At 33.3% G+C, this 60,948-nt stretch overlaps 5 protein-coding genes, 1 long non-coding RNA gene and 1 other non-coding gene across 7 annotated transcripts in view; 6 read left to right on the forward strand and 1 right to left on the reverse strand.

Annotated features, from left to right (window-relative positions):
• Positions 1–3,183, reverse strand: part of LOC114393570 — a 5,891-nt gene extending 2,708 nt beyond the window's left edge. The window contains exon 1 of the mRNA XM_028354922.1: positions 2,309–3,183. Within this exon, the coding sequence (XP_028210723.1) occupies positions 2,309–3,041 (733 nt within the window). The 5' untranslated portion in view covers positions 3,042–3,183. The remainder of the gene's footprint in view (positions 1–2,308) is intronic.
• Positions 3,184–16,994: 13,811 nt separating this feature from the next.
• On the forward strand, positions 16,995–22,753 carry LOC114393434 (far upstream element-binding protein 1-like). Its single transcript, XM_028354789.1, has 6 exons — positions 16,995–17,403; positions 17,675–17,964; positions 18,653–18,742; positions 18,850–18,921; positions 19,087–19,206; positions 21,437–22,753. The coding sequence occupies exons 1-6, from the start codon at positions 17,106–17,108 to the stop codon at positions 22,580–22,582; spliced, it is 2,016 nt and encodes a 671-aa protein (XP_028210590.1). The 5' UTR covers positions 16,995–17,105; the 3' UTR covers positions 22,583–22,753.
• Positions 22,754–24,103: 1,350 nt separating this feature from the next.
• LOC114393020 lies at positions 24,104–26,578 on the forward strand. The gene is made up of 2 exons (XR_003662454.1): positions 24,104–24,205; positions 24,901–26,578. It is a non-coding gene; the product is annotated as an uncharacterized LOC114393020 (long non-coding RNA).
• Positions 25,429–25,515, forward strand: LOC114394303. Its single transcript, XR_003662708.1, has one exon. It is a non-coding gene; the product is annotated as a small nucleolar RNA R16 (small nucleolar RNA).
• A 655-nt stretch (positions 26,579–27,233) lies between the features above and the next one.
• On the forward strand, positions 27,234–28,480 carry LOC114393019 (metallothionein-like protein 1). The gene is made up of 2 exons (XM_028354280.1): positions 27,234–27,377; positions 28,089–28,480. Exons 1-2 carry the CDS (start codon positions 27,328–27,330, stop codon positions 28,264–28,266), a joined length of 228 nt encoding a protein of 75 aa, XP_028210081.1. The 5' UTR covers positions 27,234–27,327; the 3' UTR covers positions 28,267–28,480.
• A 5,350-nt stretch (positions 28,481–33,830) lies between these two features.
• LOC114392207 (probable protein phosphatase 2C 72) lies at positions 33,831–38,149 on the forward strand. The gene is made up of 5 exons (XM_028353259.1): positions 33,831–34,034; positions 34,633–34,965; positions 35,291–35,405; positions 36,717–36,943; positions 37,560–38,149. Exons 1-5 carry the CDS (start codon positions 33,876–33,878, stop codon positions 37,758–37,760), a joined length of 1,035 nt encoding a protein of 344 aa, XP_028209060.1. The 5' UTR covers positions 33,831–33,875; the 3' UTR covers positions 37,761–38,149.
• A 14,273-nt stretch (positions 38,150–52,422) lies between these two features.
• LOC114392623 (vacuolar-processing enzyme-like) lies at positions 52,423–58,851 on the forward strand. Its single transcript, XM_028353823.1, has 9 exons — positions 52,423–52,648; positions 53,912–54,076; positions 54,395–54,551; positions 55,471–55,556; positions 55,869–56,068; positions 56,361–56,409; positions 56,604–56,813; positions 57,367–57,573; positions 58,148–58,851. Exons 1-9 carry the CDS (start codon positions 52,460–52,462, stop codon positions 58,328–58,330), a joined length of 1,446 nt encoding a protein of 481 aa, XP_028209624.1. The 5' UTR covers positions 52,423–52,459; the 3' UTR covers positions 58,331–58,851.
• Positions 58,852–60,948: the final 2,097 nt, after the last annotated feature.

The following is a 60,948-nucleotide window of genomic DNA, read 5'->3' on the forward strand; positions in this document are numbered from 1 at the left end:
TCAAAGCTTGAAGCTCTTAATCTTAGTTTTGATTTGATAATTTTGCAATGCCTAACATGTTTAATGAATGAGACATTTGTATTGAATGTTTTAGACTAGGCATGTGTGTGATATAGTCCAAGTCTTTTTCATGCTTACTGTTGATCAAATATGAAATGAATGAAGTATTCTTATTTTCTAAGTTTCTTAAGAACTTACTTCTACTTGAAATTTGGCTAGAAGCATCAAATTAATCAATTGTCTAACTTGGTAATTGAATGCCCAAGTCAATTTCAAAAGAAGGAAGGATTTGTGGCAGGATAATCGATTGCCTCATTTGATAATCAATTACCCAACACCTAGAAACAAAGAGAAACTCTCTATGTGATTCTATAATCGATTACCACACATGATAATCGCTTACCCAGACAACACAGAATAAACAGAGATACTCAGAGTGAAATGAATTAATCGATTATCCTATTTGATAATCAATTAACCAGTTTCTAGAAATGCAAATCATAGGGGATTTTGACAAATTAATCAATTACCTGATTTTATAATCGTTTAGATCTGTTCTAACTGTCAAAATTTATAAATACCTCTGTGTTTTTTTTTATGAGAGACTTTTGATACATTTAGTCTTGGAGAAAAATATTTCAAGAGAGTCTTCTAAAAAAATTGCACTGCATTTAGTCTGAAGATTGAAATTGATTAAAGAACCATTTATTCTACCATCATAAACTGATAATCTTGTGAAGAAAAATTGAAGATTGAAGATCCACACATTTCAAGTGTATTCAATCCTTTATTGAACTGAACCAGTATAAACTATTGTGTGATTCTCTTAGTCTTGAACTCATCTTGGTATTGAAATTGATCTCAAAGGGTCATAAAAACTTTGTTTTTACATTAATTATAAAATCTGAAAGTTTTCTTGATTGTATTGTTGATGTGATCTTTTGAGAGAACTTTAATTAATTCAAAAGGGTTGTTTTTAATCTGTATTAAAAATAAATTAGTAAAGATTTTAAAAGAATCTATTCAACCCCCTTCTAGATACCCTGCTTGATCCAACAGTTTCATTTGGTTTTAGTCTTTTTAAAAAATGAATTAATTTTGCTGTTCCTAAATTGTAAATTTTTTAATCTGTCACCACATAATATTGACATGTTATATACCAATAAGTCGTTGGTAAGAGTGATACTACATCTGATCCCCTTAAGCAAGATTTCAAGTTCAAGTCTTGTAGATACTTCACATAAGATGACTAAAAATACATGCCACATAAGATGACTGAGCAGTTATAAGGATTAATAATAAAAATTTCAAATTTGCAAAGACAAAAAAAAAATAGCTTGTTAATTAAATGACTACAATAAAATACATCCATATTTATATAAATTTAAAACATATTTTATCCTTATTTTAAAAAGTCATGATAAGGAGGGCCTCAAAAAACACAAAGAAATCAAATAATAAAAAATATAACATGAATTTAAAAAGTTTTATTTTTCATTAACACTTTCCATTGATGAACTCCCAACAAGTGTCACAACTCACAAGATATATACTCCTTCAAATAATTATAAAAAAAAAACTCCACATTATGTCTAAGTTCCTTAAACAGTGAAACTCAAAAATACATGTTAAAAAAATGAATAACATACTAAATCAATTCCACATTATAAAAATATCATTTTCATCTTTTTTGAGAATCATTTTCATCTTTTTTGAGAATCATTTTCATCTTTAAGACAACCAAACGTTGGGTAATTAATTTCTTATGTCTTTTCAAAAACGACTCTCTTTTTACAACTTTAGGTAATTAATGGTATTTTCTACTTCTAAAATCTAATTTAAAGCAAAAATTGACCATTTGAGAAATTGACTCTAATTTGACAAACTGTAAAATAAGAATTTAATTAAATATACTTAAAATTACAATATAAATATTTCTTACACTATCATTTAATCATATAATATTATCTAGTATTTTGTAAGATGAATTTGTTAATTTTTATAATAACTATTTTAAAAATTATATCCAATATGTTTTTTTTTTATTGATTCCCAGTCTAAAAGTATTTCTATATAGTGGATGAAAACTAAACTCTTAAAAAAAAATTACACTATCATCCAGTCAAATCACAAGTGGCGTGTCGCATATAGGAAGTTCATACATGTACAATAATTTGTAACAGTGTGAAAAACTCTTATACTAAAAATGCTTTAGAAATTAAGCTGTAATTATTTTAAATTTTAATTTATTTAATTCAATGCAAAAAAAAAATAATCGAATTAATTAATTTCGAAAGCAAGGTCTTACCCAAGAAGCGAAAGCTCCGAAACCCTGTGATGGTCTGAACCGCGGAAGCCATGACCCTCTTCTCCTGTTCCGCTCTGCCAATCCCTTTCTCGAACGCCAAACAGAGCTTCAGCAAAAGCGCTTCCCACATAACAACCCCAGCCAACACCCCAACCTCGCAGCCCCTCTCAATCATCCCTTTCCTAAATTCTTCACTCACAAAGGGGAAAAACCCTAAACCTAAAACCCCACCCTCGTTATAATCCTCATCATCATCCACCGTCCACACCTTAACTAAATCCCCGAACTCCAACACCGCCACGTCATCTTCGCGGCAAATCTCGTTGCCGCAACAGATGCTGCAGTAACTCACAACCCCTTCCACCAACCCCTCCACCTCGCTCTTCAACAACAATTCCTCTCCCCGAAGAAGTACTGAGCGGTGTAATACAAAGAGTAACGGTGCGAGTGCAGCGATTCGTTTGGTGGAGCCGCGCGCACCGGAACAGGAAGCGAGTAAGTGGAAGAGGTCTCTGGCTCTTCTAGAAGGTTCGCGCGTGGCGCGAAATTCGAGGGCTGCGTAGAACCAGAGGAGTGGGAGGGGGGGTTCGGGGGTGGAGTGGAGCATGCGGGAGAAGATGGAGGTGAAGTCGGCGAAGTCGGTGGCGCCGCGGCGATGTTCGGCGAAGAAGCGGTTGATGGATTCCTTCAGCATGTGCTCGTAAGGGGGAGCGTCGTGGTGGTTGAGGTTCATTTTGGGAGAATCGATCGGTGAACGGTGACGGAATTTGAAAGGGAAAAGAGAGAAACCCTAGGTTTTGTTGTGGATGGTGCAGGGAAAACGGGAGGGAATATTATGCACTTTGATAACGGGCGACTTTTTTGAATTGGCTTTTCTTTTCTCCAAATTAAGTATATTTGATTTTTCTTCCATTTATAATCAACATAATAAATGGATACTTGACTTTTGTCTACACAATTGCTAATTTGCTTATGAGTTTAAAAGTCAATATGTATTTTCAAAAGTTAACCAATCAAAAATTATAGTGGTGATATGATATTTTACTTTAGCTAAATTAGCAAGTTCTTTTTTTTTATTTGACTCCTTTCATCTATTATTAAGAAATTTAATTTGATCTCTTCATTTTTAATAGCTGATACGATCTTATTTTTTTACATCAAATTGATAGTAACACACTGTTAGTAAAGTTTGACATGTGTCATATTAACATTAATTTCTGATTAGTTGATAAAAAAATGGTTTATGCAAAAAACATTAAATTTTAAAATATACATTAGCAATTAACAACTTAACAAATGACTTACATTTACATTATTTTTTAAGTTTGGATCAAGACATTAGACTTAATTAAGAGGCAAGTCAATGTAACCAACCATACCTTAGTGGTAACGGCTTCATATTTTCATAGTTTTCATCTCTTATGAGATTCCAATGTGTTTGAGAGTTAATCATTAATGAAATACAATAAATTATTTTGCCTTAAGAGTATTGTTAGTATACTTTTTATAAATTTGTATTATTTTATAAGAAAAATATTAAATGAAAAATTAAATATATTTATCAATATAACAAAAAATATTTGTCCATTTCGCTTATACTAAATAAATCAGATCCTCTTAGTAAAAAAACACAACTTAAATATTTTGTAAAAAAAAACGGATATTTAATGTCATTCATTTCAATTGATAAATCATATGTAAAGGTTGTAAATGATAAAGGTGTTCATGGGTTGGGTTGATTTGAATTAGGGGAAAATAAAATTCAAACTCATTGATTTTAATTAGTTAAGTTTGGTTCATATTTTAGATTTTTTTGTCTAATTTGAATCAACCCAAAGCAATACTGAAGGGGTTAATTTGCTTTGAATCATCAGGTATCTGATAAAAAAATAATATAAAAATTTGTTTTGAAAAAAAAAAAAAATATATATATATATATATATATATACATATATAAAATAACAGTTCGTCCTAAATTTAACAAATAATCTTATGAAATATATCAAATTAATCAAATCCATCATGAAGAGGTCCGAAAGTTAAAGCTTTATTGCCAACACTAACTAGATAGAGGTCCAAAGGAGGCTTGACGGTGTCAACAACCGTGATGAGGAGCCAGAAAGACGCGCGGAGGAGACTTTATGAGTGTGTGTGGCATCATTTTAGGGTTATGTGAGAAAGGAAAATAAAAGTGTCAGATTGAGTTTGTGTGATGGACATAAAACGCAAAAAAGATACAATAAATGACATAAAAATATAAGTAACTCCAACATTTAAAAAAATAAAAATTAATAATATATATTTGATTTGGTTCAGATTTGAAAATTTTCAATCTGATACCTAAGTCAATTGTCATTCGTTCTAATTGGTTTGATTTGGGTTGGATCCGAACTAGGAAAAAATCCAAATAAATTGTTATGATGTGGGTAGTTTCTTTGTAACTCCTTGAAATGCTCCCATGCTTTAGAGAGTTCTTGCTCGAATTGGGCAAAGTTTCCCATCTCTTAGATTAATTGTTCAGACTTTATCACTAGGAAAAACTTCATCAGGAATGCTAATTAGCACTGGTCCTAAGTGGTAATGTTCCTGCTTGGCAAAATCACCAAGCCAATCGTCAGTCTTTCCCTCTAATGAGAATGGGAAGACAACTAATCTGATGTAGTGAGGAGCATTGGCAGGGCTCTTCACCGTGTTTGTGAGTCTCAGGAACTTCCCAATATAGACCACAGGATCTTCTAACGATAGGCCATGGAACTGTATCCTCTCAATCATGTTGATCAACCCATGCCTCAACTCATAGTTTTGATCTCCCAAATTGGGGAGTTGTATGGTTATAGTAATCCCACACAAGGGGTGCGGTGATCCTGCAAGGTGCGCTCTTGTTCTCCATCAATGACCATTTTTCTTCTCCTTGCTTCAACATTGTTCATGTGACAGACTTTTTTGATCTCGGGGTCACACTCACCAATTTCACCCCTATGAGATCGAGTTAGCATTAATTATCTAACAAAGAAAAAGGATCAAAACACAATTGGCAGAAAAAGGGAAAAAAAATAAAATTGCAATAAATATTTAGGATTTAAACCAAATAAAAGTATAACAAAATAAAAGAGAATAATAAAAAAAATAAAAGGAATATGAACAAAAAAAATATTTAATTCACACAAATTAAATTATTTAGGAACTCTGCGACCAGTCCCCGACAACGGCGCTATAAACTTAATGCTTAAAATATGTACTAGTTGAGGACAAGTGTATCCTACACAGTAGCAACAATGAACTCGAAAGTCTGGATATCGTACCCTACAGACTAGTTGTGTTCCTAAATAATTTAAATTGCATAAAATAAATAATTTTGACTTTTTTATCTTAGGTTGAAGATTGTTTGTGTTTGTGTGTAGAAAATAAAACTAAAGATTGACAACGGTTTCAAATAAGAGATATGAATGAATAAAAGTGACTCAGATTATGATTTCACATGTACCATTTTTCTTCTTATTCCTATTTTAATTAAGAACACTCAATTACCATTTAATTGCCTAATACTTCTTGTTTTAATTATCAGCCTATAGTCAAGGTTGGAGAATACTCTTCCCCCTCAATCAATCTTACATTGGTCATTTGGGATTTAATTTATGGTTAAGGATGAAAAATAGAGAACTTTGTAAAAAAGGGATTCATGATGTCAATTTGGTCATGAAATCTTTATGAATTATATTATTCTATGGGTCAGTTAATTATGAGAAGATGGTAACTAATGTAACACCGTGAAATTTCGTTAACTGTAAGTCGATGTTTAAATGTATTTATCGTATTATTTGATTATACGATTGACTTGGATGAGTTGATGTATGGTCTTAATTAGCCATGCGTGATTTGTTTGATATGGATGTTGAGTTATGTGGAGTTTTATTGACCTAAGTTGAAATTATGAGATTTCAAATTTTACCTAAACCTATTCTGGTAAAATTATGATTTTGAATTCGTTAATCATTAGATCGCCTTCAAATTTGAACTATAGATTCATAACTCAAGTATACACATTTTGACCATTGGGATTTATAAAATAACAATTTTCGACCTCTCGCTTAGTGCGAGAAGCGTGCTAAGAACAATTCCAAACCAAGAGGGAATTGCGTTGAGCGCAAATTGTCGTGCTTAGCGCAAATCCCAACCCAAGAGGAATTGTGCTAAGTGTGACAAGTCGCACTTAATGCCAAAAATGGATTGCCGCTAAGCAAGATTTGTAGATTATAAATACATTCTTCAGCGTGAAAAATACGATTTTTCACTCTCTTCTTCTCCAAATGCCCACCCAAACCCTAACACCTTCTTCTCCACCACCCATGACCATCGGTGACCACGAAGAGTTGCTTGCCGCCGAGCCACCATACAGAGAGGAATGTTTTAATTGGTGGAGAACAAGCTTTCAATTATTTCTTTCATAGTTTCTCTGAGGTAATCTTTACTTATATGCATTTCTCCTAGTTAGTTTAAGTTTCTCTTAGTGTCTTTTGTGTTTTGAGTAACGTAATAGGATGTTTTTACACTTTCCTTAAACAATCCTTGAAAATGAGACGTTGTAAAAGTTATATTTTTATAAAATTGATGTTGTTTTTGTGACTTTCATTGAAACCTGATCACATTGGCGTGGTCGGAATTTTAAAATAACGTCTCTTTGTAGTAGAACCTAAAATACCCTATGACCCTTTTTTGTTTTGACAAGGGTAATTGACCCTAAATGTTATTATTAACCTTGTTTTTGAAATCTATACTAAATCCTCTTCAATTTGGTATATAGAACCTTTCTTTTGGACTGACAAACGTGAACAAGAGAGGTATCTGAGCGACGCAGGGAGGAGCTGGCGGAGACTTCACGATAGGTGAGGGGAGTTTATTATAATTTGGTGGCTTTGATACGATAATTGGGGTTAGGGAACCCAATTATGGGAATGTATGTATGTCCCTGTGTATATTGATTTCCAAGAAAAATAATGTTTTCGACCAATGGGATGCGATACATCTGTTACTGATAAATGGCATTACTATTTTTATTAGACCTGTGTTGTTTGAAGACCTGAGGAGTGTGAATCTTAGGCATGAACTATATATGTATGTATGTGTGGAATGTGATTTATTGATGATACTGTTATTAATGATATTAATTGATATGAGGTGTCGTTGATGTTTATGATAATGTTGATAGAGTATAATGTTATTATTAAAGACGATATTGATAATAATTGATATGAGATGATGTTGTTATTGATGATTATGTTGAGATGAGATGATGATGTTGTTGTTGATAATGTCATTAAAATGAGATGATATTGATAATGTCATTGAGATTGGATGATGTTGATGTTGATAATGATTGAGATGAGATGTTGTTGACGTTGAAAATGTCATTGTGATGATGTATGTTGTGTATGTACATGGGGGGTGCAGTGACCATCATGGATATCCCATGTGGGAAAAATAAAGTGGTTAAAGAGTTTCAAGCATCTCTGAAGGGGGATGACTTAGAATATTTAATTATCCACGGTCAACGCATTGATGATGTCCATGTTTCATACTTTATATTGCATAGAAATAATATAAACTTTGTCAGTAAGTATTTGTAGTTTCTCATGAGGAGGAATACTTGTACTTAGGGGCATGCCACTCTGTTCGGAACTCCCTTGAGACTCAAGTTGATCACCATAAGGGGAGTTTCCTGTGCACAACAGGGTGATCTCAACACTTGCTACCAAGTTTTCCTAAGTGAGAGTGTTGCGTGAACACGCTTAGGCTATTTTCCAATGAATGGTACCACATTACATTTGAGAGTTGAGGTCAGGTACGTGCATGCATCATAGCGAGCATGATTCATTGGAATTGTGGAAGGTTGATGACTACTTGTTAAGTGTATGTTAGATTAATGATGTTTGTGTATGATTATGGTATTTGTTAATGTCTTATTACTAATCATGGTCATTTGATTTTTGTATTGATTTCTTTTATAATAAACTCACCATTGCAATTTTTGTATCGTGTGATTGGTACCTGTGGTGATCACGAACCTTCATTCGTGGGAGCAGATGAACAACAATAGAGTACGAGAAGTGAGATTCTTTTGTGGAACCGCCAAGCCGACGTAATGACGTTGGGGTTATCTTGGGAGAGAGTTGTGTTTTGTTAATCAACTCCTCCATAGTTGGTTCTATAATTCTTTTTCAATTCAGGATGTAAATCATAGATTTAATTATATGTACGAACTAGTTAATTTTCCGTTGTGTGAATGATGTGTACTGAGTTTTTATATATATATATATATATTCATTTAAGTAATTATGCATTGTTTGGTTAATGTATATCACGAAAAAAATTACTCTCATTTTTCATAAGCAAATTAATAGAATTTTCAACGCGGTTTAGAGTAGTGATATTGTAGCAACGAGGTGGGTCATTACAACTAACATGCAATTAACTAATAATAAAAAAGTGATCAATTCTAATATAGAAGTGAAAGTGATAGAAATATATAATTAATTGAATAACACCGAAGAACTTTATTAAAAAAAAAGAAACTAGAATACATGGGTACAACTGCATTACAATCCGAGTTCTGAGGGGTTTAGTCTACCATGATCATAGAATAATTAAACAACATATAATATTGCATTATAAATAAAAGAGATCGAAAACCCTTACAAATTCAGACCCCAATTGTTCTTGGTGCAGTTCTCTTATCAAAAGCTCTTGTTGTTCATAAAATGTCTAAAGAATTTCGAATCCTCCACGTACAAACTCCAACTTCTTATTTATAGAATCCTAAGGATAATTACTTTAATTAGGCACACTATAGATAAATATTCTAATATGATCTCTAAATATAAATATTTTAATTAAACACATTATAGATAAATATTCTAATATGATCTTTAAAGATAATTACTTTAATTAGGTGCACTATAGATAAATATTATGATTAGATCTCTAAAGATAAATATTTTAATTAGACACCTAAAGATAGTTTCCATTATTAAGCTCACTATGGTCGTGGTGATATCCACCACGACCATTAGCAGAATCCTTATGACCATTAGCGTAAGCTCTTCATGAAATTGTGTATTTTTCAAATTGTCCACTTGATTGAGCGATTGTACTTCTACAAGGTAAAAATGAATGTCCAAACGTGAGTTTTGTCAATAAAATACATGAAATATCACATAAACTCACATAAAATATCACTCAAGTTATGGTTTATTCACCACCGAGAAGGAGGCATTCCCATGTCTCGTTAGTAAGAGCGTTGATTAGATTTTGTGGGCAGTGTTGTCGATCCAATTTTGTTGGTGGTGACATTAGCCATAATCTCGTCAATGTTATTGTTGTTGCGGAGTGCGATGGTCAACGAATTGTGGATTTGAATTTTCGTGGTGGAGGTGTGCACAAAGTCATTTTTTTTACAAGTGAAACACCAAATCTAAAGCATGTAGATGTTGATTCTCATTGTAGTGAAGGCATCATGAGTGCTCGGTTTGGTTCTGGTATACATGGTCACGGGGGCACATTCTTACTGATGTTTTTGTTGGCGCAACGACATTCCTTGGAACCCCACGCATTAGTGAAGAGGAGTGGGTTTTGAGTGAAAAGGTTCCATGGGTTACTAGGATTATTTTGAGGAGTTATGAAATTGAAATTGGTTTGTACTTTGATTTGAGAATGGAGAATGAAAAGGGGGAATTATGAGATCTTTAGGAGTAGTCATATGAAGTTACACTAAATCTGAATTTAGGATATAAATGTTTAATACAGTTCAAACCAAAACAATTTTGGTAGTTTATAAACGGCCAAAAAATGAAATGCATTAAATAATGAAAAAATGGCATGTGGTAGTATTAGAAGTTGTCATGTCACCACTTAACAACCCAATCTAACGGCAAGAACTAAAATATCTAACGAAATAAAACATTAAGGGCCTTGATCAGTCAACATTTTGTTTAAGGACTAAAATCTAAAATCTAAAAAAAGTTTAAGAACTAAAAACTTATTTAACCCAAATAATTTAGTAAGGACAAAAAATGCAAAATTATAGAGACTAAAACAACATTTAAGCTTAAAATAAAAAAATATTGACACATGTACACTTAAGGGGCATTTGATAGGAGAAAAGTTTTTTCACGGAATCATGATTCCTGGAAAGTTAATTATTGATAATCATGATTCCTGAGAATGTGTAAAATATGTTTGTTTAGTATTAATATGTTTCCAGAGAATTAAAAATTAATGTAAAGTATGTAATTAAAACTTTCCTTTCACTTGATAAAGTTATATTCTTGTTCCTTTCATTGGGAATGTTTTTTTGCGAAAAAAATGAATTAAAATTGATTCTCATGAATCATAGTTCCTCAATTTAAAATTCTTGAAAAAGTAAAAACTTTTTGTCTACCAAACACCTCCTTTATTATTTCTATTTCATTTAAGTAAAGCACAATTCTAAAGGATTGTTTGGTAAATAGATTATTCTATGTTTTTCAAAAATCTCAAGTTAAGAATGTTAAATATGTATTTTATATATTTTTTAAATATATTTTATAAACTATTCTTTTAAGTACTAATTAATTGAAAAAATTATGTCTCACTATATTAGGAAAAATATTTATATATAATTATATAAATATTTCATTAATAACATTAAACACTATGTTAATATTTTCCTTAAGTTTAATTTACTATATATATATATATATATATATATATCTATACATCAATTTTTAAAATCATATTATATTAATATACCTTTGAAATGTGTTTTATGAACTATTTTTTTAAAATGTTGATCTCATAAGTAATGATTTTCTTTTCGGGTCTCACAAGTAATGATATTGCAAAAGATTCTAGACATTTGAAAAATCAAGGCTAATGTACCTTGTTTGGTAGAGCTTATAAACAACTTATTTGGACTTATGTTACATTACAAACACTTATCACTAGTTCAGGTCTCATAAGATGTTTTAACTTATTTTCATAAGCTCTCCAAGATAGTTCATAAGAATAATTCATGTGGAGTTTATGAGAAGTCTCGCCTTCAAATTCTATGAAGGCCGAACATATAGAATTTGAGCATTTTTTTGTTTTGCCATTTCTTTCCTCGAATTAAACATTTTTTATCCAAATTACTATAAATATTAACTTGTGTAAGGTTAAATCATGATTTTTTTTATATAAATCATTTTAATTTTAAAACCATAATTTATATATTAGTAATGTTTTTATTAATTATTAAATATTTCAATGTGCGTATGGTGTATTTTTTGTGCTTGTCTCACTTTTTTTTATAAAAAAAACCATGATACTTCAAAGTTTGTTTTTTAAAAGCTAAAAACAAGTAAATAGTGACTTTTTAAAGATATTTTATTATATACAAATGTTAGTATATTAATTATTTAGTTGATTTTAAAATTTTAATTTATTTTTAACTATCATTGCCTCCACTTGGGGCCATCATTGCCTATGTTTCACAGTCATGACTAACACTCTCTAACCATTGTTCGGTGGTCGGCAAGTATACCGATTCACACAAGTAGTATATTAAAATGATAAGATCGAGTATCATATCCACAGAGAATTTGTTCCACTCAGAAAATATATATTCAGTGAGTAAACATTTGTATACAATCAAAAGTGAAATAAATATCAAGTTGGGTTTTTGTTTTAAATCTAGTTAGACATAAACTATAATATCTAGAGATTGAGAAGTAAAAACAGTCAAGTAAAAAGCGTTGGGTCGTTTTACTGAATTTTCCTTGACGTTGTTATGTATTTTTCTCTATTTAATGTTATTCTAGTGTTCTTATGTTGAGAAATTACACAAACCAAAATCCCTCGAGTGAATGTGCCTAACTCTCTTTAAACCTTGTCCTTGATCCCTCAACAAACTCTGCCTAAAAGAGTTACATTAAGTCTACAACATAATATGGACTAGATCGTTGCACTCCATTCCTAGACATACAGTTTTCTAGCTTGCTTTATCAAGTTCTAAGGCTTTAAAGCACTTTCCAATGCTAAAAATCCTAACTATACATACAAATGGGTAATCAAGCCATAAACATGTAAAAATAAGCATGGATAGAAGCAATGAACACTTAAAAACAACATTAAATATATAGTAAAAGAATTTTACATCAAAGGTTCAGCAAAACTTCCCAACCAAGAGGTTTAGCCTTCTATTTCAAGTAATGAGCTTTTAATACAAAGAAGAACAAATTTTGAGTGAATAAAAATGGCTAAGAAGGGTTGAGGATGTCTCCTTCAATCTCTAGAACCCTAATCTCACTCCTCTAACCTAAACTCTCTTGGTGACTTCATTTCTATCGCTCTAGCTTCTTCATTGGCTCTGTTTTTTGACTCCTCCCTTAGTTTCCACCAACTTTAGTATTTTAAAGGCTACTTGAACGTTTCACCTTCTGATGGCTCGCTTAGTGAGCCAATCTCGTTAAGTGAGAATAAGTGAATTTTGGCTTAACGAGCTGGGCGCGCTGAGCGCAAGAAGAGACAAACGACTCGCTGGGCGAGCTTGTAGCGTGTTGGGCGAGCACATCTCTGATTGATCATCTTCTAGGGTTTTCCAACCCGCTAAGCGAGCTGAATGCCTCGCTTAGCAGATGTCACTTGCTAAGCGCATAAGTCTCGCTTAGCGAGACACCAATTACTTGAACCTTCTCTTCTTTTAGCCTAAAATTGAAGTGGTTTCAACATTAATTCACAAAATGAAAGCATCTACTATATAAAATCAAACTAAACATGGAAATATGCACAATTCCTACTAAAAGAACCATAAATTGGAGGAAATATGTTAATTTTATGTAACTATTTAATACAAAAGTTAGTCGTAAATAACGACTAACAACCATCACTGTCTTTGCTTCACAACCATGGATAATACCTTCCTACCATCATCTTCACTTAGCAACCATGGTTAACACCCTCACACCATCATTGCATTTGTTTGGCAGTGGTGATCGATACCTTCCCACCGTGACATTAACACGGAAACAAGATGGTTCATCTTAAAGAATTCATAATCTAAAAATTGATTTTAGTGTTCTTTTAGAAAAGGATTCTAATGCCACACTTGAGAAAATATGAAAATGTGAGTGATAAGTCATAGGTTGATCGCTACAAGTTGTCTTAATAATATTAGGTTTAGTTCTTTGCCCAAGAACCAAGGGAAACTCTCATAAAAAGGAAAAAATTCATATTTCATTCAAACTTAATATATTATGCAAAGCTTTAGTCATGGTCAAATTTTATATTTTAATTTTTTTTGTCAAATGCAAACGAGTTTGCTAAGTTGACTATGCGGGGCGAGTGTGGGTGAATGCGGTCTTTGCAAGTTACAAGCTTTGCGGGGTGAGCTTACCCGCATGTCTGGCTCTAGTCACGGTCGACATCTCCCACTTTCATATCTTTTGCTTCGTAGCCATGACCCACATCTTCCAACCATCACCACCTCCAATTGGTAGCCATGACTAATATATTTCCACCATCAATATCTTTGTTTAGTAAAAGTGTTATGGGATGGGTTACGATAAGTGTGCTTGTGTCCTTACCCTGGGTTTGTAAACTTATCCCTAACCAAATTAATACCCAACAATACAGGGGACAAGATTGGGTGGACTAGACTTGTTAGTATTATATATATATATATATATATATATATATATATATATATATATATATATATATATATTAAATATATTTTATAAACTATTCTTTTAAGTATTGATTAATTAACAAAATTGTGTCACATTATATAAGGAAAAAATATTTATATATAAATATTTCATTAATAACATTAAACACTATGTTAATATTTTTCTTAAGTTTAATTTACTATACATATATATATATATATATATATATATATATATATATATCAATTTTTTAAATCATATTATATTAATATACCTTTGAATTTTAATTTTCAAATATGTTTTATGAACTATTTTTTAAAAATGTTGATCTCATAAGTAATGATATTTTTTCCAGGTCTTACAAGTAATTCTAGACATTTGAAAAATCAAGGCTAATGTACCTAGTTTGGTAGAGCATATAAACAACTTATCTTGATTCTTTGCCCAAGAACCAAGAAAAATTCTCACAAAAAAGAGAAAACTCATATTTGATTCAAGCTTAATCTACCTTAAAGCTACAATGTTTCTCTAGTTTAAAGATTATGCTTTCCTCTAAACATCCCACTAGGTATTTAATTCCCAATTATATTAAATTTTCACTAGAAATAAAAACCATTAGCTACTATAGTAACTTGGAAATCCTGAAAAACATAAAAATTGACCCAAAAGATGTCAAGAGTCACATGAACTTAATACAAGAAAATAAAATATGAAAACTCAAAGGAAAATAAAAAATGGGCCTTAATTGAACCGTTAGCCAAAAAATTGTGATCCATTCAAATAAACTCCATCTGACATTTGCATTTTGAGTATAAACTCTTGGGTTCATTGTGCTCTTCAAATTATTATCTTTAAGTTTGTTGAATTTATCTTCAAGTTCTATAAATAAAACAAATGTTGGTTCCGGCACTTTCATCACTAAGCTTTGAAAAATCTTCTTGATTATTTTTGGTCTTGCTTTATTCATTGGATATTTCATTCATTGCAAAAGACACTAGGAGTGCGTTTGGATATAAAATTTTAACTGAGAAAAGTAATTTATCAGAGAATTTAAATTTCTGTAATTTAGAATTCATTGTTTGGATGCTTTTTATGAAGAATTTAAAATTTTGGAATTTTAAAACAGAATTTTAAACAATTAAAAATCTGGAACAATTTCCTTCTAAAAGGTGAGAAATTGAAATTTTCTTCTTACAATCTTCGTCAAGAAACACAGCTTTTAAAATATCGATCGGGTGTGAGCATAAAGGAACACGTATAACTAGCACACCAACCATATTTTCTCTTTTTTTTCATCCTCATAATTTTAATTTTTTTTTATCCAAACACAAAATTTTGAAAATAAAAGAATTTCAGTTGAAGTATTTGAAATTCTTAGAATTTTAAATTTCTCCATCTAAATACACTCTAGAAGTAATTAGAACTTAGCAGGATCATATCACACCACATCACCTATGCTTGGTAGTCACAATTCGAGCCGGGCAAACGAGCCACCCGTGAAATCCACACAACATACAAACCTTGATATTTTGAGCCCATTTAAATTGCCGTTTTTTAGCTTGTCCTGCTTAACCTGTGGGTTAAACAGGTTTTATCCGCCCCCCTGCGCAGGCTTTTTACATTTTAATATGAAAGAGTACAATACTAATAAATAAAGGGTGTAAACAAAGTAAAATAAAAATAAAATATAAAAAAGCATAAAATTTAAGTACTTTTTATATGATTCAATGATTGATAAATGGTGATATGATATTTTGATTTAGTATAAAATTATAAATTAAGTAAACATGATGTAAAAACATGTTATTTAGGTAGCTTATGATGCAAATTATGTTACCATTTTTGATAAATATTTTTTTATTTTACAATTCATAGTTAGTTTTTAAAATGGGTCAAATTTTATATTTTAATTTTTTTTGTCAAATGTGGCCTGGTCCACTAAGTTGATTATGCAGGGCGGATGTGAGTAAAAAAAAATGAGACTGTTAAGAATGCGAAAAAAAAATGAGACTATTAAGAATGCAGGCTTTGCAAGTTATAGGCTTTACAAGGTGGATTTACCTGCATGTCCAACTCTAGTAACGGTCGACACCTCTCACTTTCATATCTTTTGCTTCGTATCCGTGACCCACATCTTCTAACCATTACCACCTCCAATTGGTAGCCATGACTAACATATTTCCACCATCAATATCTTCTCACAGTAAGGGTGTTATGAGATGGGTTAGGATGGGTGCGCTTGTGTCCTTACCTAGGATGAAATTTTGTAAACTTATCCGTGACCAAATTAAGACCCAACAATACATGGGATAAGATTGGGTGAACTTGACTTGTTAGCACAATATATTAATCTTAACATTATACATATTGAAAACGTAAAATTAAAGAAATATACCACTATATAATATATATATATATATAATTTATTTAAAGATTAATGATATTAATATAAATAAATATCATATTAGATAAATATGATTACCAAGTTAACAAATACATAATTGTTTAGATGGTTTTAGATCGGGTTGGGACAACCTAAAAATACTGCAATTTAAATGTGTCTTCAAAAATATTGAGTTTGATTTCTTAAAATCAAACCCATTAAAAATTACTTTCAAGCCAAATTAGATTAGTAGATATAAGTAATGAACACTTCTAACATTTATGGGTCATGTCCGACATCCTCCCAACATCAATGCCTCTACTTGGCAAGAGTTTTATTGTCTATAAACAAAATATATATATATTTTAAAATATGAAACTATTTTTTTTAATAAATATGAAACTAAAAATAAACCTAGTTTTAATTTTTAAAATTCTAAAACCTAGGAAACCCCCTGGCTAAGAAATTAAAACCATACAATTCCTAACAATAAAAAAATTCCAAGCCAAAATTACAATTAATCCAATTAATAAGATAATATATTAATATTTGTTTAATAAATAAGATATTATTTTTGAAGATATAAATAAAATATGAAACTATTTATAAAAGGCCAAGACACGTTAAGCGCAGCAGCAGCAGCAGCTAAACGAGTAGAGTGAGTGGGTTTTCGATCTCAATACTCTCTCTCTCCTCTCTTCCCATTAGGGTTTCTTCCTCAACCCGATCCCCCATGGCCGACGAATCTCAATATTCGGCTAACCCCGACAGCACCCCTACCCCTCCCTCCCTCAAGCGCAAGTACAACGACGACCACCGCCCTACTGGATTCTCCGACGGCCCCGACCCGGCGGCGCCGCCACCCCCCTCCTACAACAACGTCCCTCCCCCTTCCTCCGCCGCCTCCGACTTCGAGCTCGCCAAACAGCGCGCCCAAGAAGTCGCCGCTCGCCTCCTCAGCGGCGCCGCTCCCCTCGACCCCACCAAACGCCCCAAGCACGACAACAACGGCTCCTCCTTCGACTCCATCGGTTAGGGTTTCTACTTTTATTCCTCAATGTTTTTATCGGCACATGTTAATTCTTAGTTTGCTAGTTTTTTTTTTGTTAGCAGGAGGGATGACCTTTCCCTCCTTCCATTCTTCTTAACCATCCAACCAACCTTATATCTCCACTTTTATTCCCCAAATAATCACTTATTCCTACGAGCTTTTAAAAATTAAGTGCTTAATTTTGAATATTAATTTAGTACACGCATAGTTAGGGTTTTGTTGCTCATTTGCTGTGTTTTTTTTTTTTGCAGATGTGAAGGGTCCATACTCGGTGCCGTCGATTTCGCCGTCGGCGGTGTCGTACTCGTACCAGGGTGGTGGTGCGAGCAAGAAGATTGACATTCCCAATGGGAGGGTTGGTGTTATCATTGGAAAGGGTGGTGAGACCATCAAGTACCTTCAGCTGCAGTCTGGTGCCAAAATTCAAGTCACTCGTGATATGGACGCGGATCCGAATTCGGCTACTAGGACTGTTGAGCTTATGGGTTCTCCTGATGCTATTGCCACTGCTGAGAAGCTCATCAACGAAGTTCTCGCTGAGGTATTACCCTGTTGTTTATATCTTTTTGTTGTGGTAGTTTTGGTGATTTGGATTTTGATGAGAAAATCAATGGTTGATAATTTGACGCATTCATGATTTGTAATGTATGTGCACCTAACATTCCAATGTGTTTTAACTGTGGTCATAGTTGTGTTTGTTGATATTACGGCAAATTGCAGACAATTGTGTATGGTGCAGCCAGAATTGCGGTTGTGGAGACTCAAAAAACCTTGATGCTGCTGCCAGCATTGTGGATGTGGATCGATTTTTAAAACCTTGTTAACATTAATTTTTTATTTTCTCTTTAAAGTCTTGGATTATTTATTTCACTCTCTAAAGTGAGCAACAACTCACTTTAGAGGAGTCAGATCCAATTTAATCACATGTTTTTTCTTTATGTCAGTTAAGGCTCCAGTGAATTAATTTGCTCTAGAGTTAGTTACAGTGGTGTGTTTATGTGTTGGCTTGTTTATGAACAATTGGAAGTGATAGTATAGGGGTAGTATTGTGTGTGGAAGTGTTAATACAGCCTATTGCATGCTTTAAATTACTCAAAAAGTAAGCTTCGAATGGCTTTTGAAAAGAGTTTTTTGTTGTTGACTTCTTATTACCTGCTCATTAGAAAAGCCATTATGATATCAAGTGGATTTTAAAAAAATAATTTGCTTTTACATGGTGTTTTTAATAGGCTGAAACTGGAGGTTCTGGCATTGTTGCTCGACGAGTGGCTGGGCAAGCTGGGTCTGACGAGTATGTGTCGAAGATCCCAAATAACAAGGTGTGCTAAGGGGTTGTGTATAAACATATGACTTATGTGATATATTTAGTGTTTTAATTCTGTTTGGGTTTGTTTTGGCTGGGATGGTTTACCGTTATTTTCTGCAGGTTGGTCTTGTAATTGGTAAAGGTGGAGAAACAATAAAGAATATGCAAGCTTCAACTGGAGCAAGAATTCAGGTTTCCCTCTTTAATATTATTGCCCTCATTTCAGTGTTCCTTTAATAATGGATGCTAAATTCTTTTGATCATTATTTTCATATGACTTTCCATTACTTTGTGATTACTATGTTGTTGACTTCCCATGTATTATTGTTGTTCATAATGTATTGTTTGTCTTTTCAGGTGATTCCTCTTCATCTTCCACCAGGTGACACATCTACCGAAAGAACATTAAAAATTGAAGGGACCCCTGAACAAATTGAGTCTGCCAAACAAATGGTTAATCAAGTCATCAGTGGCGAGGTATGTTTAGTACCCATCTTGTTTTGTTGGATTTGGCTTTGGTATAGCTTGTTTTGCTTGCCTTGTGCCAAGTTTAGTTTGGTTTATTTGTTTGATTTTGAGTTGCACTATGTTGCTATATTTACATGTTTTTTTTTTGGTATTTTCTATATTTACAGGCTTAATACTTATGCGAAATGGTTGAGTTTGTTGAAAGTAGATGAATTTATGTCTGGATTGATGTATTTGCTTATTGTTTGATTGATGGGTGCCATTCAATTGTGATTGCCAAATGGGTCTTAATTGGTCAATGCGTTTTACTGCCAAGCTGCATTCTTTTGTAGGTTGAAACTTGTTTAGGGAAATGAGCCACTGCAGTAAGGTTTTACTGCTAAATATCTACAGCATAATTGGTCAATGCATTTTACTGCTAAAATCTGTCTGTATCTAGTTTAATTATGACATGGATACTGTAGTAGCATGCATTTGGCATGGTCCAGGTTTATGAGTACCACCTTGAAATTCCAAGTGCATGTCTAGGTCTTATTACTTACTAACTCTTGTGTGTAATCTTCTGAGAAATACTTATTCACTTTCATAAAATTGATTGAGGAGGATAGTCAAGATATATATTTGAAACAGAGCTCAATTTTATAGTCCAATATACCAATCTATTGCACAGACTGTTTTTAACTATGGTTAAGTTTTGCTCCTAGGCTTGTGCTGTGCTTTAGGTTCTTGGGGACATCAAGGTTACCTTAATGCCATATAGTTGTGTTGAAGTGGCTACTCATTGGGATTATAGCCCGTTCAACCATGGTCTATATCTATTAATTGTTGTATCCAATATGACTGATCTTGTTATTGGGACTTATGTAGGGTTAGTTTGTATTGGACCATTAGTGACACCAACATGGAATCCCTTTGTTGGTGTTCTCTCAGCTTGCAATGGTATGGTTCTAAACTTCTTTTGATATTTATTAGAGGGAAATAAGTCTCCTATTAATGTGTATACCTTGTCATAATTGGACTAGATTTGAATTATCACGTTGACATCCTTTTAGACTGTGCCATTTATGCCTTTCATTTACTTTTCAAAAGGTAGTGTGTCATCTCTTCTTATGCTGGACTTACATTTGGGATAATAATCTGAAACTTGTCCATTGTAAACCTCTTAACATTTTTTCCTTTTTCATTATTATTCCTGTCCTATTTGTATAGTCTTCTGGTTGTTTCAACTAACAATTATCATATTCACTTATTGAAATCCTTGTAGACAATGCTATTTGTCCCTTCCAATTCTTTGGTTGAAACTGTTATATATTTGAGATTGAAATGTAGTTTTATCCTTGTGTCTTATGCTGGGCTTGTGTTTGGCATGATAACCTAAAACTTTACATTCTGAAGCTCTTAATTTTTTTTGCCTATCCTGTAATTTCTGTCCATTTCAGTCTAGAAGTTTAGCAATTATTATGTTTTGCTTGTTTTTGTTTTCTGTTAAAATATTTGTCAGCTATTTTTTGTACCCCACTTGTCTTCTCCTTAAATTCCCTTTCAGTTCAAATAGTTGTTGTGTATTTGTGCTTTTTTATTGATGGTTCTTCTAAGGTTGATCTCTTAGATTGGGTGGAGGGAAGGTTGAGAGCACACTTTTCTATTTACCCGGAGCCAAGAGAAATTGTCTAGACGGTTTGTATAACTTGGATTTATGGATGCTCCTACTTATGTTGTTATTGTGTTGGTCCATAAACTTAGCCATTTTAATTAATGATTTATAATGTAACAATTGGAATACAAGCTTTTGATATTTTGAGATACTATATAGTGGATTGCCTTTTGAGGCAACAAAGACCATATGCTTGTTGCTTCTATTTTTTTGTGCTTTTCTTTTTCTACCCATTCGTTTCGAATAGGGAGGGTGTGCTTCTGCTGGAGTAACTCGGTTATATCTCGAACCAGTACGGTATGTAGGCCTTTATACTCCTTTCTGATGCTGTATGGAATATGTCAATGTAACATATACGCTTCATCTTGTGTTATTTATATGTTAAATGAAGCATATATTCTTCATCTTGTGTAATTTATATGTTAAATGTAGCCTATATTCTTTCATCTTGTGTAATTTATATGTTGACTTTTAGTGATGTATGTTTTACTTGTCTATTTGTTTGTGTATCTGTTGCCTGTATGTACTGTCATCTTGGGTGAGTTCACTTTTTTTTATTTGTGGTTACAATTTTTCTTTTTGCAGAATCGTCAGAGAAATCCATCTATGTCTGGTGGTTATTCTCAGCAAGGTTACCAAGCTAGGCCACCGACTAGCTGGGGTCCCCCTGCTGCTCCAATGCAACAATCTGGTTATGGCTATGTGCAGCCAGGAGCATACTCTGGTCCACCCCAGTATAACGTGCCTCAGCAACCATATGCAGGCTATCCTCCCCAGTCATCTGGTGGATATTCCGCCGCCAACTGGGATCAGTCCACTGCCCCACAGCAGCAGTCTGCCCATGCCGGGTATGATTACTATAGTCAACAGCAGCAGCAGCAAAATCCTGCACCTCCATCCGATGGGACTGCTTACAATTACAGCCAACCACCTTCCTCTGGTTATAGCCAACCGGGGCAGGGCTATGCTCAGGATGGCTATGGTGGATATCATGCGCCACCTCAATCAGGGTATGGTCAGCCACCATCATATGATCAGCAGCAAGGTTATAGCTCAGCTGCCAGCTATGGTAGCAACCCAGCCCCAGAGGGCCACACTGCCAATTACGGATCCCAAGGGGATTCAACCCAAGCTCCACCTGCCCAGCCTCCAAGTCAAGGTTATGGGACTGGCCAACAACCTAGCCCAAATGCTGCCAACTATGCACCACAAGCTCAACCAGGTTATGGGGTGCCCCCAACCTCCCAGCCGGCTGCTTATGGCAGTCAACCTCCAGCACAGTCTGGTTATGGATCTGGCTATGGACCCCCTCAGACCCAAAAGCCTAGTGGCACACCTCCTGTGTATGGACAATCCCAATCACCTAACACAGCAGGGGGATATGGTCAATCTGGTCATTTGCAATCTGGATATCCTCCTTCCCAGCCTCCACCTTCGGGAGGATATGCCCAACCAGAATCAGGTTCTCAAAAAGCTCCACCATCTGGTTATGGTGGTGCAGTGCAGCCAGGGTATGGTCCCCCGTCATATGGTGGTGCCCCAGCAGGTGGTCAACCTGGTTATGGCCAGGCTCCTCCATCGTACAGCAACAGTTCTTATGGTGCTGCTGGTTACGCTCAGCCTCCAGTATATTCCAGCGATGGTAATGTAGGTGGGACTACTCGTGGAGCCTATGATGGAGCACCTGCACAGCCTGTTCAACAGGCTGCTAAAACGTCTCCTCAGAGTTGATATAGTATAGGTTGTCAAATTTGGATCTTTCTGAATTGTCTGTTTTAATTTTATTGTAGTAGTGACGCATTTACATAGCTTTGCAGTGTTGAGATGGATGCATTATATACACTTTATTCTGTTGTCTTAAATTACGAATTCCTTAGTATGCGTGTTACTATTCCGAGAAAATTAAAGCATGAGTTGGAATACCAACTAAAGTCACAAAATAGAATATGTTGCCTACAATTTTTGTTTTATCTGCAACATTCTATTTTGTGCGAAGGTGCGAAGGTGCGCGGTTATATGCTTGGGCGAGCGGTCGTTAGATTTTAATTGATATTAACTTTATAAATTTGTTTTTGAAGTAAAATATTTTTATCTTTGATAAAAAGTTGTTAAACAAGTCTAGAAATTTTATTTTATCTTAAATTTTGTTAGAACGGGAGTTTATATCTAATTTAATTTTAAAAGTTAGTTCTTCTCAGTGCGGAATTTGGACTTTTTTAATACATTCCGTCACCTCTAATACTTTTTATGCTTGATGCGTTAAATGGTAGGTCTTTAGGCGACTCTATTGGGGTTTGAAGGTAATTTTGCTAGCCAATGAACGTTTGACAGAATGTATAATTGATTTCAATATTTTAAAAAGAGTGATCATTGGGATAACATACCAAAAAATATATGGACTAGAGCCATTGGATAAAAAGAATACAAATTTTAAAAAATTAAAGGATCAGGGAAAAGGTTGAACACCTACCTATGAACATGGTTGGTCCTGCTAATTGTACAAGATAATTACGAACGTCAACCCCTTTTAGGGTATATGGTGTCCTCACACCAAATGAATTTGCTTTTATGAAAAAACTAAGATCAAGATTTTTGGTTTCTAGGATTCAATTTTGGAAGCCACTAGAGAAGGGTCCAGAAATTTTGGAAATGAGGATAGTTACAGTGAGGTAGATCGGGGAGCATATGATTAATTTGTGATGTTGAAATATATTGACACTGATCAATTTGTCAAATGAATTGCTACAGGGGAGCGTTTTTTTATTTTTCCAAAAGAGAATTATGCGAGAGAGGGGGTGTGTTGATGAGGTAATTTGGGGATAAAAATTAATAAGGGAGAGTGCATTAGTATTAAGGGGAGTAAAAATAGCAATAACATGTTTTTTATATATGTGAAAACAAAAGATTTAATTCACGTACTTGTTCAATCAATCAATTAAGTTAGATTCTTTGATAATAATTGTGATATAATGACAAAGGAAGAAATAAATAAAGGAGGAGAAAAATAGAAAAAGAAAAGAATGTAAGTGTATATTTCAGAAAGGCTCAAATATCAGAATACTTTTGTCTCGGTTTGTTTTTGGTTAGGGAGTTGCGCAAGATTTTGAAAAAAAGGGTGTAAAGAGAAAATAGAGAGGATTAGTGAAAAAAAAAACATACATAGTATCGAAAATGAAGGCCCCGAAAGGTAGCAGGCCCAAATTGATTCGGATATCTTGAACGGTGTTTCGGTAATTTGGCGGCCGAAACAACAACATTAGGGTTTGCAACACAAGTATATATATTGCATCATAGTAAGGTAAATAGACATCAGTCTCTGAATGGCACTGCGCGTTGTTGTTTTCTGTTGGTGAGGTGAGTTTCTGTTCTTTCTCTCTCGCAAATTCAGTTGAGTTGATTAACACTCGTTTGTTAATGTAGTTTGTTTGTTTTTGTTTAGGGTTTAAAATTAAGGATTTAGGGTTAGGGTTTAAGATTTAGGGTTTAAGAAGTAGCCATAAGAAGGCTCTATTATAAGAGTCAACAGCAGGGGCTTATTTCAATGGCCACCTGACTGCCGCTTAGAGCCAAAACGGAAAAAACCAGTTGAAGATCCTTGAAATCAAACCCCCTTTTTTTCAAGACACAATCTCTGGTCAAATTATTATTATGTTTGTTATAATTATGTAGTTACTTGTTGGCACTTAAGTCAGACACGGGTGTTTGTTGCTTTTTTCTCAAAACAAACAACCTTTTGCATGGTGCCTATATATATTCCGGCTATTGATTCACGATTGGAGGAACCTTTCTCTTTTGTGGTTCTTTCAAATTTCAAGCAGCTATATGTTGTTGTTTTGCAGGAACCAAAACAACAATAGTTACTTTTACTTTTTCAACTTTTCACCATGATTTTGGGTGATGGAATTGATTCTTGTAGCTATCCAAACACACTAATATTAGTAACTTCTGGCAAATGTTACATGTGACTTACAAAGTTGAGTTTTGGGTTATTTTTGGGGAGCAATAGAGTTTACCCTGCTAACTCTATATTTAAATGTTTCTTTATTTAGGTATATGTTTGAAGGCCGAAGTGGACGGAAATGAAGATAATTCTTTGATTTTGATTCTCTAAAGTTGAATAATCTTTTTTAGTTATTCCCATTATATCATAACATTTTGTTGTTGATTACTTGATTTCACAAAAGTCGATTGATTTTTGTTCATGGTTGATGCACTGCATCTGTTTACCCTCTCCAATTTTGTCCAGCTTCAATGGCTGTGGAGTTAAAACTGATGCAAAGATTCAAAAAGGTTGACTTACCAGCCCATTGCACCGATTTTTAAATTGCCATGGGTCAAATGGATTTACCGAAATCCCCATATAGAAAAAGTTTTTTTTTAAAGCAAATGTGTCACTTGTATTCTGTTTTCAGTGATTTGGCAGACGATGATTTAGTATTAAACCCCTTATTGATATACTGATACGCTGTGATGACCATAAACTCCACTTATCTGATACCATATAACATTAGTATTTTTGTTTTATGTTTTGTTTGTTGTTACTTCGTCGTGTAGTGACCTCACTATAGTTATAAAGGGTTGGCAAATGATGTGAAAATTTCTTATCCTATACACTGAATAAATATTGTGAAGATCAAAAACTCCGCTTATTATCTGATGCCTTCCCTGTCTTAATTTTCTCACTTTTAGTTTTGGTTGTAACTCTTGAGTGATTTTTGTGTGTTGTGGGGTTTGAAAAAACTTTATATGATTTTGTACAATTGTTTAACTCATCAATGATGAAGAAATGCAGACGGGCGGACTGAACTGATGCCGTGTTGATTGTCTGCCACTTCCATTTTCGGAATTTCTCTGAGATTATATTGCATATGATTGTGTTGATTAAATATATGTATTTTGGCTGGTATTTTTTTGTTTTTTTAAAGGATTGAAACTTCTGCAATGATGCAGTTGCATAAATATGTCTGGACATATGAATTTTTTTATGATATAATATAATTGCTTCTTCTGAGCAAAAGTATCAATCCATTGATTGTGCATTCTTTTACCCACCACTTCTCCAGTTGGATGAGTTTATGTCTTTGTTTATATCACCAATTTGCTATTTGTAATTTTAATTTATTTCTGCTAGTTGCTGGTTTTAATTTTAGTTTATCTTTTTCCTTAACTGGCCTTGAAATCTTTAATTGTAAATTGCTATTCGCTTGTTTGGTTTTCTCTGATGACTTATTTTAAAGAATCTATTAGTATCAAATAAGAGCATGGCATCTAGTCACCGCACTCACAAGAATAAGCACAAAAGACGCCGAACAGAATTTGAGATTTTTGCTTCCAGTTTTGGAATTAACAAGAATAGCATCCTGTGCATGTAAAATCTAACAAGATCATAAGGTAAAGGATTAATTGTGGCAATGTTGATCAAGACAATGAAAAATCAACTGAAATGGGAAGACATTGGTTAAAAAAGTGAAGCAAATTCAGTCCGGTATGTCACTGATAGCAAGAGTTAAATTTGGAAAATGGTCTGTGATTCCAACCATGGTGACAATGCAATACTACTAAACTGCAAAGATGAAACTTGATGACGGATTTTGTGTAACTACTTCACAACACGGCAGCATAAGGTTGAAAAGTTTGCAAATTAATTCATCTGGTTGTTTCATCATTGTATATTTTTCTACAAGGTTTAGAGATAATTGAGACGACCGATAAATAATTAGCTTTTCAGTTCTTTAATTTATTTTTTAGATTTAGTTTGAATTTTTAGTTTTTTTTTCAAATCAATTTTTTAATTTTTTAAATTGAATCAATTATCTAAATTGGGTCAGTTAAGAAATTGCTTTGTACATTTTCAAAAAATATAATCTAAATACTAAAATCTAAATTGAAAAAAAAATTAGATGATAAAATTAAAAATTTAAAAATAAAAAATTAAATGGAAGGAAAAAAGTAATTTAACCTAGAAAGTATACAACATCCCCTTCAGTTGCATAGGCACACTAGAACTACTTGGTTCCTTCACATTGAAACGATTTTGGTGTCTCTATACCAATGAAACACATGCTCAATGTTTTATCACATCATTGACGGACTTAAAGATTTTATAAATTTAGCCCATAATAGCATAAGTAATTCATAAAATTATTTAAGATTTTCAATAAAACAAACCTAGCACAATCATGGTCATGGTTACGTTTACTTTGAGGAGCATGAAATGTAACGATATTGCTAAAGGACACCACAATAATTAGAATGACGAGTGATGAAAAGGATATCGACGTGGAAAAAGTCGTAGTATAGTTTATGCCTCCAATTACAGAGGATTGTGACACGTGGACGTTCAAGATTTCAATCAATCTCATCAACTCCTTATAAATTCGGGCTACGATTAGTTGAAATTCATTCCATTGTGTAGTAACCAATCATCTTTAGTTCTTCAGTAATTTATTGTGGGATTCTATTCTAAGATTTTGAGAATGTCTAGCTGTGGGTGTGGAAGCAGCTGCAACTGTGGCAGCAACTGCGGGTATGGAATCATTTTTCTTTCTTCTTTTAGTATGCTTGATTAACCTTTAAAACTTGAATTAGAAATAAAATAAATTTTGTATTGGAAATTAATTTTAACATGACTTTTAAATATTTTATTGCTTTCTCAAAAATGGGATTTTCATGTGAATCTTGTTAATTTATTTTTCTTATTGCACAAGTTTATAAGGGATAGGATTTTCTGTGACTATTCTGATTGGATTTTTTAGTATCCTTTATTTTATGAAATTAGATTCTTTGTTATCCCCGACCAAAAAAAGATGCTTTATTTTCCTACCTACATGCATGGGTTTATAGGGATAGAAATATAGAATTTTTCTATATTTTTGGGGTAGTTTGATTGGCTTTGTGGGTTCCCTTTTTGGTTGAAATTTATGAAATTCGATGCTTTATTCTTCTTTCAACATCAATTATTAAGAGGTTAAAACTATGCTCTCTTTGAGACTGTTTTGCTTTCAGTGTCATTTTTGTGCGAGGAAAAAAAATCATGTGGTATTTGAATTACTTTTTTCATTGGAGCGTTCTTCATAAAATTGTTCAAAAAACAAAATGTCTATTTTCAGTTTTTTATATTTCTTGGGTACGTTCTTCTTATATGATGATCTTTACCAAACTCGATTTTTTTTTTTAAATTTTGTTTTGCCACATGTTTTCGTGAACCTGATGTTTGTTGATTTTTCTTGTATTTCAGTTGCAACAAGTACTCTTTTGACTTGAGTTACGTTGAGAAGACAACCACAGAGACTCTAGTTTTGGGTGTTGGGCCTGTGAAGGCCCAATTGGAGGGTGCTGAAATGGGTGTTGCATCTGAGAACGGTGGCTGCAACTGTGGATCAAGCTGCACCTGTGACCCATGCAACTGCAAGTAAGGTCAAGATGTATAACCTTGAAGCAGAGATAGCTGTAATATATGTATCAACAAATAATAAGAAGTAGAAGTTGCGTTTGGAGCTTTAGAATAAAGTGTTTGCTATGTGTTTGGTTGGTCTTTTATAAATATGTAATTTGAATCATCAATCTCTGCTTATAAATGAATACTTTTGGTGTTATATGAAGAAAAAGTTTGTTGGGTTATTTCATTAAGTTGGGCATAGCGGCAATAAAGTTGCATTTAAATACATTATTACGGCTAATTAATAATTAGAATAAGATTGATGTTTGCTACGCATTATTACGGCTAATATATATAAAATTCAAGAAGTTTCAACTGTAGCAAACATCAAGTCAATCTACCGTAATGTTTCCAGAATTGATTACTTCTGTAAAAAAAAAAAAGTTGATTACTAAAAAAAGGATTACTATAATAAAAAAGTAAAAATATAAAAATTTGACCGAGCAATAACGTTATGAAATAAATAAATTTATCATTATTAAAAGTAGAATAGAGCCTTCGAGCTTTTTTCCGCCTAAACTTACAGCAAAACAAAAAAAAAATTATAGTCATTAAATATGATATGCAATTACATCATATATTTTTTATAATTGTAATTATAATAATGATTAGCAATTATTAAAAATTAGAATAATGATAATGGTTAATAACTATTATAATACTGCTATATATAATCTCTTTTTGGACGTTATCCTCAAGACATATTCCGTTGAACACCTTGTGTGTTAATTGAAAAATCAATTTAGTTAAATTCACCTGTCAATGGTGTAAGTATGATCATGCTACTTATACAGGGTTGCTGCAACCATTTCTTAGGCCGGATCATGTGTGGCAGCACATATCAATGGACTTTATAGAGGGTCTACTCCTTTCGAATGGCAAACAAGCTATCTTTGTGGTGCTGGATCGTTTGAGTAAAATTGCACATTTTATACCCTTATCACATCCATATATTACCAGCACAATAACTCAAGCTTTTATGGATCATGTTTTCAAGCTACATGGTTTTCCATCCTCTATAACAAGTGACAGGGATTCAATCTTCCTCAACAAATTCTGGCAGGAATTAATGGCATTCTAGGATGTGCAATTGCAACTATCTAGTGCCTATCACCCTCATACGGATAGACAAACTGAGGTAGTCAATAGGTTTTTAGAAACCTATTTGAGGTGTATGTTTGTTGATTCTCCTCAACAATGGTCTAAGTGGTTATCTTTGGCAGAATGGTGATACAATACCACTTTCCACTCAGCTATTCAGACTACACCGTATGAGGTAGTATATGGTCAGCCCCCTCCTATTCATCTACCCTATTTGCCTGGTGAATCAAAGGTACAATTGGTGGTTTGCAGTTTGGCAAAAAGAAAGGAGATGTTGAAGGTTTTAAAATTTCATCTCCAAAGAGCACAAAATAGGATGAAACAGGTGGCTGATAAGCATAGGTTCGACAGGCAATTTTCTATTGGAGACTTGGTTTATGTCAAATTGCAGGCCTATAGGCAAGTGTCCATTGCTGCAAGAGCTAATGAGAAGCTAGCACCTAAATACTTTGGGCCATATCCCATGATTAGTAGAATTGGAGAGGTTGCCTATGAATTGAAGCTGCCTGATCATACAAAAATTCACAATGTCTTTCATGTTTCACAACTTAAGAAGCATATTGGTCAATTCATTCATTCTCCAACACTACCTGATTTTATTCCTAAAGCTACAGGGCCTAAAGAACCAACAACAATACTGGATCCAATGATATTGAAAAGAAAGGGACAAGCTGTCACAAAAGTTTTGGTTCAATGGAAACATCAACTTCCAGAGGATTGGGAGTTCTATTATGACTTGAAGAGGAGGTTTCCACAGTTCGATTCTTGAGGACAAGAATTTTGTAAAGGGAGGGCTATGTTAGAGAAATGCAGTTACTCATGTTATTACTAATATAGCCTTGATAGTTGTAATTGAAATCTAGAATTGGTTGTTAGTTAATTAGTTACTTGCTATAAATGGTGATTTGTTAATCAAGGTAGGCAACTATTGTAAAAAACTATACTTTTGAATCTTTCTATTGTAATTGATTCTATAATCAATAATATTCAGTTTGGATTTCTTTCTTCCCATTGGAATTCCTGGACAAATTTCAGTAATTTTTTGAATCATTGCATAGATTCCTAGGATTTACTCTATTTCCTAAACACCCATAACAATAAATCATCTTAGTTCCAAAATATATAAAACAAAACTATGAGTGTATGTTTAATTTGAAATACCGGTATTTATTATAAAAGAGAGAGTGAAATTCGTAGGTCTTTCAACATTGACAAAAATCCGTTCACTAAAAACACTAATGGACCACTAAACACAAAATAGGCCCAAAAAATTCAAGTGCAGGACCAAGACTTTGTAGATCCAGTTTGACCACTTACACCTTGGAATCAGCTAAAGCTTGTAAATAGAAAATTGCAGAGCTTCCTCTTATCTTTCCCGCAAGACCAAAACCATCTCAACCGGTGCTCTGAGCAGAGAGTTATAACCTGTACACTCAAACAATGCCAAGAGTAGAAAAAAATACAAAAATTAAGAAAATATGACACTTGGGCCCAATGATGCCCAACCTCACAAAACTCAATTAAAAAGGTTCAAAACCATCATAAAAATGTCAAATGTATGCAAAAATGAAACTAAAATGTATGCTCTATCAAATATCCATTTTTTTTTCCTTTCAAACTAAAGTGTTTTATATTTTCAGGGTGAAATAACTATGCCTACTTGTTTTTCACATGATTTTTTTGCTGAAATTCCACACGTGGTGAAGCTCACAGATCCTGCTTCAAATTTGTAACTTTTATGGACTTAATGAGGGAGGTTGGTTAAGTATATTTATTGTCCGGGTCTAAATAAATATGTGACTTTTATGGACTTGCTGAGGGAGGTTGGTTAAGTATGATGTATTTTAACAAAGAACATGTTTATGAAGAGTGTTAAAAACCATTTGGGAGAGGAAAAAAATAGTTTCCTTAAATTCCTCAATCAGATTATCAGAGTTAATGGACATGAAAACCCCAGTTCAAATCTTTAAGTTGCATTTTATTTTGGACTTGTTTTGATGATATCAATGGATCTGATTTGATAAATTTTTTAACATTGCTTCTTATTTCTTATTCAAAATTGATCTACTGTTATTGGGATAAATGAATATTCATATAGTTTTGAGCTGCTATGTTTGAGACAGACTGCAATCACTGCATTCCAGATTAGTGGTTTTGAGTTTGCTATGTTTCACCCTCCTCCAAAACATTCAAATCTGCATTCCAAAGTCCTGCAAAGTTTAAACACCAGCTTTTTAAAAGAATCCACATCTACTAAAAGAGACTCAATACTTTGCCATAAGCCAATACGAGTCCAAACCTAAATGCTACTTGGACAAGTAAAGATATTAAATGTAATCTTAGGATACCAAGTTTTACATAAATAATAATGCATGGACTTTAATAAAATTCTACTCCACAAAGATATCAATTTCAAAGCCGTTCCTACAGCCCAAGATTACTAATCGTTAGTGGAATCATACCACAAAATAGTCATCATTGGCGGCTATTATTGTTGTTAAAAGTAGTGTTGTATATTATTGTTATATGTCGTTATTAGAATTATCCATCTTCTTAAGAACTTTAAGTGGTTATAAGTTTCTATCGTGAAACCAATTACATTGTCGAAGAAGGTTAAATGGTATAATAAAAGAATTTCTGCAAGTATTGGTTCAAACTTCTTAATTTTATCTAATGGATCCTAATAATATCAAAAAGAAATTCAAAAGCAACTTCAAAATTAATTAGAAATAGAAATCTAGGCCATAATGATAAGAGATTTGCAACAAAAAAAAGAGAATGATAAGAGATTTATCAGAGAGAGAGAAAATGATAAGAGAAGTTTGTCCTTTCAAGCAGTTCAAAGTTCTTTAACTTAAACACAAGAAGCAAGTTGTGCCACTTGAGAAGATGATACGTGCTCAATTTTAATTTTTAAATAAAAAAAGATTCTAAATATTGAGCCACACTTATCCATGACATCAATCAACTGTGACTGTGACCGCTTTAACACTTGAATTTTTGTTGTTACATATTAAGAAAATGAGTACTTTAACTAGTGATTGATATTGTGTTGTTCACTTTTAAAAAAAATATTGTTATTGATTTTTATATTTTGAATAGGTACGCAATTCCATCCCTACAAGCTTTTTTATATACATTTCGAGAATCGGTCTTTCTAGTTTTAAATTAAATAAATTCTTGAATCTGTGGGGAGAAACAATGTGATTAGGTAATCTATAACGTTAGTTTTCAGCTTTCAAAATGGTATTTTATTCTTAGTTATATTATTAATTTGATTTGATTATTCCGCTCAAAAATTGATTTAATCTTTCCATTCAAAATCTTTTATAAAATCTTTTATACATGTCTTTATAATTTTTAAATTAGGCAAAATAGTTAATATTATATTTTCATAATTTTATTATACATGAGAAGAAAACCTAAATAATAAGAATTGTTTAAATTATTTAAGAATTATAGAAACGTTTTAATTATTTGTATATATAAAAGCTTAATTAATTTTTTACTTAAAGCATAAGTGTTGATTAGCCTTTAATATATTTTACTAGACATATGACCTGATCTCATATGCATGCAAGCTTGTTAACAAGGCCACACAAATAAATTTTTTACACTTGGGAATAAAATTCAATAATCCAATCCAAAAAAATCCATTATCCAATGCCTTGGGCGGTGATACAAACTACAAAGTCCTTAGAATCCAGAAGAAGAAAAAACTCCTTAGAAAGATTTATCGTTGAAATTGTGAATATTATATTTTTTTTTCAGTGGAGACGGCGATCCCAACTTTCTTTTTGTTTTGGGGCCAACTGTTGATGGCTTCTTTTTATTTTTCAAGACTATTTTTTAGGACATATTGTTAGTTGCTTATAATCAATCGATACAAGTAATAATGATTTATAATTTTTAACAAGTTGTTAAGAGTTTAAATTTTAACTTTTTGAGGATGAAATAAATGTATTAGAAAGAAAATACTTATTTTATGATCTTAAATACAAATTAATCATTATTTCTTTCATATCAATAATATTATGATAAAAAAACTGTTAGAACTTAGTGATTTATTGTTACAACAATATTCGTGCATGAATCCAGCACTAAATATAGAATTTTTCTATTTATGTCACTAATTATGTATAATATATTAGGCTCTACTCATAGGATCATACAACAATATTTATGTCACAATTATGTATGAATGATAATATAGCATGTTTAAAATAGAAAGTCATACCCCTTTGGGGATTGGTTTAGAATTATATATATATTTTAAAAATGGCTCTTAAGGCGAGTATTGGGACGGCCTAATTGAACAACTAACCATTAAAAGGTCAAATTGTATTTAAGTATACTTCACTCCACTTGTAGTCACACTTGCATCTCTATATATTTTATTATTACAAACTATTTGCTATATATATATATATATATTTGGGTGGATTAATTTCACTCTAATACTAAAATTGCAGAACAAGTGGAATAATGGGTATCTGCATATCCGTTGCAGAAGAAGCTCATGATGATGATAATGTGACAATATTTGAAGCAAGAAAGGTTCTAAATGGGAGTCAGAGACTTTGCTCTGTTTACTCCAAACAGGGTAGCAAAGGACTCAACCAAGATGCTGCCTCTGTTCATGAGGTTTGTCTTACTGTTTCATTACTTGCACATGAAATAATTCACAATATTTTTTGTAATTATTTTTATTTTTCATTTTCTTGCGTTTATGCATCTCACAAGTAGTGGCTAAATCAGAAGGGACAACTTAGTTGTTCCTTCTCTTATGTATTTTTTTTTATGTTTAATAAAAGGAGCATAAAATTTATATTAGAGAAAGACATATCCCTTTATAAGTTTAAGAAAGACCACCAACTTTAGCAAAGATTTATAGTGGAGTTTATTTGTCATTTACCAATAGAGAAAATCTGATAATCAAACCAAATTGCAATTAGCGCGAGCAGAAGACTCGACTAGATGTGTGAATTAATCTTAGCATATCTTATGCAAAAATGATATATGATTTTTAAAATAATTATAAAATTCAACAATCTTATCTTATGTAATAAACCATAAATGAATGACAGAAAAACTAACACACATTCTAAATGAAGTTCAAACACATTATTGCTTGTTTTATTAGTCAGTCTTCTGTAACTAATTAAGACTATTGGAGCACATAAAATTAATGAAACATCCTTTTTTTTTTCTTATCTTTGTCTGTGTTTTTTTTTCCCAAAAGGGTTATGGGATGGAGGATGGAACATTTTGTGGAGTTTATGATGGGCATGGAGGGAATGGACACAAAGTGAGCAAAATAGTAAGCAGTCGTTTATCTTCCCTCATACTGGACCAAAAGAATGTTCTTGAAAGGATTGATGAGATAGAAAATGGTTACAACAACACCACAAAAAAGCATGTTAACTCAGTGAAAGAGGAATTGCCTGCAAGGAACTTTCAGAAATGGAAAGAAGCAATTGTTAGTGCTTTCAAGGTGATGGACAAGGAGGTGAAGCTTCAAAAGAATCTAGACTGCTTTAGCAGTGGAACCACAGCTGTAGTTATCATAAAACAGGTAAAGAACCTTCCCATTAGATTCTGTATTTATGAGTAAATTACATTAGTACCTCCTTAGATTTTTTCTAATTATACATAATCCTTTTCTTTGTTTAATGTTTACAATAATCTTTTTTGTAGGGAGTGTGTAATTAATATACAAGAAAATATAACATACAAGGAAGTGTATGTTTTCAAATATTAAAAAAGAAAAGAGTTAGTGTAGATATAGAAAAAAAGTGATATTATGTGTAATTAAAAAAAAATAGAAGGTACAGTGTAGTTTGTTTTATATTATTTGTGATTTGTGAAAAGTACATAATGTAACAATTGTTAATACGCAGGGTGAAGGTCTTGTCATAGCTAATCTGGGTGACTCAAGAGCAGTGTTGGGAACAATCTATGATGAAAAACTCGTAGCCATTCAATTGACCACTGATTTGAAACCTGAATTACCTCGTAAGACTCTTCTTATAAACTAGCATGCAGTTTCTTCTTTCAGTTTCAGACATAACTTTTCTTGAGGTCTAAACCAGCAAAAAAATCACTAGTTAGTTAGTTAACATAGTAAGTGAATTAACTGACCGAAGATTATTCTAACTTAATAAGTAATCAGGATTCTTGAGCTTAAGTCTTGAAAATACAACTACTATCATAACTAATTGGAAAAATAGTTTTACTCCTTATGAAAGAGAGCTACAATTAATGGTTACACCTTATGAAAATACAACTACTATCATAAATAATTGAAACTATTTGATTTAAGAAGAAAAAAAACTTAAATTTGGCAGTCAGCGCGGTCCTTTACATTAAGAAAGAAAATAATTTAATTCTTTACTTTAACAACTACCAGTTAATTTGATATTTAATTTCGGTGAGTTCATAAGCTAATTTAGTTTCTTACCTTGGAGTAATACTGTTTGGTACAAAAGAAATTAAATCAAAAGACATAGAACTCAATCTCGTGATTTCCATTAAACACGTGAGTTTACTTTTACTTCTTTAACTTTCAAATAATAAATAAAAAAGTGTACACATAACCTCTTGTAGAATTTGCACTATTATTTTTCGTTCTAAATAGACCTATGATTGTCAAATTCAGACACTAAATTGGATGATTTAAAGAACTAAGTTGACCAATGTATCAATTTGAAGGATTAAAATAAAGTTAGGGGCTTTTTCTTAATGTTAATGATTAAGAGTATGTTTGATTTGTCATTGAGTGACCTCAAACGTCCGTTTAGTTGTAGCTCTCTCTCATATATTTCTGTGTTTGGTTTGTTATTGAGTTACCTCAAATGTCCGTGTAATTGTAGCTCTCTTTCATATACTTGTCCTTTCAACGGTCTTGGAACGTGTGCTGTTAATAAATCAACACACTAAATTGATAGATGATATCAACATATTAACTATTATATATTAAAACAATATTTTATTTGAACTCAAATGAAGCAAAATTTTCCAATCTATTTCTTTTTCTCATCTTGACTATTGATGATTTTGATCTAATTTACATGCACAATAGTTAAAACACATTCAATTTCTTCTCACTAACAGGAGACTTGCAACAAAAGCCACTCAATCACTTTTTCAATATGATAGTCACGAGTCATATCATACGGTATATACCAACTTATATTATTCCTATATTTAAACCTGTACTAGTAGTTTTAAGAAGCAAATTAACGATGTAGACGTGTCTAAACTACTAAAACCAAGTACATTAATTTGAGAGGTAGAAAGATTTATGTGTAATAAATTGGAATGCAGGAGAAGCAGAAAGAATAAGGAGGTGCAATGGTTGTGTGTGTGGGTCGAATGAAGAACCAGATATCCAGAGAGTGTGGATGCCCAACAATGAAAATTCACCTGGCCTAGCCATGTCTCGATCTTTGGGAGATTTCCTGCTCAAAGATCACGGTGTCATCGCCATCCCTGATGTTTCCTATCACCCTCTAACATCAACTGACCAATTCATTGTTCTTGCAAGTGATGGGGTAAGTCATACCTGATATTTGCATGATACCAAAGTGTTATTTAATTTTTGCATGTGAAGATTCAAAAGAAAAGAGATAAGTGTTGGGGAATTTCGAGGGAGTAAATATCAAAAAGATTTACATCAATGAATCATAAATAATCAGATAAGAAAATTTGACATCACACTTTAACCCAAAGAAAAAAAGAATAAAAACATCAACAAAAAACTTAAATAACTTGAAAAATTGTTCAGCCAACATGACAGACTATACGGATTTTATAATACTATTAATTATAAACTAGTAGTGGACCCCGGACCCGTGCATTGCATGGTTTAAAAAAAAAACAAAGAAAAAGTAGAATAATGAGTAAAAAAACTTAAGTAACTTAAAATTTGTCTGGCCAACATGTAGCGATGGCTGGACAGTTTTTATAATACTATTGATTAAAAAATCGTAAATGAAACTCACTTAAATATGAAATGAAACCCATAAATTTATGTTTCAGAATTTAACAAAGTTTACTAAGAAATGTAATACGTCTCAATAAAAAAGTTATTTGTGTGAAATTAATTAATGAAGTATCATTTTGGCACAAGCATTTTTTGAAACTTTTTTGTTCTTTTCCTGTTTATAGGTGTGGGATGTACTAAGCAACAATGAGGTTGCATCAATTGTGTGGAGTGTAGACAGTGAAGAGGCAGCAGCAATGGCAGTAGTGGAAGCAGCCACTGCTGCATGGAATGAGAAGTATCCTTCCTATATGGCAGATGACTGCACCGTGGTTTGCCTCTTCCTGCACAAGAAATCACAACTTACTAACTTAAGTGCCCCTTAACTTATATTCTAGACATAAAAGCCTTGCTAGTTGCCTCAAATGATGCATTGTAATACGGCCACAATTATGCTTATTGAGAACTAGGATTCATTGTTAGTTGCTTCTTCCTGAATCTGAAGTTGATGTTGAATTAAAGCAAACTTCTGCATTTGACATAAAAGCCTTGCTAGTTGCCTCTTCCTGCAGAATACAATTGATTTTAAAATATAATTTATGTTTTAGATGTTCTTATTTTAAAAGAAATTCCCAATGTATAATTTTTTTAGTCAAATGCAGAAGTTTGCTTTAATTCGATCAACATCAACTTTAGATTCAAACTCAACTTAACAAGAAAAACAAAATGTGAATATTCACCTAAAGTCATAAAGTTATACTAACTGATATTTCAATATGATTTTACACAATCTAATATGAATCCAAACACATAAACAATACCAATCACATTAATCTCTAAAAACTAAATTACCATACAATATATGCTTTTCGTCCGTCAAATTGATTCATATCACACTTAACTAAAGAATTAATTTGACTTGACAGTAAAGTGCATATTTTGTGGACTTAAATGATGATTTTATCTTCCAGAAGCTAACACTATCGATGATTAAATTTGGTTATTTACTTCATCCAAAATTGGGCATGACCAAAGTCTCCCACATCGCTTCTATAATCTTAAATTCTTACTTTTTAAGTGAAACTCTGGGAGGATTCAGCTGGAAAGAAATAATTCCCGATTCATAATCCATAAGAAACTAATGCAACTCTTCATAAGATACTAATCAGACACTTTCGACCAACAATATAATTTTCATTATAATATTTTCTATTATCATTTAAGTGTATCAGAAAGCTTATGCTATGATAGTAAATACCCCTCCTTTCAACACAAATGACAAAATCCTTCCCAACAAAATTCAAATAGAAAAAATACCGCTCCATCTGTGAACTTGTTTCGCAGGCAGATGAAGAAGCAAGGGTGAAAGAGCAAAAATGAGAGAGAACTTTATAAAGAAGGCTGCAATGTAAGATGTGAAAATGGAGAATGAGGAAGTGTTGCATCAGCAGACTGCAATCTATGATGAGAGAAAAAAAAACTGACAGGATGAAACAGGTATCCTTAATCTGTCATGAACCTGATGACCGCTAGCAAATGTATGTTGGGAATTCGAAGTAAAGATCAGAGAGATTTACACCAATGAGTCATGAGTAATCACATAAGGGAACTTGACACCGCACTTTAACCCAAAATCTTAAAACAAAATTTATGGGTCTTCTCCTCACTTTATGGTGCTCAACTTTTTCACTTCTATCGTGAGACTTCATTCCATACTTGTACTCCAACAATCTAGAGGTGCCATCCCCTTGAGAAGAATCCTCTTTCTTTTGCGCAGGTGGTTGCTTCACATTTGGCTGCCTGAATTGCTTCTGCATTATTATAAACGAGAAACTAATTATTACAAAGCAAATGATGATGATGATGATATGAATGACCTTGGTTAGGGGAAGACCTATATTTATATATACCTCTCACTATATGAACTGAAAAAGAAAGAAAAGAGTAACATTTCTTCCAATCCAAACTCACTGAATGTCTTCCTTATCATCCTCCCTTTGCCCATCACTTATTAATCAGTCCCCTCTAACCGAAATTCGATTCTTCTTGTCACCTACTTTCTCCTCCCACCACATAGAGTTAATGCAGTTCTGAATATCCCTTTCCTTGTATACGACTAGATTCACTACCTTCATCATAGGGTCACAAATAACAATTTCTAACCCCTTGCTCAAGTTCTAGACGGTAGGTGCATCCATAACAAACTCCACCGTTCCATTGAATACAAGGAACATAAATATAGAAAGAGAAGTGCTTAAGCACTAAAAACAGAATGGTCAATCACACTCCTCAAACTCCTTTGCCTTATTCATTATCTCTTTGTAAGCATTTGGTTCTCGAACCTTAATGATACTTCACAATACACCACCCCCTGTTCGAAATCGCCTACCATCAACAGTCTTCTGGCCTCCACAAGCCTGTATAGCCTCCACCTGTGACTTTCACACTTGATTATTCAAGTTTATGACATGTGTATCAAATGGGACAGATAGGAAAAGAATACCGAAAACAATTAAAAATATAAAACAAGTCCATTCATTATGAGATTCAAGTCAGCAATATCTCATTTATAAATAATACAGAAATAATGTACATCATCCACTGCGATTCATAAAGAGTATAAGCAGCAAACAATCTCATTCATTAAATCAAAATGAAAACAGTAAAAACAAATGCAGAGATCCCGGAGAGTTGCTATGAGTTATATTGTGGCCCTCCTGGTCATAAGGAAAATGCTTGATGATTCCTAGCATGTTCAAAACCAACATATTATCTTTAATTCACCAATTTTCCCTTGAGCTATTCGGCTATATAGAAGAAACTAAAGAATGATACAACTACAATGTTATGAAATAAAGATCCTGCCATATGAAATTTAGATAGCCCTCAGTAAAATAATGTTATGCATATCTAGAGAGATCCAATTTTGGCTCTGACTTTGTCAGCTGCTCCATTTAGGAGAGCAAGATAAAGAGAAGAAATAGATATCAACCTTCAAAACAATTAAATAATGGAACTGGTTCATCAGCCAGGAACATCAAAGCTCAGATTAAATCTGCAATGTTAGATACAACATTGTACACATCAGAATCATGAATGGTTGTATGGTGCAATGAAGAGTGGATAAGCATAATCAGCTCAAGGCTGATCCAAATCAAGTAGAATATTGTTATGATTGATCAATAATCAATCACTGGACTTCGAGGGCCAGACCTCCCAAGCACGAAAATAAGAAGATAAGTATTGAATTCGAAATGTTCATCTGCCTTCTTTCATTAAATGGGTATTTATAATGAAGTTACAATAACAGAATTTGTATTTTTGTGTGGACAGATCCTAACAGAAAGGGAATATTCTTAGTAATGGCAGATAAGGATCAAGGGCTATTCCCCTGATATCCAGCTCAGCAATTCCAGCTCATCATGGCTTCTTTCAACGGTTGTTAACGGCTAGTGAAGTCCTTCAGGTAGGTAGGTGCTCTGATTCTCCTTTTGGGTCTCGTTTCTGGGTTGCTATCATTCCTCACTGCTTCCGGAAGCACCTTGTCCTCAAGGTGGTAATCAGCTCGCAACTGATCCCAATTTTCCCAGGTAGTATCATCTGGGGAAAGCCACTGCCACTGCACAAGGACTTCGAGTGCAGAATCTTTGTTTCGACGAGTATTTAAGAAAGTCAGTGGTTGAATCAGTAAATGGTCATTGTTCGAAAGTATCGGTAAAGTGCTGGGGTGAGGGCTGGTATCCATCTCAGTGGAATGGTACGACTTCAAGAGAGAGCAGTGGAAGACGGGGTGTATCCTAGCTTCTTCTGGTAACTGTAGTTTGTAGGCCGTAGACCCAATGCGATCTATGACCCGAAAGGGCCCATAGAATATTTTATTGAGCTTCGAATAAGCACCTGTTTGACCCGAGATCGAAACCTGCCGGTGTGGTCGAAGTTTGACCAAGACCATGTCACCCACCTGGTATTCAACTTCACAACGCTTCTTATCTGCAAAGTACTTCATGCGACTTTGAGCCTTTTCCAGCTTCTTTTTTATTTCAGTGAAAACAGCTTCACGGTCTTTGAGCATAGTATCCACAACATCAACATTAGAGTCTCCTACCAAATATTGCAGAAAATTAAAGGGTTTCTTTCCGAATGTGATCTCATATGGAGAGAGACCAGAGCTTGAGTTCCAGGAAGTGTTATAAGACCACTCCACCCAACCCAGCAGTTTGCCCCATGAAGAAGGCCTCTTATGGACTAAAGCTTGAAGATACTGTTCAATCACCCGATTTAAGACTTCTGTTTGCCCGTCTGATTGTGGGTGATATGCAGAGCTTAAGCGCAGCTTGGTACCACTAAGGCGGAAGAGCTCCTGCCAAAATTTGCTGAGAAACAGAGGGTCGCGATCGAATACTAAGCTCCGAGGCATCCCATGAAGTTTTCCGACAAGGTCCATAAAGAGAATGGCCACCGTGTAAGCCGTATGATGTGTTGGGAGCATGCCCAGATGGATTCCTTTTGAGAATCGATCTACAATGACCAAGATGGCAGTATTTCCTCGAAATGTCGGCAGTCCCGTGATGAAATCGAGGGACAAGTCCTCCCACGGCCGGCAAGGCACCGGCAAGGGACACAACAGTCCTGCCGGTTTGCGTGTTTCGTACTTCGTCTGCTGACAATCCAGACATGAAGCAACGAATCGTTCCACATCCTTGCGAATTCCTTGCCAATAAAAATTCTCCGTTAGTCTGGCCAGCGTCTTTGTGACACCCATATGTCCCCCTGTGGGTGTACAATGGTACTCCTGTAGTAGAGTGTTCACAATGGGCATAGTGGAAGGGAGCCAAATACGGCCTTTGTGAAGGACGAAGTCCTTGGTGATTGAGAAATCAGGATTTTGATCAGGTTGAGCTATAATGGTTTGTCGGAGTTGAATGTAGTCTGGGCATTGCTCCAATTGGGCCTTGAGTTCCTGCAAAAATGTGAAACAGGGCACTGATAACAAGAGAAACAGCTCAGGAATTGGTTCAGACACTCGTGACAACGCGTCAGCAACAACATTTGAACTCCCGGAACGATATTGTATGTTGTAATCGTAGCCCATGAGACGCGCGAGGTACTTCTGTTGCTCAAGTGTTTGAATCACCTGAGTAAGAAGCTCTTTTAAACTTCTGTGGTCTGTGAGAATTGTGAAGCTCTAGCCAAGGAGGTACTGGCGCCACCTCTTGACGGCGACCGTGATTGCAAATAGCTCCCGAACGTAAGTAGAGGCCTGAAGGAGTTTTGGGGGAAACATTTTGCTGAAATAGGCAACTGGGTGACCCTGTTGACTTAAAACTGCGCCCATGCCCGTTCCTGATGCATCTGTCTCTACGGTGAAGGGGAGATTGAAGTCCGGCAATCGTAGGACAGGGGAGGAAGTCAGCATCTGTTTGAGAGTAGTGAACGCGGCAGCAGCTTCTGGAGTCCAATGAAAAACTTCGAATGTGAGAAGTTTGGTTAAAGGCGCATCAATTGATGCATATCCACGAATGAATCTTCTATAAAATCCTGCAAGCCCCAAAAAATTGCGGAGTGCACGCGCCGATCGTGGTTCTGACCATTGCTGAATAGCCTGCACCTTAGCTAACACAGGTGCTACTCCTCGAGAAGACACCACGTGACCGAGGTACTCCACTTGAGGTTGAGCGAAGGTGCATTTTGAGAATTTCAAAACAAAATGCTCCTGCAATAACACCTGAAATGCTTGTTCTAAATGGGAAACGTGATCTTCAAGTGTAGCACTATAAATAAGAATGTCATCAAAAAATACAATTATGAATTGACGAAGGAAAGGGTGGAATATGGTATTCATTGTAGCTTGGAAGGAGGAAGGGGCGTTACAAAGCCCGAAAGGCATCACCGTGAATTCAAAATGCCCATGATGGGTTCTGAAAGCTGTTTTGCTGATGTCACCCTCCAACATTAGGATCTGGTGATACCCCTGTAGTAGATCTAGTTTTGAAAACCAAGCTGCTCCTCCTAGCTCGTCGAGTAATTCGTCTATTGTTGGTATTGGAAAACGATCCTTGATCGTTAGAGCATTGAGTTCTCTGTAATCAACACAGAACCTCTAGGTTCCATCATGCTTGCGTACCAATAGCACATGGGATGAAAATGGGCTTGTACTGGGCCTGATGATCCCGGTTCGCAACATGGAGCTGACCTGAGTCTCAATTTCGGCCTTTTGATAATGTGGATACCTATATGGGCTCAGAGTTAGGAACAAGGTGAATATGGTGGTCTGTGGGTCGTGAGGGTGGAAGAGTCTGGGGAGGTTGAAATAGGGAAGCAAATTTGGTCAACAAGGATTGAATGTCTGGGGGATAGGTGGAGGTGTTCGAAGGTGTTTCGAGGGAAGTAACCGAGAGGAGGAAGCAAGCACTAGGATCATAGGTTTGAACCAGGTGTCGGGCTTGAGGAACCGACAATGGTTGAAGGGCAGAGGTGTCATCTCCTTTGAGTTCAATGGTACGACCTTCATGCATGAACTTCATTGACAAAGTGGTGTAGTCAGTGAGGATAGGTCCCAGGGACCACAACCACTGTACCCCAAGGACTACGTTCGCGTCACATAAGGGTAAGACGTGGAGGTCAATGATGAAGTGAATTCCTTGAATGACTATTGAGACCTCAGTGCAGATTTGGTTGCAATGGAGGTATTGGCCATTACCAACCATGACCTTGAGGGGTGTGGTGTCACTAGGAAAGAGGCCCAATTCTGGAAGCATGGCATCTTGGATGAAATTATGGGTACTACCCCCATCCACCAAGATTAAAACCTGTTTTGAAGCCACTAAACCTGAGAAACGGAGTGTTTCTGGTGCTAATGGACCCGTGAGAGAGTGAAGATTAAGTTGGGCTTCATTCGGGTCATGCGGGTCATGCGGTTCGGGTGAAAGGCCCAAAGGCACAGCTTCTTCAGGAGAACGCTCCTCCTCATCCACAATTAGGAGATTAACCCTAGCTTGGCAGCGGTGGCCGCGATGATAGCGTTCATCGCATTTGAAGCAGAGGCCTCACTCCCTGCGAAAGGCCAGTTCGTCCGGCATCAGGCGTTTCAACGGCACCGGCGAGAGGGACTGTACCGAGATGGTGCGTGGTGAGGGGGGAACAGAAATCGGGGTTGGTGGAACCATCGAGAAGGAAGGTGACCGATTTCGGAAGGAGCGGCGGTTCTCAACAAGTTTCTCTTCCTGCAAGCGGGCAAGGCCCGCCGCTTGGACCAGCGTTAATGGTTGTAACACTTGGACCTCGCGGCGGATGTCTGGATTCAGTCCTGAAACGAAACAGCTGAGGAGAAAATGCGGTGAAAGACCCACCACGCGATTGGCGGTATCTTCGAACTCTGAAAGGTAAGCTGCAACGGTGGTGCGCTGTGTCAATTTAAACAGGGTTCCGGTAGGGTCGTCATATTGTGAAGACGTGAACCTTGTTTGGAGAGCATGAAGGAAACCTGCCCAAGTCGAGAGTTGGCCGTTGCCGACCATCCATTGGTACCAGGCCAAGGCACGTCCATCCATGTAAAAGGACGCGATGGTCAAACGCTCGTGTTCAGGGGTATGGTGATATTAAAAAAACTGAGTAATTTTGAATATCCAACCTAAGGGGTCCGTACCATCAAATCTGGGAACATCAAGTTTGACGCGGGGTGGTTGGGAAGCAGAAGGTGAAGGTGATGGGTTATGGGGAAAAGAGGTGGGCAAGGAATCAGGGGATTTGGAGGTAGAAAGGGTGGTGATTAGGGTATCTAATTTGTGGGTCATGGTTTGGAGGCTTTCACTAAGGCTCATCTGATGGGTAGTCAAAATGTTATGATTGATCAATAATCAATCACTGGACTTCGAGGGCCAGACCTCCCAAGCACGAAAATAAGAAGATAAGTATTGAATTCGAAATGTTCATCTGCCTTCTTTCATTAAATGGGTATTTATAATGAAGTTACAATAACAGAATTTGTATTTTTGTGTGGACAGATCCTAACAGAAAGGAAATATTCTTAGTAATGGCAGATAAGGATCAAGGGCTATTCCCCTGATATCTAGCTCAGCAATTCCAGCTCATCATGGCTCCTTTCAACGGCTGTTAACGGCTAGTGAAGTCCTTCAGGTAGGTAGGTGCTCTGATTCTCCTTTTGGGTCTCGTTTCTGGGTTGCTATCAAATATCAACTCTCACATTTCCTTACAACAGACAAGCAGAAGCCACATCTCTGTTTGAGTTAGGAAGATATAAAAAAGAAACAAATAAAAAAAGGAACAATTTATTTCAAAATACAGCAATTTACATTTTTGATGGAGATTAAAGAAAGAGAGGCTAGAGAGCCGGTGACAAGCCAAGAATATGAATATCCATAAAAGTATCAATAGCACTGAATTGATGGTGTAGAGAACCATTATGGCCAGCCAACGATGATAGAAACCTAAAAAGAAAACAACCATGACATTTCATTGAAAGTTGTATAGACCAAGTAAAAAGAAAACAAGCTTTCAACATGAAAGCAACATTGCAATGCATGATAGGGGGCTCCAATACCCAACTTGCAAAGGTTGCATACATCTATCTTTCACTTTCCCCATTAGATGGGAGCCTCATGCACTTGGCCTTTCATTATTTACATGGATAAGGTAAGAGCAATGAACTATGCTTCAATTCAATGATAACGTGGATCCGCTTTAGCCAGTGTACCATATAGCAATGAGAGAGAAAAATCTAGGTTAGCCCCATTAATCAAGTGGGTCCCACTAGAACCCTATTTTTTTTTCCTCTCCTACTGTTGGTGCAACTGCTGTAGAGAAACCAGGGGGGGATGTGATTCCATTGAAGAATCACTTTAGCCATGAGAAAATGGCCAGTGCATATTAATCACGTGTTTGGTTAATTTTGGGTCTGTTTGATTTAAACTTTAGTAAAATTGATGTCTAAAGAATATGTTAAAAAAATTGATTTGCGGTTAGAAATGAAATTTAAAAGTGAGTTTAGAATAATTGGTTTCTGTTTGGATGATAAAGTAGAATTATTTTTCAAGCATAAACATGAGTATACTTTTAAAAAATGTTTGGGTTGTATATCTAGAATCAATTTTACATTTTTGAAAAGGACAATAATTTTCTCTTAATCCTAAATCAACTCTGCTCAATGTTACCTGTGGCATAACTCAAGTACTCCTAAAGTCATACTGTACACATACTGTACTGAGTAGGTGACTGTATTTATGTTGTTGGGTACTCGTAGATACTCCTAAGTCCTAGGTCAAATGTTGGAAAAAATAAGCTTTGATAATTTGATTCCTTAAAAGATAAGTAGAACTTGAAACCAAATCCCAAAGGAATGATTGGTCGTGTATGGTGCTGCAATTTCCTAACTTGAATCCATTGCATTGAAATTTCACAACCATCCTCTATCTTTTCTTATGAAGTTGTGCTTATTAGTCATTTATACAATCTAGTTATGGTTATATAAAATTGTATATTTATTTTCTTCTTTAGGTATTCTTACGAGAAAAGTCATAAAAGTAATCATGCATAAATATGATAGGATTGAGTTTTGTCTCTTCCAACAAAATTTTCTCCATAAATATCACCAGAAAATCAAACTCATCTCAGTATGCTCAATCAACTTACCCCTATCCCCCTATCCCGTGCTCATATCCTTGCCAGTTGCAACATAAGTGGCAATCATGGTTTTCACAGGAAACAAACAGACCCTTATAGAATAAAAAGACATTTCTAGGGACGAGAATCATAAAATTTTTAACTCATCAGAAATTCCATTCATATTACTCACAATATCAAAACACTTGGAAGATAGCTTATAGAATGTTCTCCCCATTCTCCATAGGAAAACACGCCACAACTCTAATAATCTCTACCTAGCCCTGTCTCTCTGTATTATATATCTCAGTCTTTCAATTGATGCCGCCGCTCTGTGTTGATATCGCCGACTTAGCGTAATTACGCATACCTCCTCAATGCTTTAGCGTTAATTAGTTATAATCATGGTGTTAAAAAATGAAATGAGAAAATAGTTTGAAAATTGTAACTCATACAGTAAAGATTTTGCGTACTATCATCATTTTTTAGCTTAAAAATTAAGTTTTAAACAATTCAATATTTTATCTAAAAAAATTAACATTTTAGATTTGAATTTAATTTTTATATTCGGTTGGTATTAAAAATTTTAATACAAAATTTAATATAATTTAATTATGTTATCTTGTCATCTTTTTCACTAATGCTAATAAGATGAATTCTTATAGAATATTTTACTATAAATTAAACACTTAAAATTTACACTAATTCCAATAAAAGTTGTCATATAATTAAAAATATCATTTTTTTATTATAATTCATTAAAAATATTATATATTTAAGATCATTTCTAATTGATAAATTAAATTCTAAAACATATACCTATTTTTTCTGTACCTTCCCAGTTGCTTTATTAATTAAATTAGTAATTTTTATAAATAAAACATATTAATGTATAAATATAATATATAAAATAAAGAACGGATATATATATATATATATATATATATATATATATATATATATATATATATATATATATATATTTTTTTTTTTTTTTTTTTTTTTTTCAATTAAGAAAAGTGTAAGTATATGAAAAGGTTTAAAAGGATATGAAATAGGGTAGGAATGAAAACTACTAGAAGATGCTGCTAAACATTTGCATTCTAAGTCTAAACATTTTTATTGATCTGTTATTTGTCTGAGCTGCTGTTAAACATGAAAAATTGTAGGTTGTATTCTTTTTTTTTTAAAGGAGTTAAGTTGTATTCTTTAATGAGTTCAAAACTTTATTCTTCATATATTTCATAAGATGGTGACTAATTTTTATATATATTCTCTTCATATTTCTTTTTCTTTCATTGACACAAATGGGATAAGGATGAAATGGAAAATTTTGATGGTACTTGATGGACATAACTAACTTGATGGACATAAAGTTGTAAGTGGACTAATTTCTTATTTAGATCCTTTTGTGGTTTGTCAATCCTAATTTTACTTATTTGATATATGACACACTAAATTAGATTTTTCTTGTCATTTATTAGTATAGGTGATGAGAAAATAATATATCAATGAAGTAAATAAGGATGTAAATAAAGTATTTTTTATTTTATCAAATTTTTTTAAGTAGAATACATATTCTTTATTTTGTTATTAATTATTTTTATTTTATTATTTTCCTTCTTGTTGAGGATTCGAAAGGAATAAAAGTATGAAAAAAATTTAATCACAAACAAATCATACAAGTGAACTTAACATTATACTTCAAATAAAAAATTTAAGGTATTAATTTATGAATCTTTCTCACTTATAAGTTATTCAACTCATTTATTTTTATCCAATGTAAGATTTTATTTTGACACTTTTATTCATTTATAGATTGTTGACATTGATGAGCAAGAGCATTTGTGGCACCATGTGGCATTTTGCTCTTCCTCTTCCCCTTCCCCTTTCTCCATTTAGAACTATAGGATTGCCATATGTTAGGTGCTATAGAAAGAGGGTTAAAAAAAGGGGAAGAAAACATATATTAGAAAAGGATAAAAAAAATGTCATTCATTGATTTTTTTATTTAAAAAGCTGACAGTTCTAAAACACTCTCCCACAATGGAAGATAACAATAGTATTAAAAATAATTGGACAATAATAGTATTATAGAAAAAAATAACAATAATTGAACATTTTCAAGAGCTTATAGAAAAAAAAATACTTAGTAGAATATTCAAACAGCATTAGGCGAATATTTTTAGTTTTTTTTTAGTTATTGCAACTAACGTGAAACTTATCTGAGACATAACAATTCCTATGATCTCAACAGTGAAATTCTTTTTAAATAATTAAGAAGGATATATGACTATTTTGTAATTTAATTCTAAAAAAATAAAAAATTTCATTTTCTCAAAATGTGTAAGATTTGTAGCAATTAGATCAAATTGGTTGTAAAAAAATTATAAGCTAATGTAAAATTGGTTCATAAACATTATAATTTAAAGATAAAATACTTTTATCTAATTATTGTATTTTTTATACATTCATGAATTATGATAGAAAAATTTATTCTTTCAAAGATTAAGTTATTATCAAATTGCACATTTAATAATTAAAATGACTATTTATCCAAATTAAAAAATTAAGTTATTCAGAGAAAATATTAAATTATTTTTTTCAAAAATTTAAATATTAAAAAATTTAATCTTTTTTTTATCCATAAAAATTTAACATAATATTAAAGATTTTGCAACACTTACAAATCATGTTTAATTAATTGAGGTAGATTCGATTGTTACTTAATGGTTTAAAGTAATCCTGATTTCAAACTAACAAAAATTTTAAGTTTTAAAAAACTTATATTAAAATATGAAAAAGGGAAAAGAAATTAATCGATAACCAATATTTATTATTAGTACCCGTTACGTAAAAGAAATATTTTGGAGAAGGAAAATGATCAATTATTAATTCGTGAAGTAGCATTATGTCTATAATATATATATATATAGAGAGAGAGAGAGAGCTAGTTTATAAAAATATCTCCTATGTTGTGGTTGCGGACCAGTCTACGTTGTTTAAAGATTCATATTCAGATTCAGATTCAGATTCAAATTCAAATTCAAAAGTCCCATCCAAAATAGACAATGAAAATAAATGCAATAGATTCCACTAAAACAGATAAATATCTATTGAAATGTCAATAATGCAGAAAGCAACAGCCAACAGCCAACAGGCAATAGAGAAGCACTCCAAAAGTTATATCTTTTGATTGATTGGTGAGTTAATCAAATGGTATACATGTCCTTAAGTGGTTAATGGATCTAAGTGCATGTATATGCAAAGAGTATCTATTAGAAAAGATTAATTCTTAAATAAACATTCGTACTTTTCTATTTTTGGATTCACCAAGAAAAACACAATATGAAGACTTTAGTCTGAATTACAAGTATTTTTTATATGAGATAAATTCATTGATTTTTTTTTTACATAGAAAGTTTTATTGCAAGTAGAGTTTTATTATAATATCAATTAATATTTTTTTTCTGAAATCATCAATTAAGAAATTGTATTATTAGAGATTTTTGTTTTTTATATTTTAAAAACTTTATAAAAAAAATAGTGATTTTTATTTGACTAAACCACCAAATTTCACAAAGCCAGTCACAGCAAGCATGTGAAGAGGGGGGCAACAAGCCACGTTACACCAAAGCTGAGCAGCCCTAGGGCATTCAAACAGACAATGAAGGGTAGACTCCTCAATATCCCCACAAACCAGACACCCTCTCAAGGCTTGGTGTCTTAGCTGCCAGGTGAAAAACTGTATATTAGCTGGGATTAAAATTGAGGATTAAACCAACAAATGCACATTATTTTTTTTTAGTTTACTATAGTTAAATCTTAGACTTAGGGATGATAAAATAGATTCAAATCCTAGAAATATTCACAAGTGGAAAGAGTAATTATCCGTTTATTAAGCCAGAGGATAAGATAAGTATGAATACTATAAAACCTACCCATCTTGCACATGACACACACACACACACATATATATATATATATATATATATATATATATATATATATATATATATATATATAAAATTAAAATATATTACTTAATTAAATAATTTATATATAATAATAACAGTCTAATAGAGAATAGTTAATATTATTTTAACTTATCTTATATTAAATTTGTTTCAAATTTTATTTAAGAAAATTAAACTATTATTTATTTTTATGTATAAATTTATGAATTAGTTGATAAGTTTTTTCTAAGATTTCTTTTAAACTATAAACATATATTTCGTGTTGTTTGGTGCTTCAAATTAATAGTATAAATTTATACTTATTTAACTTATCTTTGTAATGATAATGATTATCTTTGTAAGGTTCTTTATAGTAGGATTGATATTGTATTGGGAATTTCTTGTCACCTATTACATTCACTCGTCTATAGGATAAGAGTGAAGAGACACAAATTAGTTTGATCTATGATTCTAAGGCCCCTAGATCTTATATAGAGAATTTCCTTATTTTCTTTAGTAACCGTATTATTGTGGTTAGAAGTATTGATAATTTTATCGATGACTAATTTTTATTGGGAAATTAATTATCTTTAATAAGATTTTTTTTTTTAACCATTTTTTTTACTAGGATGATAAAATGAGTTAGACCCATCAAACCAATTTATTTTGACCCATTCTATTTTTGACAGATTGGGAGTAGGGTTTTCAACTTACCAACTTACTTCAACTCACACTTTGTAGCCTATAAAAAAATGGGTTAAGGAAAAAAAAATGGAACAGGTCAACCCATCAAAGTGTTTTTTTATTAAAAAAAGTTAATATATATTTTAATATTTTATACATATGTTTATTAATTTTAATTATTTTATTTTTTGTCGAAATAAATTATCATTCAAAATTTAAGGTAATATATTAAATTTTTTAGTAAATATTTATTATTTAATATTTATAAAATACAAAATCAATTAAAATATAGTTATTATTATTATTTTTTAATAATTTAGTTTTGACATATGAACGAGTAAATCTAAAAAAAATAAAGAATCTTATGAGAGTGAGAGAATTGACCTATTTTTTCGGGTTGATGAGGCGGGATAAATCAACCCATTTTATTACTTAAACTTTTTATATTTATAAGATTTAAATGTGAGACTTTTGTTAAAAAAATATGAAATCGAATACCATTCAAATGAACCACACGATACAATATCCTTATTTATTTATAGTGTAAATTATTGGCAAGTTTTTAACCATTTAGGAGGAGAGTAAGATAGGTAGAATAGAGGAGGATCATGATTCATGAAGTGCTATCGAAAACGTCAGCGAAAAAGGCAAGGTGGTCCTACAAATGAAACTTCGCAATGAACGTAACCAAGAATTAGGAAAGTATCCAATTCCTACCCCACACGCCACTCCAACCTCTCATCTAAATTCCCACCTAATACCATAATTATTGTTTCTCTATTTAATCCACTTCCCCCTTCCCAACTCATTCACTCTACACTCTCCATATGGCCACTCTTCTTCTTCCCACGCTCCTCCTTCTCATACCCTTCGCCACCCTCGTCTCCGCCCGCCCTCACCTCGCCGGAGACTTTCTCCGACTGCCCTCCGAAACCGATAACGATGACAACGTCCAGGGCACCCGCTGGGCCGTCCTCCTCGCCGGTTCCAATGGCTACTGGAATTACAGACATCAGGTCCATCTCATACACATGACACTTCAATTTTTATATCTTTGATTTCTTAAATAAGTTCTGGGGTTCTAATCTTGTAGAAAAAAAAAAATATAATTAAAAGAAGAAATTAACTTGTATCAATATCATAGTAATAGAAAATAAAATTAAAAAAAAAATCATCTAAATATAAATCATCCAACTGAATAAACGTCCACACCTGTCAGACTTGATATTCAAGAAACTGTGAAACTATCTGATTGAGCACAAGTGGACCTCTGATATTTGGACCTAAATACCTAATGATAACAATTTCTAGAAAGCATGCTGAATAAATAGGTGTGACTCCCTTTGGTCACGTCAGGTCTTAACCGAGATTAGGACTCTTCAGCGGGTATTTTTTTTAATAGAGGGGGTGTTCTTAGCCACAATTAATTATTACAAAATATAACAATTTTCTGTTATATGAAAATCCGGTTACTTTAAGTATATTCAAATTAAAACGTACACATATAATTCCTCACAATTTCAATTTTTTATTATTATTTATAGATAAAATAATATATGCGCCAGCAATACAAAATACTATCATTCAATCACAAATCTTATAAATAACAGCACTTTACATTAATAATATATAGTCATTAAACTCGTAATATTATTATTACTTTTTGCTTTAATGATTTAGAGTACTCTCTTTCTTCCTTGTGGTGATGGTGTATAGAAACATGGTGGAGAGAAGTGAGACATGCATATCGTAGCATGTTTCTGCGTTTGAGTCATTCAGCTTGGCTAAGAACTTGTTCTTTCGGTTCTTGCTAGCTTATTGTTATAACCAGCAGATGTACTGGAAAATACCAACCTTAGCTGTTGGGTTTTAATTTAAAGTTAAAATATAGGAATAGTTACACACTTGTCCACTTGTTCTTAAAAAGTTGCAACTATCTCCCTTACTTTATATATTATTCTTATTCTTATATGTTGACATCTATTGTTTTTGAAAAGTTACGTACAGATATATATGTAAGGACCATATGCATAGTAGGGTAGAAAAACTGTGATTAGAAGAAAATATATTATTGATCCCGTACACAACACTCAATCAATATCAATTCGTCCCCAGTATGAAAACGATTGCAATAATATATAGTCTTTTTACGTAAAATCATCTACAAAGTTATCTCTGACAAAATTGAAAATGATTGACACCTTAATAATTTAATTCAACATTATATGTATGTATTTTAATTGTTTAGTTTTAATGTTAAGTCTTTGTTGTTCTATCAGGCTGATGTTTGTCACGCCTATCAAATACTAAGGAAAGGTGGCCTGAAAGAAGAAAATATTATTGTTTTTATGTATGATGACATTGCATTCAATGGGGAAAACCCAAGGCCTGGAGTCATCATTAACAAACCAGATGGAGGTGATGTTTATGAAGGAGTTCCAAAGGTAAGTTATGTTAGTTTTTTAACATCCCGTATTTTATTGCTATTTCAAGTTGAGTAAATTACCCCAATCATTTTTGAGGTTTTGTGAAATTACACAAACACTTTTGTTTTTTTAACCATTACAAAAACCTTTCTTGTAAGGGGTGTTAGTGTAATATATAAGAGGGTGTCGGTGTAACGCCTTCAAACATATGAGGGTGTTAATGTAATGTTTTCAAAAATAAAAGGGTGTTATGTGTATTATGAAAAAAACTTAGAGGGTCCAAGTGTAATTTGTTTTCAAGTTTGATAGGTTCTAATATGAATTGTTTTATGGCAGGATTACACCGGCGAAGATGTTACTGTTGGTAACTTTTTTGCTGCTTTACTTGGAAACAAGTCGGCACTTACTGGTGGCAGTGGGAAGGTTGTGGACAGTGGACCTGATGATCATATATTTGTATACTATACTGACCATGGAGGTCCAGGGGTGCTCGGTTAGTAGCTCTAAATTCTTTCACTGAAAATTTTGATCAAAGTCATGGATTGGATTATGGTTTATACGGGTTTCAGTATGGTATAGGCCTTGATTGAGGTTGTTACTGACAAATAGTGTGTCTACTATCGTTGTTTGATTGATTGTGTTTACATTTTCTTGATTATGCATGAGTAGAATGAAACCTCTAAATATTTCAGTGTCAGCTATGATTTCCTCAAAGTGGTGTTTGTGTTCTGTGGTATTGGATAGAATCGCACAATAAAGTGAAAATTGCATACAAATCAATGATGTATCTAAAGAGGATGATATATTTCAAAACTACCTTCTGTTTGTTAGAATTTTTTATTATCTCTAATATTTTTTTTGTAATTCTGTATTTTCAAAAGGAATAAGGGTTAAAGGGAAACTAGGTGTTATGCATCAATGCATCATAGCTGGACTATCACATATTTGTGAACTGATTACATTAGCTTATGATCTAAATGTCTATTCAACAAATGGTTATACTATACATTCATCATGTCTAATACAACTTTTATTACGTACTGAGATGAAAATCATGCATTGTAGTTTTATAGTCCTATTTATCCATTATCATATTGTCACTCTTTTCTAGAGACTTTTTTATGTCCCATGATTCAGTAATGGCCTGTCTGTATTTCTTTTTTGAGTTCTTTTTCAATACATGTGGATAACATGAAGGGTAAATTACAGTTACCAGAGGAAAAGGAGAAAAGAAGAGGGAGAGAGGGGTGGGATATGTGGTCTTCAGTGTTTTTGCTATCCAATTTGTCTTTTGACCATTATTTCTTCTGTCAACATTTCTATTGGATCATTACATGACAAAGTGAATCTTCCTACCAATAATATTAATATCTGCTCTATTTCTTGTTTTGGGACATGGGAATGGATTTTAGGGATGCCTGCTGGTCCTTACTTATATGCGGATGATCTGATTGAAGTCTTGAAGAAAAAACATGCTTCTGGAACGTATAAAAACCTAGTAAGTCACTAATATAGTTATCCTCTTCTTAATTTTGGTACCAATCCTGTTTAAGCTGTTTAATAATACTACCTCTGGTCCCTATTATAAGCAACAAGTGTAATGTATTTTTACACTACACTTATTACTTATAATAAGGACCGGTGGTAGTATCATGTTTGGATTTGATTATTTTTTAGGTAACTAATTTTTCCTCCCAAAAGCTCTCTCACAAAGCTTTTGGGGGCTATGGTTATAAGCTGTTTTGAACACAAAATAAGCTAAATTGACCCCACACTAAATTATATTTGGATTTACATGATGGTAATGCAGGTATTTTATCTGGAGGCATGTGAATCTGGGAGTATCTTTGAAGGTCTTCTTCCCGAAGATATCAATATTTATGCAACCACAGCTTCCAATGCAGAAGAAAGTAGTTGGGGAACATATTGCCCTGGGGAGTATCCTAGTCCTCCCCCAGAATATTCAACCTGCTTGGGTGATCTGTACAGTGTTGCTTGGATGGAAGACAGGTATGTGCATAATAAGTAATCATAAATGAGATTTATGTGAATATGTGATGATACTTATATACTCATGATCCATGCAATCACAATGGAGTAGTTCAATGCCTGTGACTGCTGTATTGTGTCTGTCTCTATAAGAGTTGTATATACTAATTGTTTGTACATTGAAAGCTTTTTATAGTAAAATTATATTTATTTTTGCACTTACTATTTTTTTGTTAGATCAGAAGAATTTTATTTTATATAAGTAATGTAAATTTTTTAGGGATTAATGTTAATTTTCTTTACTTGTGAGCAGTGACAGACACAATTTACGAACAGAAACTCTGCATCAACAATATAAATTGGTAAGTTATTGTTGCTAACTTGATTTAATTTTTTAAATTAAATGGATATAAATTGAAGAATATAATTCAATAGCTTGATTGCTTAGTTACAAGTGAGATTGTTTTTCTTAATTTAACTCTTGGTTTAATTTTATGGGTGAAACATTGTGTTAAGAAATGTGTGACTGATGTCTTCTTTACTCTTGTGCTTACAGGTTAAAGAGAGGACTATATCTGGAGATTCATACTATGGCTCTCACGTGATGCAGTATGGTGATGTACGGCTTAGCAGTGATGTTCTCTTCCATTATTTGGGTACAGATCCTGCTAATGATAATTTCACTTTTGTGGACGAAAACTCCTTATGGTCACCTTCAAAACCAGTCAACCAACGTGATGCTGATCTCATCCATTTTTGGGATAAGGTATCTTGTTTGTGCAATATCTGTTATTTTTATGTTATTGATTAATTGCTTGATCATGTCATCACCAGTGACAACCAATGAACATATGTGATGAACTGATAATGGGAACAAACCATATTGTTTGCTTAAATTAGTTGAGTAGTGTGTCTGAGTTGTCGTGAACTCCCCGATACCTAAGTTTAATTTCTATGGATAAAAAAATTAATGTTCCCCAGTGTTGAGAGTAAAGTAGAAGAGTTATGACCAGATATTTTGAGTATTTGTATGCAGTAGAACTTAACTAGTAAGATATCACATATGAGGAAGTAAAATCGATAGATTTGGAAAGTTATGTACATCTCATGCCTTGTTGCTATTGAAACATGGAGGAGTTGCTAGCAAGTAACCCTCTTTTCCCTTGGATGTTTGGCACCAAATGCTAAAACTACAAGAAAATAAAGCTTGCAATCTGATGCCACATTTTATTAAGTGGGTCATTAAATTTTGCTTATTATATATTCATTATATTGTATATGTATATCTTCTTGACTCTGTCTTCACTGTTTATTGCCAGTTCCGCAAAGCTCCTGAGGGTTCTCTCAGGAAAAATGCAGCTCAGAAACAAGTTTTGGAAGCAATGTCTCATAGAATGCATGTAGACAACAGTGTAAAACTTATTGGGAAGCTTTTATTTGGTATTGAAAAGGGTCCAGAAGTACTCAACGCTGTTAGACCGGCAGGATCGGCACTTGTTGATGATTGGCACTGCCTTAAAACCATGGTATCATTTTTGTTCTGAAGCCATATGATAGATAGACTTTTCGTATAAAAATGAGCTTAAGATCTATCTCTGAACAGTGTAAAATTTTTTACACTGTCAATTGATAAAAAGTTATCTCAAAGATGACTTAAAAATAATTATTATAAAAACTTTTACACTGTGAATTGATAAAAAAAATTATGTCAAAGATGACTTTAACATAATTATTATATTATAAAAGTCAATAAAATTATTGTATATGATAATTTTTAATTGATTAACCGCGTAAAAACTCTCTGTGCTGTTGGCGCATATATTATTTACTCTAAAAATATAGTATAATAGAATTAGATTCATTGCTTATTGGCTTGATCCTTGAAACAATGATGAAGTTGAGCTTTGTGATGGATTCTAATTGCATAATGACCTCTTTACACATGAACAAGGGCAAAGATTATTGTGAGACCTTAACAAGGGCAAACATTGTTGAACTAGAACATGGAATTGACACTCTTTTCTTGATTTCAGTATAGCATCTCTTGTTCACCTTGGTTTATGACAAAATGCTTCACCGTTTAATCTATTTTGAATGCAGGTGAGGACTTTTGAGACACATTGTGGATCCTTGTCTCAGTATGGCATGAAACATATGAGGTCCTTTGCAAACATCTGCAATGTAGGGATAAAGAATGAGCAAATGGCTGAGGCCTCTGCACAAGCTTGTGTCTCTATTCCTTCCAATCCTTGGAGTTCTCTGCAAAGGGGTTTCAGTGCATAATAATTCCTGTAATGTGCACCAGTAAAGACCAAAGTATGATTATTGTTACATTATGCTATATGATTGTACTTGTATATACATATTTTGTCCCGCCTTTGTAAATACAATTGGGACACTACTAGGATTGGGAAGAAGGGTCTTTACATTTTTAGTTTGGCAAATAGATATTGCAACTACCTTTGTATAAATCTATTTCTGAAGAAGCAATTACAACTTTCAAGGGATGATAGCATTTTGTGGCATAAGGATTAAGGAGGCATAAAGGACCAATTGCTTTGGAATATTCACTCATGACAAGGCACAAGGTCATGCGTGTATGCCAACACATAGTAATGATGTGTGTTTTTATTCAGTAGGCAACTGGCAGATCGGGTTTTCCCTTGTCACTTTTGTATAATTATTTTGGAAGAATTTATGATGTCAAAGTTATTGTTTAATATTAATGGCGACATTGTATTTATTATTTGTAAAATATTGGGACTCAACTATGCTTTGGTACCTTTACAACAGAGTCATTAGGATAAAGTACGACTATTCTATTAGTTGTGATTATTTTGTTGATGCTTTTGTTTATCTAAAGTTGGTGATAATTTTTATTTCAAGGACAACTTAAAAGCATGGCATTAAAATTAAATAAGAATAGTTATCTTGGTGTATTTTTCCGAATTGAGTTATAGTATAAACTTAGTCAAAATTTTAAAATATATCTCGAAACAGACTTGCATTCAAATTTTATTGAAATCATTATCATAAGAGGTTCTCTTATGTGCATCATAATATATAAGGGATCAAACGTTCTAACCTAACATTTATCTTATGAAAAGAAAAGGGGAGGCAGGGGGGCAATAGAATCGTAGAACAACAGAAGTAAAAGGACAGAGGATCATAAGCTCTAAAAATAGGATCTCATTTTAAACGTGTTAGATCCCAAAACTTACACGAGTGTGTGCATTTTAATAAGTGACTGCCCCAAAAGTAAATCGCAATTGATAAAAGAGTAAGGTCACGTTTTACTAATCTTCTTTTTTTATGAAACAAGAGAAATTTTTTATAAGGAATCTAACCGAGTTGCATATTCATGATTTAAATTTGAGATCATTAATTATATTAAAATAACTTCTAACCAATTAATTCACACGTTTAGTGGTGACCTATTATTAAATAAAAAACATAAGTATATTTAATGTATTTTAAATATATGATTTTTTGTATTTATCGAGTAAAACAATTAGTTGTGAAAAATATTGTAATGTTCCCATGCACATACCACAACAATCAGAAATATATCTAAAAATTGGGAAAGAAAAATGATAGTAACAACTTTGTCATTCTCTAAAATTCAACAAATATTTAAATGTTATTAAATTAGCTAAGTAAAAATGTAAAATAACTATTTTATAAATTTTTCGAACATGACTCTAGCTTATTTAAAGAACACATGGCACAAGGTTGTTCTAACTTAAAGCTTATTAATACTCATGTGTTGCTTATCATTTTGTTAAAGTTTGTTTATTATCTTACTCCAAAGTTGTAGAAAGGAAAAAAAAAAAAGACTCACAAAGAGGTTGGCTTAAATTGCAAGAATTTGAAGGTTTCCAATAGGATCTCACTAACCTATTGATATCATCATGAGTAACTCAAGCAACCATGAAACGAAAAGTCCTTCTTTGATTAGTTTGCTCAACATTAACCTCCAATTTTATCAAAAGAGGCTTGTGATAAACCGTAACATCCTAGAAATTCAACCCCCAATGCAAATTCATCACCACTCTATCAAGCCTTTGCTCCAAATTCCCTCTTTTCCAAGTAAACGAATATCCTTGGAAACCAGCGTCAAAGAGCTCACAATCCTTCGCCATTTGATTAAAGCCTAAAACATCTATAAAAGACAAAGAATGAGAGTCATATTTCCTTTAATGAGAATGAAGGATAGAATTAAAATCCCCCACAACCGCCCATGCACTATCAATATCCAAGACTAGAGACCTCAAATCATCCCACAAACTTTGACGAAGCGTAAAAAGATGATTATTCTTAAACAACAGTCAGAAGCCAAGCATTAAATTCCTCCAACAAACTCTTATATGAACAAATTAAGATGAGTGCTAAAAAATTTCCACCTTTCACATAGTCGAATCCCATAGGCACCAAATACCACCAAAGTGCCCACGAGCTTTCTCAACAAAATAACTGTTAAACCCATCCTCTGAATAAGACACTAAGCTTTCTTTCCACAATATTGCATCTCCAAAAGAAAAATAAGAGAAGTAAAACATTTTCTTCTTATCTTAGTCATAAGATTCACAAACCCTTTACTCTTCTTACCTATACAATTCTAGTATCACCTAATTGACAAACAATCGCACTTTTGATTTCCATATCTAAAGATGCAACAATCTTTGCTTATTATCTTCATATACATTAATAACATTCTCTTCCAACACATCCTACTTGTAATCCCTTCCAAAAACAAAACCTGTGCCTATTTTTTGAAAAACACAAGTCATTTATAAGACTTCATCATCTTTGACACTGCATTCAATACCCTTGTTTGAACTCACCACAAAAATACATTTTGACCTTCTTCTCCCTTTGATCATTGAAACTGATCATGACAC

Source organism: Glycine soja, chromosome 17 (assembly GCF_004193775.1).
Source record: "Glycine soja cultivar W05 chromosome 17, ASM419377v2, whole genome shotgun sequence".
In the NCBI taxonomy this organism is placed as follows: Eukaryota; Viridiplantae; Streptophyta; class Magnoliopsida; order Fabales; family Fabaceae; genus Glycine; species Glycine soja.

Coding starts and splice junctions, on each gene's coding strand:
- LOC114393434 (XM_028354789.1), top strand. CDS start 17,106: ATGGCCGACGAATCTCAATATTCGGCTAACCCCGACAGCACCCCTACC. Junction 17,404..17,674: donor CTCCTCCTTCGACTCCATCG/GTTAGGGTTTCT, acceptor TTTTTTTTGCAG/ATGTGAAGGGTCCATACTCG. Junction 18,922..19,086: donor CAACTGGAGCAAGAATTCAG/GTTTCCCTCTTT, acceptor TTGTCTTTTCAG/GTGATTCCTCTTCATCTTCC.
- LOC114393019 (XM_028354280.1), top strand. CDS start 27,328: ATGTCTAGCTGTGGGTGTGGAAGCAGCTGCAACTGTGGCAGCAACTGC. Junction 27,378..28,088: donor AACTGTGGCAGCAACTGCGG/GTATGGAATCAT, acceptor CTTGTATTTCAG/TTGCAACAAGTACTCTTTTG.
- LOC114392623 (XM_028353823.1), top strand. CDS start 52,460: ATGGCCACTCTTCTTCTTCCCACGCTCCTCCTTCTCATACCCTTCGCC. Junction 54,077..54,394: donor TTTATGAAGGAGTTCCAAAG/GTAAGTTATGTT, acceptor GTTTTATGGCAG/GATTACACCGGCGAAGATGT. Junction 55,557..55,868: donor CTGGAACGTATAAAAACCTA/GTAAGTCACTAA, acceptor ATGGTAATGCAG/GTATTTTATCTGGAGGCATG.
- LOC114392207 (XM_028353259.1), top strand. CDS start 33,876: ATGGGTATCTGCATATCCGTTGCAGAAGAAGCTCATGATGATGATAAT. Junction 35,406..36,716: donor TTTGAAACCTGAATTACCTC/GTAAGACTCTTC, acceptor ATTGGAATGCAG/GAGAAGCAGAAAGAATAAGG. Junction 36,944..37,559: donor TTGTTCTTGCAAGTGATGGG/GTAAGTCATACC, acceptor TCCTGTTTATAG/GTGTGGGATGTACTAAGCAA.